The sequence below is a fragment of the Nicotiana tomentosiformis genome, chromosome 3, assembly GCF_000390325.3.
Source record: "Nicotiana tomentosiformis chromosome 3, ASM39032v3, whole genome shotgun sequence".
Lineage (NCBI taxonomy): Eukaryota > Viridiplantae > Streptophyta > Magnoliopsida > Solanales > Solanaceae > Nicotiana > Nicotiana tomentosiformis.
The window spans coordinates 66,751,102-66,823,190 of NC_090814.1; the positions used below are offsets into that span (position 1 = coordinate 66,751,102).

The following is a 72,089-nucleotide window of genomic DNA, read 5'->3' on the forward strand; positions in this document are numbered from 1 at the left end:
ATATTGGGTACTGACTTGGTTCAGGATGCTTTAGAGAAAGTCAAAGTGATTCAGGAACGGCTTCGCACGGCGCAGTCTAGACAGAAGAGTTATGCCGATAGGAAGGTCCGTGATGTTACTTACATGGTTGGGGAGAAGGTTCTGCTCAAGATTTCACCCATGAAGGGTGTGTTGAGGTTCGGGAAGAAAGTCAAGTTGAGCCCTCGGTATATTGGGCCTTTTGAGATACTTAAGAAAATTGGAGATGTGGCTTATGAACTTGCTTTGCCACCTAGTCTATCAGGTGTTCATCCAGTGTTCCATGTATCCATGCTCCGAAAGTATGTCGAGGATCCGTCTCATAATCTGGATTTCAGTACAGTACAACTGGACGGTAATTTGACTTATGATGTGGAGCCGATGACTATTTTAGACCGGCAGGTTCGAAAGATGAGGTCAAAGAATATAGCATCATGAAGGTGAAGTGGAAAGGCCAGCCAGTCGGAGAAGCTACTTGGGAGATTGAGCAGGAGATACGGAGCAAATATCCACACTTATTTGAGACTCCGGGTATTATTCTAAACCCGTCCGAGGACGAACGTTTGTTTAAGAGGGGGAGAATATAACGACCCGGCCGGTCATTTTGAATATTATAACCCCATTCCCCTTTTTGCTGCTCAATTTATGCCTTACAATTAATTTATGACTTATCAGGTTAGTTGGTTCGGGTCCGGAAGGAATTCGGAGTGAAATGAGACACTTAGTCTCATAACTGAAAATTTTAAGATAGAAAAGTTGCCCGGATATGGACTTAGGTGTAAACGACCTCGGATCTGAAATTTTATGATTCCAATAGCTCTGTATGGTGATTATGGGCTTAGGAGTGTGTTCGAAAAATTTTTTGGAGGTATGTAGAGGAATTAGGCTTGAAATGCCGAAAGTTAAATTTTTGGAAAGTTTGACCGGGGGGTTGACTTTTTGATATCGGGGTCGAAATCTGATTCTGAAAATTTTAATAGGTCTGTTATGTCATTTATGACTTGTGTGTAAAATTTGAGGTCAATCGGACATGATTTGATAGGTTTCGGCGTTGTTTGTAGAAATGGAAAGTTTCAAAGTTCATTAGGCTTGAATCTATGTGTGATTCGTGCTTTTAGTGTTGTTGGATGTGATTTGAAGACTCGACTAAGTTCGTATGATGTTTTAGGACTTGTTGGTATATTTGATTGAGGTCCCGAGGGCCTCGGGTGAGTTTTGGATTTTTAACAAATCAAAAAGTGGACTAAAATAGCTGCTGCAATTTCCTTCTACTGCAAATTCCATCTCCCAGAATCGAGCCCTGAATCATGCCCAGAATACGGCCATAATCGAGCCCAAGGATCGAAGGCAGGATCGAAGGCCAGGGTCGAGGGTCAGGATCGAGGGCCCGGGATCGAAGGCAGGATCAAAGGCCAGGGTCGAGGGCCAGGATAGAGGGTCAGAATCGAGGCCAAGGATCAAGGCCCAGAATCGAGGAACACGATCGAAGGCCCAGGATCGAGGGCTGTCTGGGCAGAATTATAAAGCAGGGGACTTCGTCCCATTCGCCATTTTTGACAAATTGGAGCTTGAGGAGAGGCGATTTTTGATAGATTTCTAGGAAAACTTGAGGTAAGTCCCTTGTGATCATCTCTACTCCATAATATTGAATTATCATCGAATAATCCGACTAGATTACATGTTTTTGAGGTGTAAATCGGAGATTTGAACTTAAAAATTTGAAAATAAGATTTGTAGATTTGAGGGTCGAGTTGAGGTCGGATTTTGGTAAAATTAGTATGGGTAGACTCGTGGTTGAATGGGCTTTCGGATTTTATAACTTTTGTCGGGTTTCGAGATGTGGGCCCCACAGACAATCTTTTAGATAAATTTTGAATTTTTATGAAAAATTAGTACTTGCTTATGAAATTAATTCCAATAAATTTTATTGACTGAAACGAATTATTTATGACTAGATTCGAGGTATTCAGAGGCCGATTTGCGAGGCAAAGGCATAGCAGAGTAAAGAATTTCACATTTTGAGGTAAGTAACAGTTATAAATCTTGCCCTGAGGGTATGAGACCTCGGAATTTTATGTCATGTGATTATTTTGGAGGTGACACACATGCTAGGTGAAAGGCGTGTGGGCGTGCACCGAGGGGATTGTGACTTGGTCCGTCCCGTGGAAACTGTATAGTTGAATAATTTATTGTTAGCTATATGCTCTCTATGGGTTGAAGAAATTTGACTATAAATCATGTTAGAAATCATGCTTAGGCTATGTTATAGTACTCTTGGGACCCGCAGAGGTCGCGTATTTGTTGAATTATTTGCTAATTTCTCTCTTGTACTCAGTCATGATTTTTCTTGCGTATTATACCTCAATCTTTCTGGATATTTGTTGATACACTATGTTATCTTTGTGATTTCTGAGAGCCCGAGAGACTAGAGAGGTTGAGGACTGAGTAAGGCCGAGGGCCTGTCGGTGAGGTAAGGATATTATGGAACGTGAGTTGTCCGTGCAGATTATGGTGCTTGGGCTGTAGGAGCCCCTCCGGAGTCTATACACCCCTAGTAAGCGTGGATACCCATTGGGTGTGAGTGCTGAGGGCTGAGAGCCAAGTGGTTGAGTTGTTGTGACGAGTGGAGTGATTGTTGCCCTAAGAGGCTGTACTTGCTTTTCATTTGTTGTTGCACTTAGTTTCTATTTGTCATTGTTGTGAAATTCTCTAAAGATTTTATATCCGGATTACATGAACTTGAACTGTATAAATTGATTTGACTTAAACTGCTGGATTTGAAAGCATGTCTATTCTCTGTTGGAATTACTGGAAATGAACTATAACTATGTAGCTCGTCACTATCTTCAATTCCTTATTTATTATTGTTACTTGCTGAGTTGGTTGTACTCATACTACACCATGCACTTCGTGTGCAGATTCAGGTGCTTCTGGACATAGCGGGTGTTGATTTTCTCGCACGGTTAATTTTTCGGAGATTCAGAGGTAGCTGCCGTATTTTGCAGACCTTGTCTCTCTTTCCCTATCTCCTTGTTACTGTATTTGGCCTCAGATTATCATAGACCATATTTTTCAGACTTGTATTCATATTAAATGCTCATATACTCAGTGACACCAGGTTTTAGGGAGTGTTCGTATCAGTGTTTGTGGGATTTTGTATCGTATTTAAATATTATATTTCCAAACTTAAGAGAAATTGTGTTTTATTGAGATTATTGTCTTGCCTAGTATCGAGATAGGCGCCGTCATGACAGGTTGGGATTTTAGGTCGTGACACGAGCGTTTGGAAGGTAACAGTCAGGCTTCAGAGCCCTCATCCACACAAGCCCCGGACGCAGCTTCTACTACAGTGGATGTTGATGATATTCCGGATGATGGCCGAGGGGGTGATACTAGAGTTCTCGACCTTGAGAGGTCGAAGAAGAAAGAGATTTGGGAAGATAGGTTTGTTAGTCTGGCTGCTTTCACAAGCTTCCGAGAGTGGTGGCCAATGAGATCGCTCACTCTTGAGCGTCAGTTCATGATAAAAGACCTTGACAAATACAACCCGGTAGTGTTGAGACAGTTTCGGGAGCGGAAGGGGTAGATGTGGTTCACCAAAAGTGTGGTAGATGCCAAGGAATACATGGTCCGAGAATTTTACGCCAATGTGGCGCATATAAAGAAAAGGACCAAGGTAACAAAAGTGATAAACCTAAAGGTGAGATTTGATCAGAGCACCCTGAACACGTATTTAGGGTTTGAGGATGTGGAGCCTGTGCAATACTTGGAAAAGTTAGCACTAGTAGATGCAGTTCGACCATGGTTAGCTGAGATTCTTGTAGCTTCAGGCCCGCCTCCAGCATGGATCACAGCAGGGGTTCCCATTCAGTGGAACACCCTAAATTTTTAGGCAAAGGGATGGCAAACAATCGCGTGTAGCAGACTAGACCCATGCCAAAATGAAACAAATCTTCCAATTTAGCGGGCAGTGCTAGTCGCTTCTATCATGGCCAGGTACCCAATCAATGTAGGTGTCGTGATGTAGGCCAACATGTCTGTGGTCGCTAGGCAATGCGATACCTCCTACCTGTATCCCAACACTATCACTGAGTACCTTACGGATGTGGGTGTGGAGCCGAGGGATTTTGATACCAAGGTGCAGGCGAAGAAGCCATTTCCATGGTATTCTTTGAAAGGTGGTGGAACCTAAAGAAAAAAGGTCAACACTCTACTACTGTGGGCCAGTCTAATGAGCCCGCCGGGGTAGCTGCTGAGACAGTTGACATACCATCTGCTTCAGCAGAGCCTTCTGATGGTACAACAGCTATGCCTACACCTCCTTCTTCAGGTCCTTCAGAATCAATGCCTTCCACATCGGCTTTGAAGCCAGTGCCCATGCCCGTTCATCCACTATCTATGTTATGAGTCTTCCAAACACTGGTGAGCCTCAACAACTGGATGCAGACAACCGCTGCAAAGCTATCAGACATATCCAGTGTTATTGCAGCACAGTCATCCACTCCGGCACCCCAGATTCCTCCGACATTGGAGGATACATTGAAGAAGATCTTGGAGAACCAGACCACCATCATGGATACCTTGGTAGCACATGGAGCAGTGATTGAGGAGTTGGGGAAGCAAGTAAAGAAAATGAAGAAATCCCAGGCGTCCAGGAAATCAGTTGACAGGCTGAGGAGAGAGGTGACCAAGATAGCTGCAACTGGTGATCTTTCATTTGATATGCTCATAGGATCAGACCCATCTGCACCAGCAGATCCAGCAGCACCATCAGCTCCAGTAGCACCAGCTGGCCAGTCTGAGGAGCCAGACTTGGCTGCCGACACTGCTGAGGCAGTGCACCAGATGTTCACCAACCTAGTTACTCCCAGAGCCGATGATGATGAGATCCAATTAGAGGAGACTGAGGGCGGTGACGCTGCTATGGACATGGAGGTGTCCAAGTTCACATAGGGAGTCTTTTTCACTCTTACCCTTCTTTATTCTTGTTTTGATTAAGCATTGGGGACAATGCTTATTTTTATTCGGTGGGTGGAGTTATTTGCTATTTGGATGACTTTTAGACATTTTCTTTGTAATAACTGATAATATTTTATTCTTTCTCTTTATTCTGTATATATATTCTCTCTGTTCTCTCTTGATGTATATATTCTCTCTTTTCCTTTCTCATTATGTATATTCATTATGCTTTCAGTAGTTTGCTTTTTAGCTTCTTTATTCTGTTTTCTAATTAGTCTATGTTTAATCTAGTAGCTTCTTTTTTAATTTTGTAGCTTCTTTTTATGTTTTAGTGAATAATAAACCTTTAGTTTTCTTAATGCCACATTTCTTTCCAAAGGTAATTTGTGTGTGAACCGGGTGACTCTTAACGATGGATGACGTGACAACCTTCTTAAGGGATTGAGTCCATTTTTGGTGTTTAGGTAAGAATAGTAGTAATAATGAATAAAAAGACCTAATTTAGTCAGGCTCGAAGAGTCAAACATGCTTCACTTGGTACCAACACACTTAACTACGTGCTTATGGTTAACAATAAAGTTTTTGAAAAGAAATAGCTCTAGTTAGTGACCTTGTGACTCTTGTGTTGACTTAGGCAATCATCGAGTGGTTTAGTCGAACCATAGTGATTTTCAATCTTGAATATGGTCGTTGTGGGCCCTCGACTCTATCCGCTTTAACAATCCAGCTGCATGAGAGGTGAGATATTATTGGTGCAAGTCCAAGTACCTGTGCAAATGGTCTAGAACTTGTCCCGAATGTATTTCTAGGTGAAATTTTAAGTTTTGCTTGGCTTAAGAAGTAATTGTAGGCTCTTCTTGACCCGTTTGAAATTTTCCATGGTTCGTTGTTATCCCTAATCAACCCAATTGAGCCTAAAAACTTTCTCATTTGATCACCACGTTACAAGCCTTTACCTAGTTTGTTGTGACCCTCTCTTGGCACCCGAGCTTTCCTTAACACTTTTGTGAAACAATTGGCTAAAAATGTAAGTTTGGGGAAGAGACGAGGAGTTTGAAAAAAGTATCAAGGCAAAAGAGAAAAGAAATGAAGAGAAGTAAAGGCAAGAAAAAGAAAGAGCAAAAAGGAAAATGCAAAAAGAAAGTGAATAAGTTGAAAAGTTAAAGGGATTCAGAGAAAAGTAATGATGCAAAGCATGGAAAAGGCGGAGAAGGAGAAAATGAATAACATGGCCAAGAAAGAGTGATGTTAAGTCTCTCTAGTTCCCCTAAGGAAAAGAAAATGCTTTAAAGAGTTGGCAAAAGCATGAGCAGATAAAAGAAAATGGAGTGCTTAAGGAAAGATGAACATGTTCTATCATAGCTTTTCCAACCTCATTCCAAAAGCCTTCATTGCATCCCGAAAAAGCCCTACGTGATTTCAAGTTGAGTAAGCTTACATTAGTGGTGATTCACATGAGGGACAAGCCTATGGTACTTAAAGCCGTACTTGCGACATTCTTTTGAGAGAGATGAGTGAACCTTTCACAAACTTGTGAATTGAGTGCTATATTCTTAAGTGAGATAGGCAAAAAAAAGAGTAGAGAAGGAGGAGTTTGGGATCCACAATGACCTACATGAAAGAGCGAGCTTCCTTGATTAATAAAGTCAATTCTTGATGCTCAAGTATCACATTAGAACTATTCGTGCTTAAAAGTTTAACTTGTTGCCTTGTTGATAATTCATAAGTGTCTTGGGTAATTGTTAGTCCCAATTGATGTGTGATTGATTCACCTTTGATTAGCTAGAATGGCTCTTAACTTGTGGAGATGGGAATTACCTTATTTTTTTGAGGACAAGCAAAAGCTTAAGTTTGGGGTAGTTGATAAGTAGGGATTTTGACTACTTATTAGCGCCTTTTTGCTTTCGTTTTAGTCCAAAAGCGCTTAATTGTGTTTCCGAAAACTGATAAAATATGCTTAATTGCGGGAATATTGGAAGATGAGCTCCTAAGATGAAATCCACTTCAAGAAGGAGTAATCTGAAATTAAGGACAAAAACAACACAAAAGCTAAAAGTGGGGTCCGCAGAATACCATCTGCGGCCACAGGTCATGAAGCAATTCCATCAGAGAAGGTTGCAAGATGCGGACCGCACATGAAATTGTGCGACCGCAGAAACTAGGTAAAATCCAAAGTTCAGAGAACCTGCATTTCAAGTTCAACAAGAGTGCGGACCGCACAATTATTGTGCGGCCGCAGAATAGCATGATGCGGCCACAACCACATTTGTGCGCACCGCAGAATAGCATGGTGCGGCCGCAGACATATTTGTGTTGTCCGCAGAAAGAGAGAAGTGCGGCCGCAATTCAGAATTGTGCGGCCACAAGTTTCCAATCCTGTCAGGCTGAAGCAAAGTGCAGACCGCACATGGAATTGTGCGGCCGCAGAACCTCCGAAAGGGCATTTTTGTCTAAAAATTCCAGCACTGTATAAATAGAAGAGTTTCACTTTTTTAGGTTAAGTTTTGACATCAGCTGCTACAGTAGACGGTTTCTTTTACTCTTTTTAGTAGTTTTTGCTATTTTGAGCTTTTTGAATATTGATTTCATCATTTTAATTATCAATATGGGTTTAATTATCACTTCTTCTTCTTTTTATTCCAATTTAAGCATGAGTAGCTAGATTTTCACTAGGGTTGTGACCCAACCCTAGTGTGTAAACTTAATGGATGTTTGATTTATTGCTTGTTTATGGTTGGGTGTTGATTATCTAGCCTAGTTCTTGCTTTTATGTGAAGAATTAATGGTTGTAAATATTATTTCATGCCTATTTGACTTGGTTTCTACTTGAAAAAGAGAGACTTAGTCTAGAAAAACTTGGCTAGCAAGAAATTGGGTCAATCGAGAGATTGATAAGCCCAATTAAAGGGTTGAACCTAGACATAGTAAAACCCGACTAGAGCTTATTATCAACTGTTTTGTTTAATACCCATTTGGACTTGAGAAATCCAAACTGGGCAAAATGACTCTCTGACCGAGAGGTAGTGAGTGGGTACTTAAGTGTTGATATCTATAATACACCCCGACCAATAAAACAAGCTTTAAAGTTTATAACTCATTAGGCAAACACCTAGGTGAAGGTAATAGAACTAGGCCTTTTATATCATTTGAAAAACAAGCAAAAGCAATTTCCTAGTTTTATTTTTTAAATCGCAATCGTAGTTTAATTTAGATTTTCAAATGAAATCAATTATTGCGGAAGTGCAAATTTAGATATACAAAATCACACGCTAAGATATATACTACTAACACCCATTCACATAGCTCCCTGCGAAATTCGACCCCGACTCTTGTTGGGTATTACTATTGCTTCGACCATTTTTATATCCTCAAATAGAGGAGTAAAATTGGACGAGATCAAGGGCCATTTGCTCGAGCTCTTCTGCGGTGGACTTGGTCGCATCCGTCTCCTCTGGTACCTAAAAATATCTCGGCACCTGGTGGGATTTCGATGACTCATCGCCTTTTTTCTCTTCATTCGGAGAGGGAGAAGGCATCGGTTCCTGTAATTGGTATTTGTTATGCTTGTTCCCTTTACTGGTGGAAATAGTTACTGCGTTCATCTCCCTTGCTGCTTGTTGGTCTCCTCTTATCTGCTTTGATTCCTTCTGGGGTTGGAAATTTCAATAACTGGTGATACGTTGAGGGTACGACCTTCATCTCGTGTATCCACAGCCTTACAAGGATTATATTGTAACCCATATCTCCATCTACCACTTCTAATAGGTTGGTTTTGATCAATCCTTTGGTATTTGTGGCCAACAAAATCTCTACTTGGGTTGTCACACTTGTCAAGTTAAATCTAACCAAGAGTTTTGTCGTCGGAATGATGCTTCCGGTCAACTTTTTCTTGCTCCAGCACTCTCCATCGGATGATGTTGGCTGAGATTCCTGGGTCAACCAAAACGTTTAATTTTGAAATCTAAAACATTGTGAGAGATTACCAGAGCGTCATTGTGTGGTATGACAAGTCCATCAGCGTCTTCCTCCATGAAGGTGATATCATCCTCTGTGACCTCCCGGAGTCTCTTGTTGTGAGTTACTGATATCTTTGTTTTCTTGGCCGCTGAGAAGGTTACACCGTTGACTTCACTTCCCCCAAAAATCATATTGATAATCAACCGATGGGGAGTCTTTTGCCTCCTTCGAAGGCTCTGTATTGTCCCATCTTCGGCTGTAGTTATTCTTGGCTCAAACACTCAAACATTCCCTAAGATGGCCATTTTTCAGTAATGTCGCCACCTCTTTGCGAAGATTTCGGCAGTCCCCAGTTCTGTGGCCGTGAGTCCCATGATATTCACACCACAAATTGAGATCCCTTTGACTAGGATCAGATCGAATTGGCTTTGGGAACCGTGCTTCATTGATATTCCTCATCGCTGATACCAACTCTACTAAGCTGATGTTGAAGTTGTAATCTGATTACCTGGGATATGTGGAGTCTCGGGCCCCTAATACCTCCTTCTCTTGTAATGACCTGCTGTTTTGGTTACGGTTGATTCTTCTATCGGGAGCGAACTTATCTGAGGACCGAAATCCTTTGTTGTTGCATCCCTTGGTTCTTTCATACGACAGAAAATGACCTTTAGAGGACCGCCGATTCACATCGAAGTCGCTTTTAAACTTGTCCTGGTTTTTGTCTCGATCCTATCCTTTGGTTATTACCGAGAAACCGAGTTGATTGTCTTCTATCCTTATTTTGACTCGTATCGGTTATGGACGTCCGCCCATGTGGTTTCTTGAAACTCGAGCAGGATTTCTTTCAGCTTTCGGGAGGCATCACAACTCCATGAATTTAGACCCTTTATGAATGCCTCTGCCGCTCACTCATCTGGTACCGCCGATAGCAACATCATCTCTTTTTGGTACCGGATCACAAACTCTCATATCAGTTCAGACTCGCCATACGCAATCTTGAATATGTCCGCCTTTTTGGCTTGAACCTTCCTTGTCCCAGTATGAGCTTTAATGAACGAGTCTGCAAGCATCTCAAAAAAGTCAATTGAATGCTCGGATAGAAGAGAATACCATGTCAGGGTCCCCTTTGTGAGGGTTTCACCAAACCTTTTCAGCAAGACCGACTCGATCTCATGCTGAAACAAAATGGTTCCCTTTCACAGCCGTAGTGTAAGTTGTGATGTGCTTCTGTGGATCTGAAGTTCCATCGTACTTTGGTATGTCCGGTAAATTGAACCTCTTAGGGATTAACTCTAGTGCTACACTCGGTTTAAAGGGCAATTGTGTGTATTTTTTCAAATCTGGGCCTTTTAGTATTGGTGGCGCGCCAGGAATCTGATCCATCCGAGTGTGAAATTCCTTCGCATTTTGATTCATTCATTCGTTCATTTCCCTCATAAACCTCATGAGCTCGGTTTTAAAGGGATCATTCCCGTTGTTATTCCCAAATCCTCTACCGGTCCCTCCGGCTTCATCGAAGCTGACTTCACCCTTTAGGGTTTTGTTATCGACCCTCTAAGCCGTTTGGTTTGCAGGAATGCTGGGAGGAATCGAGCCCCTTCCGTTCGCGTTATTGGAGGTGCCTGACAATGCTTGTTTCAACTCCGTCAAAGCCTGATCCTGCCTTAAGAGGTGTTTCATGATTGCTTTCTGCTGTTCTCTCAGGATTTTTACTGTTTCCAGGACATGTTCCTCCTCCGCATCATCGGGAGGCAGTTCCCGCACATGCCGAGGATACTGGCTATCTCTAACCGAGGTCGTCTCATCCTCTTCGTTGCAAGTCTCAGTGATTGAATTATCATGCTGGGACAATTATTTGTTCCCCTCAACATTGTGTGTGATGTTGACATCATTGGCTGCCATATTTTTTTCCGCTAAGGAAAGAATCAAAACAAGTTAGTAATAAATGCAAGGATCAAAATAATTACGCAACTGTCTAAGTCCCACGGTGGGCACCAAACTGTTTACCCGTAAAACTGTATAATTAAATTTGTTACGTGGTTTATAGACAAGCGAACTGATTCGATCCAAAAAAATGATAAAGAGATTACGATTAAAAATGAGATTTAGCTATGGAAATTGAAGAAAATGACAAGTCTAGCTCCGAGCGCAATGCCTCCGAGGACAAAAGTGAAATCAATGATAAAGTGCAAATAAAGTTGTTTAATTAAGATTTGAGAGCAAAGGTAAAATATAGCTTATGTATGCAGAAAACTTCGTGTCCATACAATAGTTGTTGAACATGTTATTTATAGCTTTACCTGGGGAATAAGATCCTAGGATCAAGCTCCTCTTAAATGATAATGAAATGGTCATTGATGAACATGTAATGACAGGCAATGAATACAAATATTCTTTGCAATTTTTGTCTATTTTTACTTGACTTACCTTTTGTCTATTTTTGGTTCCACATCTCATGTTAGCATTTATTCATCTGGCATAAACCAATTTTATACGAGATTAATTTTTTATAATAGTAATATTTGTTGAGGTTTTATTTTTAAGATGTAATATTCTTAAAATGAGGGTGAATGGGAAATGGAGGGAAAATGAAATTTTGAGTAAAATTTTAAGTTTTCCCCTCTTAACAATGAGACATTGTCCCATATTGGAAGTGGAAGACATTTTTGATGGGTATATATATAATTGCTCTTCTTGTAGCTCTTAAAGAGTTAAGAAGAAAGCAAGCCTCGCGCTGTCGTCCTCGCTCGCTCGCTCGGCTCGGCTTCGGCTACGGCTACGGCTTCGGCTTCGGCTTCGGATTCGGATTTGGATTTGGATTTGGTCAATTGATAGATTGATTGATTAATTTTTTGGACCAAATTTATTTGTTAATAGTAAATATTAACGTAAGATTATCCGTATTTGTAACGGATATTTTCCAATCCGTGTATTGATAATTTGGCAGCCGGATAATGGTCTTCCCACCATGAAGTGCTTGCTCCACAAACATGTAATGCTTGCTCCACCATGAAGGGTGGACGTTTGGTCTTGCACTCCTTCTTGGCTGCTATATATATGAGCAGCAAATGTTGAAGAAAGATACTCAACTCAACATACAATTCGCTCAACAAATTGGCTATACATTGCATTTCCTTCCTCTCAGAACTTCCATACGTTTTTCTGAGTATATACTCCTTCGTTCTGCATTGTTTTTTAACTTCAAACAAAGCAACTGTAAGTGTGATTTGCTACCGAACTTTGTGTTCGCCGAAACACTGGGGTTTGAAGTACCGCTACACCAGTGTGTTATTCGTTCTATCCTGGGAGGAAATAATCCATTACCTTGGGTACTAGGAGGGGATTAAATTCCTTAAGGAAACACTGTGAATTCAGTGGGCTCGAATTTATTATTATTGTTTCATTACGTTAACTTATATTTTGCAGAATTAATATTTACAAATACATCAATATTGACCGGGAATAACAATCTTAAGGAATTTATTATTTATTTCTGTACTTGTGTTATTCTTATTATTCTGCAAACTAAAACCTTTGTGGTTTGTGTACTCCCGTTTTGGAGAGTTAAGCCTTCGTGGCATTTTGTTGGATATTAAAATCTACGTGATTTTTACTCCAGTTTGAAAACGTGTATTAAACGTTTGTTTGTGTCATTCTTTTACATAAAATATGATGACTGAAAACGAAAACCAAGCTGTTCCGATGGCGACTGCCAACGCAACGACAAGCCGAACACCGGCGTTGGCACCGGCAGAAAAACCCAGAAAATTTTCCGGGATTGATTTCAAACGCTGGCAGCAGAAGATGTTCTTCTACTTAACTACGTTATGTCTACAGAAGTTCATCAAGGAAGATGTTCCTGATCTGCCGGATAAAACTCCAGATAATGAACGCTTTCTCGTGATTGAAGCGTGGAAGCATTCTGATTTTTTATGCAAGAATTATATTCTTAGCGGACTGGATGATAATCTGTATAATGTATACAGTAGCATGGAGACATCCAAAGAATTGTGGAATGCGCTTGAAAAGAAATATAAGACTGAAGATGCCGGGATGAAGAAATTCGTTGCCGCAAAATTTCTGGACTACAAAATGATAGATAGCAAGTCTGTTATTACTCAAGTCCAGGAATTGCAAGTGATTATTCATGATCTACTTGCTGAAGGTCTTGTAATCAACGAAGCATTCCAAGTAGCAGCAATGATTGAGAAGTTGCCTCCGTTGTGGAAGGACTTCAAAAATTATTTGAAACACAAACGAAAGGAAATGTCCCTTGAAGATCTCATTGTTCGGTTGAGAATCGAAGAGGACAATAAAGCTGCTGAAAGGAGAGGCTGTGGAAATTCAACAATAATGGGAGCAAATATTGTTGAAGCTAACAAAAAGAGGAAGAAGGCTTCTGGTCCGAAATACAACCCAAGCAAGAAGCGGTTCAGTGGAAACTACTACAACTGTGGGAAAACCGGACACAAATCTACGGAGTGTCGTGCTCCGAAGAAAGACAAGAAAAGGGGTCAAGCAAACATGGTAGTAAACCATGATGATGTTGATAACTTGTGTGCCATGCTCTCTGAATGTAACTTGGTGGGAAATCCTAAACTGTGGTGGTTTGATTCAGGAGCCACTCGCCATGTTTGTGCAGTTAGAGAGGCTTTTGCTACCTATGCTCTTGCTGAACCCGGAGAGACAGTTTATATGGGAAATGCTTCAACAGCAAAAGTTGAAGGATATGGGAAGGTATTTCTAAAAATGACTTCTGGCAAGGTCATGACTTTGAACAATGTCCTTCATGTTCCCGAAATGAGAAAGAATTTAGTCTCTACTGGACTTCTTGTTAAGCACGGTTTTAAGTGCATTTTTGTATCCAACAAGGTTGTAATTAGTAAGAATGAAATATTTGTGGGAAAAGGTTACCTCACCGAGGGCCTTTTCAACCTAAATGTAATGGTTGTTGAAAATAATAATAATATTTCAGCTTCTTCTTACTTACTTGAGTCAAATGATTTATGGCATGTACGTTTGGGTCATGTCAATTATAAAACCTTGCGGAAAATGATTAACTTGGAAGTACTGCCCAAGTTTGAATGCGAAAAATCAAAATGTCAAATATGTGTGGAATGTAAGTATGTTAAACATCCTTATAAGTCAGTTGAAAGGAATTCAAATCCTTTAGACTTAATTCACACAGATATTTGTGACATGAAGTCAATACCATCTCGCGGTGGAAAGAAGTATTTCATAACTTTTATTGACGATGGTACTCGATATTGCTATGTTTACTTACTGAATAGTAAAGATGAAGCAATAGACGCATTCAGGCAATACAAAAATGAAGTTGAAACGCAACTTAACAAGAAAGTAAAAATGATAAGAAGTGATAGGGGTGGTGAATATGAATCTCCTTTTGAAGAAATATGTTTAGAATATGGAATTATTCATCAAACAACAGCCCCTTACACGCCCCAATCTAATGGGATTGCGGAAAGAAAGAATCGCACATTAAAGGAGATGATGAATGCGTTGTTGATAAGTTCTGGTTTGCCACAGAACTTGTGGGGGGAAGCCATTCTTACGGCTAATCGAATATTAAATCGAGTGCCCCATAGCAAAACACAATCCATTCCTTATGAACAATGGAAAGGAAGGAAGCCCAACTTGAATTATTTTAAAGTGTGGGGGTGTTTGGCAAAAGTGCAAGTTCCTAAACCCAAAAGGGTAAAGATAGGACCGAAAACCGTTGATTGTGTTTTCATAGGATATGCGACAAATAGTAAAGCATATCGATTTCTGGTTCATAAATCAGAAAATCCCGACATTCATAATAATACGGTTATAGAATCAGATAATGCTGAGTTTTTTGAAAATATATATCCGTATAAAAAGGAATGTGAGTCGTTTGGTGAAGGATCTAAACGACCTCGGGAAGAAACAAAAGAAAGTACATGTAATCAGGAGAATCCAAGACGTAGTAAACGTCAAAGAACGTCTACTTCATTTGGACCAGATTTTGTGACTTTCTTATTGGAGAATGAGCCTCAAACATTTAAAGAAGCTATGACTTCTTCGGAATCATTGTTTTGGAAAGAGGCAGTCAATAGTGAAATAGAATCCATATTGAACAACCATACATGGGAATTGGTTGATCTTCCTCCTGGAAATAAACCTTTGGGTTCTAAATGAATTTTTAAGAGAAAAATCAAAGATGATGGCACTATTGATAAATTCAAGGCAAGGCTCGTAGTCAAAGGGTATAGACAACGAGAAGGTCTAGACTACTTTGATACATACTCTCCAGTTACAAGAATTACGTTCATACGGATGTTAGTAGCATTAGCTGCAGTGTATGGTCTTGAAATTCATCAAATGGATGTTAAGACGGCCTTCTTAAATGGAGAGTTGGAGGAAGAAATTTACATGGAACAACCTGAAGGGTTTGTGGTTCCAGGTAAAGAAAAGAAGGTATGTAGACTTGTTAAGTCTCTTTACGGACTAAAACAAGCACCCAAACAATGGCATGCGAAATTTGACCAAACAATATTGTCAAATGGTTTTAAGATAAATGAATGTGATAAATGCGTGTACATTAAAAATGTTCCAAATCACATAGTCATTGTTTGCCTATATGTGGATGATATGTTGATAATGAGTAATGACATTGCCAACATAAATGCTACTAAGCGTATGCTCAATAGCAAGTTTGATATGAAAGACTTGGGAGTTGCTGATTTAATTCTGGGAATTAAGATCAATAAGACTCCTCAAGGTCTGGCATTGTCACAATCTCATTATATTAAGACAGTACTTGAAAAATTCAAGCACTTGGGCTTTAAAGTTGCAAAGACTCCAATTGACGTGAATCTTGCATTAGCAAAGAACAAAGGCCAAAGCATATCACAATTGGATTATGCTCGTGTATTGGGATGCTTAATGTATATCATGAATTGTACACGACCAGACATAGCTTGTGCTATAAGTAAACTGAGTCGATATACGAGCAATCCAGGCCAATCTCATTGGATGGCAATGAAACGAGTTTTGGGATATTTAGAACATACCCAGAACTTTGAATTGCACTACAGTAATTTCCCTGCGGTGATTGAGGGATACTGTGATGCAAATTGGATCACCGGTTCAACTGATTCTAAGTCCACGAGTGGATATGTATTCACTATTGGTGGAGGAGCGGTATCTTGGAAGTCGTCCAAACAAACATGTATTGCCCGCTCTACAATGGAGGCTGAATTCATAGCCTTAGATAAAGCCGGTGAAGAAGCTGAATGGCTCCGGAATTTCTTGGAAGACATTCCATTTTGGCCCAAACCGTTGGCACCAATATGCATACATTGTGATAGTCAAGCGGCAATTGGAAGGGCTGGGAGCGTCATGTATAACGGTAAATCTCGTCATATACGACGAAGACATAAAACCGTTAGGCAATTACTCTCTAGAGGAATTATCACAATTGACTATGTAAAGTCAAGTGATAATGTGTCGGATCCACTTACAAAAGGCCTAACTAGAGAGGTAGTTGAGAAATCATCAAGGGAAATGGGGCTATGGCCGAGAACAAGTCATTGTGGCGGTAACTCTACCTAGAAGACTGGAGATCCCAAGATCTAGGTTCAAAGAGATCAAACAAAGTCATTAATGACGGTTCAACATTGTCAAATAAAATTTTAGTCCATTCTCGTGATGAGACAATGTTCAGTACCAAGGATAAAGCATTAAGGCTTTTTAATGATTTCTAAATTTGATACGGGGTATATCAAATAGTGTATCTACAGGATGACACGTTTAGGAATCACCTATTTAAGTGTGAAGTGTGAGCCGCTTCAAGGAGAACTTTGTAAGGCCAGTTCTCTACGCACTTATGAAACCAGGCGGTGTTCATGGCTGAAACGAACACAACAATGAGAACCAAAGACGGTTAAGGGTTGATTGTGTGACTTATGGTTGTCTAGGTATACACCAAAGATCGACGGTTCAAAGATATCAAATCTACCGATTGACCGAGTATATCCGACATAAGTTTACTACGGAAAGTTCAAAGGGAAACCTACTTATCCAGATGCAATTAATCCTTGCTTGTAAATCACACAGTTTTTCATGCATACTTCCGTGATATAGCCATTCCCCATTCATGTGGGGGATTGTTGAGGTTTTATTTTTAAGATGTAATATTCTTAAAATGAGGGTGAATGGGAAATGGAGGGAAAATGAAATTTTGAGTAAAATTTTAAGTTTCCCCCTCTTAACAATGAGATATTGTCCCATATTGGAAGTGGAAGACATTTTTGGTGGGTATATATATAATTGCTCTTCTTGTAGCTCTTAAAGAGTTAAGAAGAAAGCAAGCCTCGCGCCGTCGTCGTCGCTCGCTCGCTCGGCTCGGCTTCGGCTACGGCTACGGCTACGGCTTCGGCTTCGGCTTCGGCTTCGGCTTCGGATTCGGATTTGGATTTGGATTTGGATTTGGATTTGGTCAAATGATCGATTGATTGATTAATTTTTTGGACCAAATTTATTTGTTAATAGTAAATATTAACGTAAGATTATCCGTATTTGTAACGGATATTTTCCAATCCGTGTATTGATAATTTGGCAGCCGGATAATGGTCTTCCCACCATGAAGTGCTTGCTCCACAAACATGTAATGCTTGCTCCACCATGAAGGGTGGACGTTTGGTCTTGCACTCCTTCTTGGCTGCTATATATATGAGCAGCAAATGTTGAAGAAAGATACTCAACTCAACATACAATTCGCTCAACAAATTGGCTATACATTGCATTCCTTCCTCTCAGAACTTCCATACGTTTTTCTGAGTATATACTCCTTCGTTCTGCATTGTTTTTTAACTTCAAACAAAGCAACTGTAAGTGTGATTTGCTACCGAACTTTGTGTTCGCCGAAACACTGGGGTTTGAAGTACCGCTACACCAGTGTGTTATTCGTTCTATCCTGGGAGGAAATAATCCATTACCTTGGGTACTAGGAGGGGATTAAATTCCTTAAGGAAACACTGTGAATTCAGTGGGCTCGAATTTATTATTATTGTTTCATTACGTTAACTTATATTTTGCAGAATTAATATTTACAAATACAGCAATATTGACCGGGAATAACAATATTCAGCATATTTTTATCGGGTTCCGAGCAACTCTATTCAAGAGGCTTAGACCACTGATACTCATCATCAGGATGACTCCTGATTTGCTTTCTAGTTTCATTTTCTTCAACATCCGAAGAGAAAGAAGTATAAAATGGCCAAAGAGAATGATGTAATAATGATATTAGAAATTTCTACCAAAAAAAGAAATATTCATATTCTTGTACTTTTATGAGTTTAAAAAAGGTATCCACGAACACAAAGATACAAAGAAAAATAAAATATGAATCAGTACTAAGTTGCCCTCGATAGAATTCATTTTGAGAAGAGCTTGGTGAAAAAATTTCCAGATTTGGATCTCTCAAGGCAAGCCACGTGTGCATATCTTCCAAAATTGTCTACTTGCCTTGCTTCTCCTCTCGTATCCTTCTTGCATACCTTGCACGTTTTGTCTACCCATCCCTCCTCCACATATTCCCCTTTTACTGTTTCAAAGAAAAATAAAATAAAATGAAACGGTCAATTGCATGCTAATAAAGCCACACATTAATTACATTTTGTGTAATAGAAGTTAAATTGATCAACAACAATAACCCAATATATTTCATTAATGGGGTCTGAGAAGGGTAGTGTGTACGCATATCTTAACCAGTGGCGGAGCCATCTTATAGGAAGGGGTGTCAAATGATACCCTTTTGCTTCGCGGGAAAAATACACTGTGTAGCTAGGTAAAAAAATAAATTATATGTATATATACCGTGTATTGATTCTCCTTAATTTTTTTGATATATTTACTTTTATAAATTTTGATACCCCTTAACGAAAATTATGGCTCCGCCACTGACCTTACCCCTACCATGGGTAGAGAGACTGTTCTCGATAGACCCCCGACTCCCTCCCTCCAAGAACTCCCCACCTTGCTCTTGGGGTGACTCAAACTCACAACCTCTTGGTTGGAAGCGGAGGGTGTTCACCAGCAACTCACTATTTTCTAGATGTTAAATTGATCAGTTATAATTAATTACCTTCAATGTAGGACTTGAAGAAATCTTTGTATGTCCCACCGATCTTCCTTCTCAGAGCTCCATACTATAGAAAGGCCATTAAAAGGTCTTCATGAGTAAATAGGTAATATGACTTGCTTAATTCTAATAAAAAATAGACATAACTTATACACCGAAAGTGAATTTTTTTTTATACTATCAATATATTTTAACATGTTGTATAACATATTTTGTTTTTCGGGTTACCAATTCTATTTTTTTGGAACGTTTTGTGTAGTTATATCTAAGTTAAACTCATAAGTTATTGGCAAATGATTAATACTTGCCAATTAGGCAAGAAAAAAACCTGTTCTCTGGACATCCTCTCGCCAGATTGAGTTGCTTCTCTAGCTTCATCGATAAGCTCGGCGTCTTTAGCTGATCTAACCTGAGAAAAATCCAGAGCTTCTGTTACACTTGAAAACAAAGATTGCTTCTTCTTTTCCTTGGGTTCTTCTGTATCCTCTTTCTTTGCCTTTGCTGAAACTGCGAATACAAGTTTTGAGGTTCTACTGCTAGGAAGAATACTACTACTGCATCTAGGGAAATATTCTGAACCACCCAAATAGTTAGGCATAACACCATTTTGAGAAGCTGTAATGGGAATAGCTCTGAGTCCCATTGCTTTTGAATTGAGGTTTAATTACTAGTGAGTAATTTCACTTCCAAGCTGCAGCTTTATATTGGTCTATCATCTATGGGGTGGAAGCTGAGAAATTTGTTTGTTGCATAGTTATTTTTAGACTTCAGAATAAAAATGCAGGGCCAGTGATAACTGGTGGTTGATAACAGATGACGTGGCTTTTGGCTCACAACTAAAATTAACATCAAATTTTGAAACCTTTCCCATTAATAATAGTACTATCTCGCACCCCTTACAAGTGGCAAGAATGTTTGACCACTGGCCTCTATCATGTGGTAAATGAATTTTGTCCAAGATTCTTCCTATATTCAGAATAAGAAATAAGGTCTAAAATATTTGGCACCTCATTTCCATTTTAAAACATACTTGGTTGCTTGACTGTTTCTTGAGCCTGAGATCTATCGGAAATAACCTCTCTATCTCTATGAGGTAGGGGTAAGGTATGCGTACAGATCCCATTTATGGGATCAAATTGGGTTTGTTGTTGTTATTGTTGTTTATTTTCGTTTTAAAACAAAGACAATTATTATTAAGAGAAGCAGAATAAGTTTTATATTTGTCCCAAGGCTATGACTAATTAGTGGTGAAACAGTTGGCGTAACAATCTTAACAACCACAATTGAATCACTGCCAAAAGCGAGCAAGTGATTGCGGTGTGCACAAGTTTGTTTTAACACCATCGTTATAAAAGAAAATATTACTGTGTGTGTTGAATTAGATTAGTTACTAAATAGAAAAAGGAGTTCTTAACTGCATTAGCTGTTTCTGTTAGTATTTTGTCAAGAAGGAGCACACAAACAGCCCTTATATTTGCGGCTGTTTTTATACTTTCTCTGTTCTCTAATGATACATCAAAATTTAAATTTAAATAGATAAGAGATCAAAATGATTAACTTCAGTAATCTGCATAATTACAATTACCTCTCTAAATAAGAACGTTCTAATAAGATACAAAGCTATACGAGGAAAGCGAGATGCGTGGTTGGTCTGTTACAACTTAAACAATGTAGACCATCCCAACTTCAAGAAGGGAAGCTGGAGGCACCTTGAGGGATACATCTGCACCCCTACAATTCCTCCTAAGGAAATTATAACCATAATTAATAGCCAACCTCTTCAACATAGATGATCCTTGTTTTGCTTTTACATGTGAATGTCCTAATACGAATGCTGTCCCAGCTTGTTGTGCTGCATACAAATCTTCTAGCTCCTCCTGCAGCTGAGTATCCATTTCTTCCCGTGAATCGACTTCCGACTCATTATCTATGGCAAATCTCACTCTTCTTTCCACTGGTCGCATCTCGATGACATCTGTCACACTTTCAGCTGTAGGGAACCCGACGGACACACTTGCCAGTTGCACATTGTCCTCGAGCTCGAAAGCTGGTGTACCTGAGAAAGCCAGGGTTCCTATAACGGTCAGTCTGCATTCTCCCGACGATGCACCAGAACGTGAGCCGTCATCCTCGTTGTCAATGATTCCGTGCGTCTTGTACCAATCATACCGGATGAAATCAGCCAGCTTACTGACAAGTTCGGATTCAAAGGAGTCGACATCTTGGTGAACGTCTCGGTAACCATAACGGACAATGCATCTATAGGAACGATGAGCTGCAGGACCAACGCGGCCTACAAGGTATCTCTCAGCCGGGGGCACAAAAGGGACAGGCACGGATTTCACACACACAAAAACAAGTATGCGATGGTAGGCAGGGAGGTTGGTAACAAAACGTGAGAAGTTGGCAGGAATCCCAGAAGTCAAATCAGTGAATACGAGGCCGATGCCAGGGACTCGAGTAATACCCAAGCTTGGACCTAGTGCCAGCAGCCATTCTAATGAAACCTTGTTGTGCAGATCATATTCATACTTTTTAACTGTGGCATAGTGCCAAACAAACATGACAGTAACCAAAAAGAGTGCAAGCAGGATTGGAAGCCAAGCGCCCTCAAGAAACTTAATGACAGAGGCTGAGAAGTAGAGTAACTCAATAGATCCAAATAGAAGGAGAAACCCGAGGGCCAGTATTGGAGGCTTGTTCCAGCAGAGGATGATAACTAATGAAGTAAGGCAAGTGGTCACCAGCATCACCGCCATCACTGCTAGTCCTGCAATTGATAAAGGAAGAAATTGCGACGCCTTAAGATAACACTGAAGTAGCAAGTTAAGTGTTTTCTGAACTTCTATACAGCTACATAATCATAAAGAGAAGGGAGAAGAAGGACGAATCGAAAAAAGAAAACAAAAAGCAGCTGTTTAGGCGGAGAAGAAGGAAAAAGCTGATGAGCCACTATAAAAGCAACAAGCAACGAATTGTCTTGTAAGAAAGCTAGGCAAATGAATCATTTTTTTTCTATAGAACATAGCAAGGAAACATCTAGCATAAGAAGGAACAAAAGATTTTTAAGATACACAATAAGCCACATCTAAGAAGTTAAGCATAACAGTAAAAGGCTTTAAAAATGACTGACAGTAGATAGTATTTGATGCCTTTATAAAGTGGATTGGAGAACGCGCGGTTGGTTCTAGTACCTGACGCATTTCCCATGTGCTTTGTATCTCTGAATCCAATAGTCACAGCAACACAAAGAATCATGAGTATCCAATTGATCTCAGGAATGTATATCTGGCCATGTATTTTGGCAGAGGTGTGAACAACTTTGACTCTTGGGAAGCAACCAAGGGATTGACTCTGGTTGATAATTGAGAATGTTCCACTGATGATTGCCTGACTTCCCACAACGGAAGCCAGAATTGCTATTACTAGCACTGGCCATCTCACGCAATCTACATTGCAGTTAAATGAAAAAGAAAAGGAATAACTCACTGATAAATATATGCATAGAATTCAAATGAAAGTGGATGAACATGATCAAGAAGCTTGTTCTACAAAACCGGCTTATGTTCATGAAAAATAAAATAACTACTAGGAGTTATATAACCCAATCCCATTCAACACCTTAATGCAGTAAACACTTTGGAAATACCCACAGTTTGATTGAGAATAGACAGACTTGACTTGCACTTCAAAAAAATCATTTTCAGAGTCCACGCCCTTCACAATAGGCACTAGTCCACTTCAGATGTCTTAATGCAACAACTGGATAACAGTCCCAAAATAATTGTATCATGTTTATACGTCAGGCCATTCAGGCTTCAACTTCATACATATGCAGTTACATCACGGAAGGACTTGAATAAGTTAAACACTAAATACATTTCTAAGGATATCAACTAGCATGTTTGCAATTTCTGCTGACAACAAAATTCTCACATTCTAGAACAGTGGTTGACTTTGCATTCCGGGTAGCTAATTTACTGTACTAATGATGATTCATGCATAGGGAATGTCATTTAGAATAGTAAGAACGGTAGTAGACGTCCCTGGAGCTGATTTGTTTTCACTTTGAATGTAAAAATTTTACTCCCTCAGTCCCAACAATCTTTCCATTTAAAGATATCACACATGTTTGACCATTTCATGGGTGATATTATTCTATAAAACTTTCAGAACTTCCAACAATTCAACGTCATTTAACCATCAAATCTTAAAGATGTTTTCCCTGTCACCTTTCAACCAAAGATTTATTATTATTTTCTTTTGAGGACGAGCTATATTATACATGTCAAATTACTGTCTTAAACTCAGTATCTAGTTAAATACCAAACTGATTGTGTTTCTTGAAAAGAGACGTTACAAATTTATCTACTTAAGTGTTTAAACTGAAAGCTCAAACTCCATCCAGAAAACTACAGTACCAAGCAATCAAGTTAAAACGAGAGATTGGTCAGCCCACATCAAACATAACTATGCATGCCCTTGTACCACATGAACTTGATTAATATTGTTTCCTCTACCAACTGATTGAATGAAAAATGTTACCTGGAACTGATACATAGAAACCAATCTTGTGAATGGTGTGGTGATGCTTTGATAAGAAAGCTGCTTGACCCATATATGCCAAAATTAACGCTGGATAAACCAGAAAGGTGAATGCAATCTGTGGCAGGATAACAAATTAGAAATACAATCTACTGCTGTAAGCATTCAGAAAGACAAAACATTGGTTCATGGAGTTTACTTGAATTGCAGAATATGAGAAGTGTCCAAGATCAGCAAACATTGCTTCAGAACCTGTTATACAATAATAAAACATTTCAACATTCAATAATGAAACACTGGGTAATCGTTGCAGTGAATCACTATGTCCTATTCTATAGTACACTGTTGATACCGTGATTATACCCTAACCAAGTCTAGCCGTCTAGGAATATATCCTTCACATTTTAGCTTCAAAGCATGAGAAAGGTGGATAACGATGAATATCAAATTATTATAAGTATCAGGCCAAACATTACATCCATATACAATTCTCTCTGCTTCACATTTTTGTTTGTTTCTTTTCTCTTATGATCAATTTGACCAGTATTTGGAGCTATATTGGATATAGAATTAATTCATTTATTCAAATGTAAAACTCAAAGACATTCTGAAACTACAACAGAGAAATAAAAGTTGCAACCTTTTCCATGTCAAAGTGATGAAATAATACTTTAAAAATTCTCAAAGATAACTTTGCTTAGATCTTGGAAAGGGAAAGCGGACAACCATTTTGTGACAGAGAGAGTATATTTAGCTATTGGAAGAGGCGGCTTAACCCCCAGGCCACTAAAGCGGCCGCTTTAGGTCTCACAAAATTAGAGGCCCCAAAAGCTACTCTTATAATATGTAATTTGAATATTAATTGTATTTATTATTAAATAGTGATAAGAAATTTTTTCAACCATCTTTTGCTACCTTGTCACCAATCGTTAATAACATAGTTTTATATTTGATGTTGTCTATTTTCGGAGTTGGTTGAGAAAATTCAAATGAATGTAAAAGGCAGTTAAATTTGCAGTTACTTTCTAGGTCTTCTTACTCTAACTTGAATAAATTTTATTTACAACTCTAATTTTGTAAGATATCTTCTTTCAAGATCTCTATAGGCACGCTTCAAGCTAATTAGATCGTAAAATATTTATCATCTTTGTAAATACAAGTTTCTACATGATTGTTACTTTGGGAGGCAGTGCTACATAGTAAGTTATGTTGACGGTCATGTGAAAAGAAAAAATTCAAAATTAAACTTAATAAAATCTTATCAAAGGTTAGTAATGTTACAACAAAGATTAAAGGGGTTGGTTACATCGTCAAGATGAAATTGCATCTCAAAAAGAAAAAAAAAATTAACTTTAATAAAAATATCTAAAATTAGTAAACAAGTTTACGTCTTGGCTTTAGGCCTCCAATACTATTGAGCCGCCTCTGGCTATTGGCTAATTGTATTATATGAACCTGGACTGAACAGATACTTCATCTGTTTATTCCTGATTCACATATATGCACTTTCCAACCAAGTAATCTCATGTTACTAATTTCAATCAAGTCCAGGTTGATGATGCATGCTAAACTTATTTCATGTTAATTTTTTCTAGAATAGACGTCAACTAATCCTGGAACCATAGCTCACGTGCTAGCGCAAATTTGACCCTATATTTTGCCAATTGACTTGATTTTAAATGCCACAGAACATGCACCTGGCATATGAACAGGTAAACCCACACAAAGCAAGGTAGAATAGTGTCACTTTTATAATGTTCTAGCTGGCAGCACCTGATTTTTATAAAAGCTGCATACCGGACTTCAGAGCATATATCGAAAAAACAGAGTTTATGACCAAAGTGATACAAAAAACCAAGTATAAGAAGACATATTACCAGTTATGCAGAGGAGAATTCCACCCAAAGACATCCATCCTCCTTTTCTTGTTTTCTTCAGGAACTTTACCATGTAATAGGGGGAAAGAGCTTTATAAACAAGTGGATTCCAGTGGATAATGTTGTATAATCCAAGAGCACTGATGCAGAGTAACCAGATCAACACAATTGGTGCAAAACAAAAACCAACTCGATGTGTGCCATAATGTTGTAATGCGAACAGACAGACTAATATGAAGCAAGTTATTGGAATCACTGCATCTGCATAAGAAAAAACATGGATGTAAGTAGATAAAAGTGGAAGTGAGTCATAATTAAACAATAACTTCTTTAAAGATATGCGGTGCTGAACACTTATACAGAAAATACATTTCAAAATAAAAGGAAGAAAAGAAATAACCCAGTTTTCATTGATGTGCAATGATGAAGCAGCTTACATTGATGGTGATCCCGAGACATTGATAACTCAAGGCCAGAAACTGCAGAGAATACTGCACATGAAAGAAGATTCCATATCAGCATCTATGATAATTCTAGAGAACATGAATTTAACGGAAAACAGCCTACCAGATATGGCTGGAGTAAGTAGTCCATCTCCAATGACCATACAAGTGCCAAGAAGCACCAAGATTAGCAAAGCAGTGTGCAAGAATTTGTGTTTCTCAAGAAGCAACTTCACCCTTGAGCTGTTCTTCGTCTCGGGAGGGTGCTCAAGTTTGTAGGTAGAAAGAGCTTCATCGGCAACTTGTCTGTTCGGAAGAAGGCTTACTTTGGCATGCCTGCATATTAAGGAATAGAGAGCAAAAGTACCACCTGCAGCAGAAAGTCTATAAAGGTCAGTTTAATGACCAAATACTCGTTAATTAGACCAAATACCAAAAACAAAGTCTATAAAGGTCAGTTTAATGACCAAATACTCGTTAATTAGACCAAATACCAAAAACATCTTTGTGATTTATGGTACATACCCTCTCCATTATCATCAGCTCGAAGTACGATAAAGACATATTTGAACAAAGGAACTAAGGTTAAAGTCCAAAAAACGAAAGAGAGAACGCCGAAAATCTCTTCGTTGGTCTCGGAATGATGGATGTCTTCTGCAAATGTGCTCTTGTAGACATAGAGAGGGGAAATACTGAGATCACCATACACTACCCCAAGACTTTGGTATGCCAGAATCAGTGTACTCTTCCAAGACTTCTATCATGCAAAATTAACAAAGTAAAGACAGAAAGATTATGACTGTAATTCATCAATATGATACAAGCATCAATACAGTCCAAAAACTTCAAGATTATGCTTTTATGGTTTCGAAGCTTCCGCAGACTGAAGGACAATGAAATATACACACCTTTGAAGTGTCCCAACACTTCCCGTAGTCGATATCCATTCTCCTCAGCAGCTTCTTAGACTAAGTTGGGTCACTTGAAGTATAAATTCTTTATCATGTGATAAATCCTGAAAGAAATGAAATATTCACAAAGACTTTTGAAGCAACATTTCAATGTATAACACCTAATTGGCACTGAGCCACATCTCCATTTTCCATCCCCTAATAAAGAAGTTAAAAGGCATGAAAATCCATTTTTATTAACCCCACTTGGCCACTTAATGGCTTCAGCTTGCAGCAGAATGCATTTGTGCACAATGCAGGAACAAGAAAAGTAAAAACTCATAGGCATCTGCATTTCTTTCTTATTGTAGTTAACAAACAAAACAAGGAAAGGGAAACTTACTCTTTGCTGCCTCTGAAACAAATGGTTAGATTCAACTAAAAGCTACAGCTAAGACTATGTATTTAACAGTTCCATTTTTTGATTAGCACAGTGTAAAGAGGAGCAAGAAGAAAACAAGAAAAACGTACAAGTGTGTGTGTGAGATTAACGAAAACCAAAAGCACATGATTCAACGACAGTTGCATTATCAAATCAATCACACCAAAGTTGAGCCCCACGTAAATTAAGGCTATTTGTAAGGACCATAATAAGTTCCTCCCACCTCGGTCCCCACTCCCCACACCTCCCCTCCCACTCTACTCTATATGTATATGTACAAAATTTACAGGTCACCAAGTTAATAGTATACTACAAAATACTACAGTGATATAGTGTAGTAAGTGGATTGCCTACTTTGCCAAACTCCCCAACCTACACGACTCTTGAATGCCACAGCCCACATCTATATTTGGCAAGAAATAATTAAAAGAATGTTCAAATTGAAACAAAAAAAAATGTTTTTCTTTTTTGCTCCACAATCATGACGTTTATGCAAATTCTTTTATAACCATAATGTCCAGGCCAGCTTGCGACTAATTTCAGGGTACATGTTACATTCCTCCAATATAATTATCGGTAAAAGAAATCACTCAGTGTTTTTGTATTTGAACCAGAGTTCTTATGCCTCTCAACGCACTTCATCGACCACTAAAAGTCACACTCTTGATTTCATGACGTTGATGCAATTGACAAACAAAAAGCACATCTTGACATGGCAAAAAGAAGCAAAACGTGAAAATATGAAAAGGGCTGTTTATGAAATATTGCATATAGCTTTCACTAAAACTAAAAGGATGAAAAACTTACCAGAATTGATGTTTGCATCTAAAGCACAACAAGAGCAAAAATGGGGATGAATCTTGGTAAGAGATAGATAGATAGATAGTGAAGCTGAAAAGAACAGGCTCGAAAAGTAACGCTTAATTGTTTTTTATTATATCTATCTTCTTAAAGATGAGGCAGCAGCACGTGATCAGAACATGGACCCCCTTTTTCCCCTTCTCTTCTGTTCTGCTATTTGCTCACGATTCCAACGCCTTATCTTACTGCTTAAAATTCCCTTTTTCATATTCTTGCCCTTTTTCACCTTGTGAGGTTCCACTGAAAATGACCCTGTAACTAAAACCTACTAATTTGGAAATTATACTTCCTTAATCAAATGTAAGCTGGTTTAACAGCTAACAAAATTTCGGAATAGTACTATTCATAAATGCATCAGTTATGCTCAGCTGCATAAACAAACCAAACCTACCAGATCCATACAAAAGCTTAAAGAAATGCTACTAATAAAAAAACAGCCGTCCATATTCTGACCCTTTTATCTTCTTGGACTTCTCCCGCAAAAAATGTACCCACTATATTATCCCATTACAGATCTTGATGGATATACATTCAAGAACCAAATATTACCACTAAATATCCCACTAATGAAAGCTGCTTCTGTCTCTGTGCAGAATAAAGAGAGGAGGAGTAATTTCACTATAGAATGTAGTTAGTGGTAGCAGGTTATATTAAGAGAGAAACCAGCATATATTCAGGGTTTTTTTGAATGTGCAGAGCCGACAAAGTGAGAATTGAGAATCTTGGCACTTACATAAAGATAGAGGAACTGGGAAATGAAGAAATTTTGTTGAAGTCGATACAAAGATTTTAGGACCATGTTCCAAGAATTAAGCATGATTACTTTCGGCGGTTAAATCAAAAAATTTAATAAGGGTGTTCAAATTATTCTAACACTTATGTAAAGAGTGTTTATTAAGGTGGTCTTGGACACCGCCAGAGGACAATGGGAAAAAAAGGGAAAAGGAATATGGTTTTCTTTTTTTTATCTTCTGCACGTATACATTAGACAAGAACAATGTGATACACAGATAGATGTCCAAATAAGCAAATCACAGAAACCATGGTTGGTTTATTGGATGTCCTTTTGCTCAGGCAAAGTGGCATTCTTTTTTTAGAAATAGAAGGGGCAAGAATCAGTCCCTCCCTACTCCAAGCATTACAACTTCGTATTCTGTTTATTGTGCAATAAAGTGGCTGTGACTGAGTAGATTACTGGTGAAATCAATTTAAGATCTTCCACCAACCATCTCAACCAACCCTTGAGCGGAATAAGAAAAGTCTAATTTAATATTGTTATTGTCCATTAAAAAGTCTAATCTAATGACAAATTATCAAAGAATGTGTTTTTTTGTTCTTTTTATATTTTCTGCGCGCATACATTAGACAAGAATGTGAGACAAATATGATTCCCGAAAATCAGCAAATCACCGAAACCATAGATGGTTCATTAGTTGTCCTTCTGCTGAATATTGAAACTTCAAAGCAAAGTGGCTATCTTTTTAAAAATAATAAGGGTAAGATTCAGAATCGCTCTTTCCCCACTCGACGCCTCCCACCTTATAGCCTGATTGGCCAATTTTCTTCAAATTCAAAAGCATTTTTTGAAGTAAACTGATTTTTGAAAATAAAATGATTTTTGAAGTTTGGCTAAATAGACTATTATTCTGCTTGTTTTAAGTTTGGCCAAATAAGCTATTATTTTGCTTGTTGACAGTCTAATTTTAAGCTTGGTAATTCCATAAAATAAAATAAAAAGTACATTTGATATTGTTATTGTCCAATACAAAGTCTAATCTAATGAGGAAATTATCAAAATGAATAGCGGCTGATACTAGAGCGATTGTTAGAAACTCATCCCTCTACAACATATTATTGTTGTTTTCTTGGCTCCATTTTACTTTCTTGGGAAGCCAAATTTAAAAGATCGTAGTTTAAGTGGTTGGGTAGGTGATTAAGAGGGCAATCCAGTATACGAAGTATGCATAATTCGGAAAAGACCGCATATCAAGGGGTGTAATGTAAATAGTTTACAGTTTATCCTAATACAAGCATCAATGACTGCTTTCACAATTCGAATATGTGACCGTTCAATCACACAAATACAACTTTATCGTTGCTCTAATGTTGGGTCGGCGACTATTTAAGTTAATTCTTCATTTAAAAACAACCACTAATTTTCCATTCTACTTGGAAGCTAAATGTCATACTTTGCTGCTGTTGTATCACTCTCTGTCTAATTGTATTTTCACTGTGATAAGGTTAGCTAAACATGTATGGTTACCGGCCAAGCCTATCCAATATGGCTCTACTAACTACTAAGTATATAGATGTTTAATTTCATGTATCTACAAATAGTCAAGGACGCCGGCCACTTTACCAAGGCTTGCCTTGTTTACTTCTCCATTTCATTTGTGACGTTCCAATTTTAAATTCCTACTTTCTCCTGCTCAAATTGAGGTGAGATGATCGAGGATATTTAAGTGTTATTTATGTAAATTTACTTTAAAGAGGTATTTTTATTGCATACATATTTACAAGTATATCTTTGAGTCGGGATCTATCAAAAACAGTCTCTCTACCTTCACATACTAGAGGTAAGATCTGTGTACACATTACCTTCCCCAGATTCTACCTGCAGGATTGTATACGGTCAAAACCGAATTTGCCCTTCTTATGACAAATCAAGATTGGAACATAATGGTGCGAGGTCCATCATTGTAATATCGAAGCCATGATGCAAAGTTAGATTGTCGAGCTCGGACCCTAGAGACCGATCGATATCGAGTTCGACCAAGATCGAGCTCGAGACCTAGAGACCAATCAATATCGAAATCAGCCAAGATGGAGCTCTAGACCCAGAGACCGATCAAGGTTGAGATCGGCCAAGATCGAGACCGAACCAAGAAATAAAAAAGGCGTTATAGCTGCAAGTGGGGAGAGAATCTCTGCGGAAATCACGGCTTAAATCAAGGAAAAGTCAACTAATTAATCTATCATGGGATCCTCATTATGTATTTTTAATTATACCCAAAGTAGGATTCCACTATATTAAGAGTGGTTATCATTTGTGAAGGGACATTCATTCATTCACACATTTAGATTTACTGAGATTTACATAACATCTAGCAAATATTATCCTTTTTGGGCTTTGATATTGATTCATCCTGTTTTCTTATCAATCACTCTCTATTCAATTTGGGTTTGTATTCATTCTTTTTACAGTTAATATTCGATATATCTTTACTTATTTTTCCAATTTGTACCAAGTTATACCACGTATCCTTAGAACTACGTATAAATTCAACTTTATCCATTTTTCGGGTAAATAATTTGGCGCCTACCGTGGGACTAAGGATAATAGTAGTTATTTGGTACGAATCTCTGTAAAATACACTATTTTACACTTGCTCTTGGAAGTATCTTTGATTTCAGGTTAAAAATGACGAACTCTCAATTAATAGCCCTACCTGTCGACAACGAAGCTGGCCTTCAAGATGAGAACAACAACCTGACGATCGGGGATGAAAGGCTACTCGTCGACCCCGTTGGAACTTAGGCCATAGATCGAACTGACGTTAATTCGCATGTGTCCATTGAGGCGAACCAACATTCCGACCCCGAAAATAACATTCATGGTGGAACTCGATCTGCAGTTCGAAATACCCAAAATGTTGGAGAAGACGGGATCAGCCTGCGTATGATTTTCGAAATGTTGCAAGCTCAACAGGTAGCAATAGCTCAGTTGCAGAGCCAAACTCAGGCACCGAGTAGGGCCGAGCCCGGTCCACCCCGAGAAGACACCCACAAAACGGGGCCAACTGTAGTAAGATCAAATGAACAAGAATCAGGGACTAATCCCGAAATTATTAGGATGCTCGAGGAACTGACAAAACGAATTGAGTCAGGAGAAAAGAGGATTGAAACAAACGACAAAAAAGTAGAAACTTATAACTCCAGGGTTGATCAGATCCCGGGGGCACCACCAATATTGAAGGGCTTGGATTCCAAAAAATTCGTACCAAAGCCTTTCCCCCCGAGCGCAGCTCCAAACCAATCCCCAAGAAGTTTTGCATGCCCGAAATTCCTAAATATAATGGGATGACCGACCCCAACGAATATGTCACCTCTTACACATGTGCCATTAAAGGGAACAATCTAGAAGATGACGAGATCGAATCCGTGTTATTAAAGAAGTTCGGGGAAACTTTGTCAAAGGGGACAATGATATGGTATCATAATTTACCGCCTAACTCTATCGATTCTTTTGCTATGCTTGCAGATTCTTTGGTAAAAGCACATGCCATAGCCATAAAGGTCGAGACCAGGAAGTCGGACCTTTTCAATGTAAGGCAAAAAGATAACGAGATGCTAAGAGAGTCCGTATCTCGTTTTCAAATGAAACGAATGGATCTACCACCGGTCATTGACAATTGGTCCATTCAAGCTTTCACCCAAGGACTAAATGAACGAAGCTCGATGGATTCACGACAGTTGAAGCAGAACTTGATCAAGTACTCGGTTGTTACCTAGGCTGATATACACAATCGATATCAATCGAACATTAGAGTCGACGACGACCATTTGGGTTCTGGGTCTGTTGTTAAAAGGGACATCGACCGAGAACCAAGGTCGAACAAGGACCGATATTAGCCGTATAATGGAGATCGTAGGGGTAGCAAACCCAGGCGCAACTCCGTACAAGGCGAAAAGAGAAATAATTGAGGCTAAGGGTCTCGGGGGCTGATGAACAAAAATGGGTTCGACAGGCATACCGGACCTAAGGAAGCACCATAGTTATCAGAATCTAACTTCAACATTGATGCATCCACCATCGTGTTGGCTATCGGACGCATCAAAGATACTAAATGGCCTCGACCTCTACAGTCCGATCCATCCCAAAGAAACCCCAATCAAATGTGCAAGTATCATGGCACCCATGGCCACATAACTGAAGATTACAGGTAGTTGAGAGAGGAGGTAGCTCGGTTATTCAATGAAGGGCACCTTCGAGAGTTTTTAAGTGACCGGGCCAAAAATCCTTTCAAAAATAGAGATTTCAATAGACAAAACGAACAAGAAGAGCCACAACACATCATCCACATGATCATCGGAGGGATCGATGTCCCCCAGGGGCCGGTGCTTAAATGCACTAAGATATAGATTATAAGAGAGAAGCGATCTCGGACTCAGGATTACATACCTAAAGGAACTTTGTCCTTTAGTGACGAAGACGCGGAAGGAATCATGCAGCCTCATAACGATGCCCTGGTAATATCTGTACTTATGAATAAAACTCAAGTTAAGCGTGTGTTAATTGATCCAGGTAGTTCGGCCAACATCATTCGATCAAGGGTCGTAGAGAAACTCGGTCTACAGGACCAGGTCGTGCCCGCAATCCTGGTACTAAACGGATTAAATATGGCGTGTGAAACTACTAAGGGTGAGATAATTTTGCCAGTAAACATGGACGGGACCATCCAAGAAATAAAGTTCCATGTGATCGAGAGCGACATGAGATATAACGCCATGTTCGGGAGGCCATGGATCCACAACATGAGAGCAGTACCCTCGACCCTTCATAGGTTCTAAAATTCCCAACACCAGAGGGAATCAAAAAAGTCTACAGGGAGCAACCGGCCGCAAAGGAAATGTTTGTCGTCGATGAAGTGATTCTGATATCATCACTATCATTGACAAAAAGATGAGATTCAAAGGAGAAACGGGACACCAAATAGCAATCACAAACGTCGGCCTCGACCCAACTAGAGAAGCAGAAGACTGACGAAGATGATGATTATGGGATCCCTCGATCCTTCATGGTCCCTGATGATTCCGACGCTACCAAATCATCGGTCGAAGAACTGGAGCAAATCATGCTAATCGAACGTCTGCCCGAGCGAAAGGTATACCTGGGCACGAGGTTAAATCCCGAGCTTAGGAAAAAGCTTATTCAATTTCTTATAGCTAACATGGACTATTTCGTTTGGTCCCATCTTGACATGACATGGATCCCACCATAAATAACCACTCATAAACTAAGCTTGGATCCGAAGTTCCATCCGGTAAAGCAAAAAAAGAAGGCCCCAGTCCGAGGTCAAATATGCCTTCATCAAGGATGAGGTAACCAAACTTCTTAAAATAGGATCTGTTCGAGAAGTAAAATACCTCGAATAGCTAGCGAACGTGGTGGTAGTCCCTAAGAAGGGAAACAAACTTAGAATGCATATAAATTATAAAGACCTGAATAAAGCATGCCCTAAGGATTCTTTCCCTTTACCTAATATAGATCGTATGATCGATGCCATGGACGGCCACAAGACTCTCAGTTTTCTCGATGCCTACTCGGGGTACAACCAGATACAGATGAACCCGGAAGACCAGGAAAAGACCTCGTTTATCACTAAGTACGGTACCTACTGTTATAACGTAATGCCATTCGGTCTAAAAATGCTGGTGCAACTTATCAACGCCTAGTAAACCGAATGTTCGAAAAACAAATAGGAAAATCAATGGAAGTTTATATTGATGACATGTTAGTTAAGTCCCTACGAGCAGAGGACCATTTAAAGCATTTGCAGGAAACTTTCGATATACTGGGGGAGTACAATATGAAGCTCAACCCCGAAAAATGTGAATTCAGGGTTGGCTCGGGTAAGTTTCTTGATTTCATGGTGTCCAATCGGGGAATCGAGATCAACCGCGACAAAATCAAAGCTATAGAAGATATCACGGTAGTGCATAATGTAAAAGACGTGCAGAGGCTAACAGGACAGATAGCCACCCTAGGACAATTCATTTCGAGATCCTCAGATAGGAGCCACCAATATTTCTCACTACTTAAGAAGAAGAGCAACTTTGCATGGACTCCAGAATGCCAGCATGCTTTGGAAGAACTAAAGCGGTATTTATCGAGCCCGCCGCTACTTCATACCCCGAAAATGGACAAACAACTTTACTTGTACTTAGTTGTCTCGGAGATAACGGTAAGTGGAGTCCTGGTTCGAGAAGAACGAGGTCGAAACTAGATATCCACACTTAAAAAAATTAGCGCTTGCTTTAATAAGTACCTCTAGGAAACTAAAACCATATTTCCAGTGTCATCCGATATATGTTGTAACAACTTATCCTCTTCGAAATATTTTGCACAAACCCGAGCTTTCGGGTCGATTGGCCAAATGGGCCATAGAAATCAGCGGATACGATATTGAGTATCGACCCCGAACCGCCATCAAATCTCAAATCTTGGCGGACTTCATGACTGACTTTATGTCGGCCTTCGTACCCGAGATTGAAAAAGAACTACTTATAAAATTGGGTACCTCTTCGGGAGTTTGGACCCTCTTTACGGACGGTGCCTCAAATGCGAAGGGGTCCGGACTAGGCATCGTACTAAAATCACCCACAGGTAATGTAGTTAGACAGTCTATTAGAACTATAAAATTGACTAACAATAAGGCCGAGTATGAGGCCATGATTGCAGGTCTCGAACTAGCTAGAAGCTTGGGATCGGAAGTCGTAGAGGCTAAGTGTGATTCCCTCCTCGTGGTAAACCAAGTTAATGGGACTTTTGAAGTCCGAGAAGATCGAATGCAGAGGTACTTAGATAAACTACATGTGACTCTACATCGATTTAAGGAATTTGACCTTGCAACATGTACCCCGAGAACAGAATAACGAGGCCGACGCTCTTGCAAACTTAGGTTCATCGGTCGAAGATGACAAACTCAACTCGGGGACTGTCCTACAATTCATGAGATCGGTAATCAAAAAAGGTCACGTCGAGATAAACTCCACAAGTTTAACCTGGGATTGGAGAGACAAATATATAAAGTACTTCAAGAACGGGAAGCTTCCATCAGATCCAAAGAAATCGAGAGCTCTGCGCACAAAGGCAGCACGATTCACCTTGTCCGAAGACGGAATGCTGTTTAGAAGGATGTTCGATGGACCATTAGCAATATGTTTGGGACCAGGAGATACCGATTAAATCCTACGGGAAATTCACGAGGGCACTTGTGGAAAAAATTCTGGTGCCGATTCGCTGGTCCACAAAGTAATCAGAGCAGGGTATTATTGGACCGATATGGGCAAGGATGCAAGGGAGTTCGTTCGAAAATGCGACAAATGCCAAAGACATGTGCCCATGATTCATCAACCCGGGGAGCTACTCTACTCGGTCCTATCTCCATGGCCTTTCATGAAATGGAGAATGGACATCGTTGGCCCCCTCCCATCGGCCCCAGGTAAGGCTCAATTTATTTTGTTTATCACTGATTATTTCTCTAAATGGGTTAAAACACAGGCTTTCGAGTAAGTCAGAGAAAAAGAAGTGATAGACTTCATTTGGGACCACATCATATGTAGATTCGGGATGCCATCCGAGATTGTATGTGATAATGAAAAATAATTCATCGGCAGGAAAGTAACTAAATTTCTCGAGGATCACAAGATCAAAAGGATCCTATCAATACCTTATCATCCCAGCGGGAATGGACAAGCTGAATCGACCAAAAAAACCATCATCCAAAATCTTAAGAAGAGAATGACCGACGCCAAAGGAAAATGGAGAGAAATACTACCCGAGGTCCTATGGGCATACCGCACAATATCGAAATCCATTACCGGAGCAACACCATTCTCGTTGGTTTATGGCGCCGAAGCTCTGATTCGGTCGAGGTCGGAGAACCTAGCATCAGGTTTCGATATGCAACAGAAGAGTCGAATAACGAGACCATGAATACGAGCCTAGAATTATTGGACGAAAGACGAGAAGTCGCTCTCTTTCGATTGGCCACCCAAAAATATCGAATCGAGAGGTACTACAATCGAAGAACCAATATTCGACATTTTAAAATCGGGGACTTGGTGCTAAGAAAAGTCACCCTCAACACCCAAAATCCGAATGAAGTGAAACTGGGTCCGTACTGGGAAGGACCGTATCAGGTTCTCGAAATCATCGAAAAAGAATCCTACAAGCTAGGTATGATAAACGGCAAACAACTACCGAGTAATTGGAACGTATCACACATAAAATGATACTACTGCTAAGGTATGACCCTCACATGTTCATTTGTATTTTGAAACTAACCCTTGCAGGTGTTTGACCAGAAACAGGGATGGATTCTTCAACTCGAAGCCTTTAGGTCTGAAAGCATGCGTTGCACTCTTTTTCCCTTAGACCGGTTTTGTCCCAAATGGGTTTTCCGGTGAGGTTTTTAATGAGGCAACCATTCATCATGCTAACTTAGAACAATTCAATAGTATCCGAGGCCTAATTACAATCAACCTCGAATACTAAGGGGGGGGGGGGACATTGCCCTCGAATATATCAAGTTCAATGCAAGGAAGTTACTTCATGGCAATAGGGTCTCGATAGGAAAAATTTGTAAGGGCCAAATGGTCAAACGAACCATGCCCGCGTAGTTTGCTCGAATCCCTGGCACAAAACATGTACGCATGTGTAATGACTTATAAAGAGAAATTTCTTTTTTACCGATATCTCATAACTTAGAAAGGTTCTTCTACTTCATATTCTCAATCTATTATGAAAACAAGCTTAAGGGTTGACCATGACCGGAGTTCGAATGATTACCCCCACAAATCGGGGGCTGTCGTCCAAAAAATCAACGAGATCAAATTATATAAACTCCGAAGATCATAAGCCCAAGAGGAAAATCCCGAACTAAAGAGGGATTTTTATAGGCCACGGCCACCCCACTCGGGGACTGATACTTCAGGCAAGCTCGAAGTAAAACAAATAAGCCCAAGACGAAAAGTACGGACTAAAGAGGCTACGTACGAATTAACACGAATCAGAGACGTCCGAATTTCGTAACAAAACAGGGTTAGAAAGGCTACCCTAGGCAAAATCATAAAAGGCTTCGATAATATCAAGCCTCGAGAACTCTAATGAGTTCAAAATTGTTGGAACTCTTGAACAATTCCCTATTTCATGCTAAGGCATTACAACTTTCACAAATACGAATGATAAGAAACTCTTTCAAGCTGGAAAGGGGACAAGGCCATAAACAATCCTTTTTACAAAAATCTAAGGGTTACTTTACTTCGAGTTCGAACAAGCACTCACTCGACCATAAAGCCTAAGGATTGTTTTCTGCTTTGATTCGAGAGACCGTCCTCGCTCAACTAAAAACCTAAGGGTTACTTTACTTCGAGTTCGAGCAAGCACTCACTCAACCATAAATCCTAAGGGCTGTTTTCTACTTTGAGTTCGAGAGAACGTCCTCGCTCAACTAAAAACCTTACTTTACTTCGAGCTCGAGCAAGCACTCACTCGATCAAAAGGCCTAAGGGCTACACTAGTTCGGTTTTGATTAAATTATCTTAACCCTGACCTTAGAATACAACTTCACAATTCTATAAGGAAGAAAGTTTTTTATATATGTCAAAAATCATTTACAAGGGCAGCATGTCCCGATCAAGTTTCTCTACAAAAGACCGAAACAGTCTTAAAAGAAACACAAAACATACTAATCCTAAAGGACTTAGTCCTCTCCGGGAGCAGCATCTTCACCCTCGAGGCCCCCTTCACTTTCAGATCCGCTCATACTCCCGGAATCATCATCATCATCAGGAAAGGCCAACACTCTAGCTTCGGCCTCGAGCTCCTTAGCATTTTCAATCTCGGCTGTAAGATCGAAGCCACGAGCATAGATCTCCTCGAGAGTCTCCCTTCGAGACTGGCATTTAGCATGTTCGACAACCCATTTTTCTCGAGCCTGAGCCGCTTCGGCAATCTCCTTTGCTCGAACCTGAGCAGCTGCAGCATCGGACCGGTAGACGGCTACCATTGCATTAGCATCTGCCATGGCTGTTTTGACCTCCGATTTGGCCGCTGCAAGTTCTGTAGCCAGTCTCTCTCGATCAAAGGTTGCTGAGTCCAACCGAGACTGGAAATCCTCGATTTTCTTGGCTTGCACCAAGACCTTCTCTTTCAAACCTCGGAGTTGGGTCTCAGCCAAGGCTAGTTGAGCTCAGGTAACCTCCTTTTCTGAGGCAAGGCGGTCCATGTTCTTTTTCCACTCCTCGACCTCCATTTTCACTGCGTCCACTTCAACATGAAGCTGCCTGATAACATCAAACTTTTGTTGGACCTGTGGGACTGAACTGTTAGCCATCACGCCCGAGTCAGTGACATTAACTTCAAAATTTCTTTTTACCTGCTCAGTTAGATGGGCTTGCTCTTTTCGAGTTGCGTCTAGCTCATCCCGAAATCCTTTTGCTTCTCCTTCTTTCTGCTCACTGAGAAGCTTGAAGGCATCTCTCTCCTTAGTAAGCCTTCGGATTTTGGCTTCATACCTACTCATCTCCCCTCGGGATCGGAGGAATGCCTCGTGATGAAGCGCAGAAGCCTACAAGAATAGATAAAAGGAATTATACAAGGAAAGAAAAGTACAAGTATGAAAATTGAGAAAGAGAAAATATGAACTTACCCGATTCAGGGCCTGTTGAGCTTCGTTGAAAAGGCATGACACTCCCACCTCCCCCGAGCTTTTCTTCGGAGCCTTTGAGTCACCAAGATCGGTGACATCTTCTACCCCGACAAAATAACCACGTAAAGGGTCTTCCTCTTCATGGGCTTCTTCCCCATGATAGGCCTCCACGACCTGAGCGTCACGTATCATCGACTGTGAAAATGAAGGAAACAAGGGGGAATCCCCGATCTCTATTGTCCCAAGTAGGTTTTTCGGGGCGCAACCTTCGTCTTGGGGAGCCTTAAGTTCGGTTCCTGCACCGGCATCCACCGCCTCTTCGACGGTCTCTTTTCCCCGAGGTAAAACATCCTCGGTCCCTCTCGGCTCAGGAACTTGGGTCAAAGTCTCCTCCTCGACCTCATCAAGCCTGGACGAAGTAGTATCAACTTCCACTAGTACCAAATTTTTTTGAATATCGGTGCTAGCTCGTGCACAGGCCACCAGCCCAGAGTCACATTCTTCTTCTTCTTCTTCTTCTTCTTCTTTCCTTAAACTCAGGACCTATTCCATAGTCAGTGGGATTGTGTTCCCTTTGGGTTTATGGGTCGCTCTCTTCTTGGGTTTTTGACCCTCAGGGTTCGAGGCCCTTTTTCTCTTAATCTCCGTCGTTGATTTTGATATAGGCGGTAAAGCCTCTTCATCTCTGGGCGAGGGTCTCATAACCGCATCCTTTTCGAGATCTACAAAAGGAGAAAGTAAATAAACTCATACTTGAGAAAAAATGCTTGAACGATAGGCAAATCGGTAAAGCCGAGAAGAAGGCCTACCATGAGTACGAGCCTCCCACCGACCCTTTGACAAATCGCGCCACGCGCGCTCGATGTATGTTGACGTCGAAACCAGGTTCCTGACCCAGTTCTCGAGGTAGGGAACCGCACCGGGCATCCAAGCAACGTCTGCTTCAAGAAAAACACTGATAAGAAAAGATGAAGAAGTAAAAACAAAAAAAACAAAAAAAAAACGGGATCATACATACGTTTCATGTTCCATATCTCGAAAAATGGCATACTCTCAGCCGGGATTAGGTTCAAGGTCTTCACTCAAACAAACTGGCCCATCCAACCCCCGATCTTTGTCTTCATCTATGCTCGAGGTGAACGCCTTGGTGGACCGGTGTTGAAGCTTTATCAGCCCACCTCGGTAAAGTCAGGGGCTAAATAATCTTACGAGGTGGTCAAGGGTAAAGGGAAGCCTGTCGATTTTGCTCACAAAGAAACGAAGCAGTATCACAATCCTCGAGAAAGAAGAGTGAATTTGACCTAGGGTCACTTGGTATTTCTTGCAAAAATCAACGATTACTGAATCGAGGGGACCCAGCGTGAAAGGATAAGTGTAAACACTCAGATACCCTTCCACGTGGATAGTGATCGCCTCCCCAGGTGCCGGCATCACAACCTCTTTGTTTTCCCAATTGCAGTCCTTTTTCACCAGATCAAGAAGACTTTTTGGTATCGAGCATATATATCGAGATACCGGCTTGCATCGACCAACAACCGATAAGGGTTTCTCTACTATTAAATCGGAATCAATAACGCACCCTCCGGGAACAAGTTCTTCAAGGTCTGGCTCCACCACTGTTTTCTCGCCGGCTGGCCGAGATGAGGAAGCAACCTCTTTCTAAGGAACAGTTTTAGATATTTCACAATTCGAATATGTGACCGTTCAATCACACAAATACAACTTTGTTGTTGCTCTAATGTTGGGTCGGCGACTATTTGAGTTAATTCTTCATTTAAAAACAACCATTAATTTTCCATTCTACTTAGAAGCTAAATGTCATACTTTTGTTGCTGTTGTATCACTCTCTGTCTAATTGTATTTTCACTGTGATAAGGTTAGCTAAACATGTATGGTTACCGGCCAAGCCTATCCAATATGGCTCTACTAACTACTAAGTATATAGATGTTTAATTTCATGTATCTACAAATAGTCAAGGACGCCGGCCATTTTACCAAGGCTTGCCTTGTTTACTTCTCCATTTCATTTGTGACGTTCCAATTTTAAATTCCTTACTTTCTCCTGCTCAAATTGAGGTGAGATGATCGAGGATATTTAAGTGTTATTTATGTAAATTTACTTTAAAGAGGTATTTTTATTGCATACATATTTACAAGTATATCTTTGAGCCGGGATCTATCAAAAACAGTCTCTCTACCTTCACATACTAGAGGTAAGATCTGTGTACACATTACCTTCCCCAGATTCTACCTGCAGGATTGTATACGGTCAAAACCGAGTTTGCCCTTCTTATGACAAATCAAGATTGGAACATAATAGTCCGAGGTCCATCATTGTAATATCGAAGCCATGATGCAAAGTTAGATTGTCTAGCTCGGACCCTAGAGACCGATCGATATCGAGTTCGACCAAGATCGAGCTCGAGACCTAGAGACCGATCAATATCGAGATCAGCCAAGATGGAGCTCGAGACCCAGAGACCGATCAAGGTTGAGATCGGCCAAGATCGAGACCGAGCCAAGAAATAAAAAAGCCGTTATAGTTGCAAGTGGGGAGAGAATCTCTGCAGAAATCACGGCTTGAATCAAGGAAAAGTCAATTAATTAATCTATCATGGGATCCTCACTATGTATTTTTAATTATACCCAAAGTATGATTCATCCACTATATTAAGAGTGGTTATTATTTGTAAAGGGACATTCATTCATTCACACATTCAGATTTACTGAGATTTACATAACATCTAGCAAATATTATCCTTTTTGGACTTTGATATTGATTCATCATGTTTTCTTATCAATCACTCTCTATTCAATTTGGGTTTGTATTCATTTTTTTTACAGTTAATATTCGATATACTTTTACTTATTTTTTTAATTTGTATCAAGTTATATTACGTATCCTTAAAACTACGTATAAATTCAACTTTATCCTTTTTTCGAGTAAAGAGTTGTTACATTGGATTTGTTGATGTTGCTATACATATTTGCAAGTATAAAGCCATATACGTTAAGATATTCTCTCTACATATTCGAAGATTCTTTAACTGTCCTCTTAAGTGTAGAGTTTTCTTTATATTCCTATAAAATAGTAACATTTAATTGAAAGTTGAATGTCTATCTATCGTTGTGCTGACAGCTGTGTTCCTTTCTTTAAATCCTCTGCTTTTGAATACAGACACATTGGACATGACCAATTAATTGATTCGTCAATCTTGGGAAAGAGACAATGTTCCTTACTAATAAAAAGTTTTTCTTACCAGATGATGCCTAATTTTTGCAATGAAACTCGTGATTTATCGAAACACATGTATTTTGGCAATTTTTGTTTTTCATACAGGACAAAAACCTTTTCTGCTTAGGTATTCCATTACTGTGAAATAATAACGTTTGGTCCATGTCTAAAATTCCCAATCACGTGACCAAGTGACATGTACCATACATTCCGACAAACGTTGTGAAGCCTATTTTAACACAATTATTACTCTCAAATGATAACCTAGGCTACAAATTAATTCATTAGACAAGAAATATTCGTTTTAATTTTTACATAATGGAAATAAGATTTTTAATTCCGTAGAGAATCTGGTGCAATTAAAATTTAGAATAGAGTCGTCCAAAAATGAGGGACAATAGATAGCGATATGGCACCTTTTATAAATAAGGAATTCAATTTATCTTTTTTCTCAATTTTTTGTTTTTTTCTCATATTTTTTCCTTTATCTTGTCATAGAAACCCCTTAAAAAACACCTTTAACTTAATTCGTTGAGCCAAAAAAATTGTGACGTTTCATTTTTTCCTTCTGTTTCTTTTCCGGCCGTAACGTTTCATTTTTGACCCGTGCTCATCACGGGCCCAATACTGTGAGATTTTCCTTTTCACTTAACCTTTTGAGTTAAATAGTTAAATTGATTTAAATGAAATTATTGACTTTTATGATTTAATCTTGCCTTCAGGTATAATGTGCAAGCTGTGTGTTTCATGATACGCGATTTCGTCGAGTTCTGCTTTTGTCTACTCGTCTATCATTAGAGATTATTAATTATTCATACAATCCTAATTTGTTTGTCGTCAAGTATTAACAAAAACGGAAAAGGTCCAAATATGCTCTTGTACTATACGAAATTGAGCACATTTGCCATTCGTTAATACTTTAGCTCAAATATGCCCTTACCGTCAGATAGTTAGTCCATATATGCCCTTAGAGTTACACAGTTGGCTCATATATGCCCCTTTCGAAACAGAATTCACCTAAACTAATTAGTTATTTCGTTAATTGTATTAAAGTGTATTACAAATACTATTTCCTTTTTATTAGTACTTTTTTCTTTACCTTTCTCTTTTCTTTCTTCTCTTTTTGTTTTCCTTTTTCTTTCTCCCTTATCCGATTTCCTCAATTACTGATGTCTTCTCCATTTTCGTCATCAATTTCACTTGACAAAACTCATGAATTCTAATTGCTAAGAAAATTCTCCCATAAGAATATTTTTATAGATCATATGTTTGTCAATTTTTTAATTTTTACTGAACATATATTTAGTTCTAAAAAATTTAACAAAGTAAGATTGAAATAATATTTATGTAACAAAAAATCCGAAAATCCAACAAAATCGAACAATCCAAACCGATATAATTGGTTTGGTTTGATTTTGATAAAAATCGAACCAACCCGTTCCATGTACACCCCTAATTTATGTAGCTAATAAAAAAAATAGAAAATATCCAGCTGAAAAAAGACTAACAACTCAAATTTATAACACTACAACTTGAACTCTAGGCTTTTAATCATTAAATTATCTTTCTGAAAATAATTTAAATATTTTGGTCTTTTGAGTATTGTTAAAGGTTGAAATGTTTTTATTATTTTAAAGTTTAAACCATAGTTTTTGGAACAATTTAATTTCGTTTATTTAGAGGGCCAGTGAAATTGGAACTTGATTACCTTATGGGAGAATTTTCTTAGTAATTGGAATTCATGAGTTTTGTCAAGTGAAATTGGTGACTAAAATGGAGAAGACATCAGTAATGGAGGAAACGGATAAGGGAGAAAGAAAAAGGAAAAAAAAGAGAAGAAAATAAAAAAGAAGAAAGAAAAGAGAAAGGTAAAGAAAAAAAGTACTAATAAAAAGAAAATAGTGTTTGTACTACACTTTAATAAAATTAACGAAAGAACTAATTAGTTTGAGTGAATTCCGTTTCGAAAAGGGCATATATGGGTCAATTATGTAACTCTAAGGGCATATATGAGTCAACTATGTGGCGGTAAGGGCATATTTGAGCTAAAGTATTAACGAAGGGCAAATGTGCTCAATTTCGTATAGTTCAAGGTCATATTTGGACCTTTGCCCTTACAAAAATTCAATATTAAGAAAACTATTAAAAAGAATTAGCAACTGAAAAGATGCATAGTACTACTTCTTTTTATGTGTTATAAATATATTATATTATGGATGTTCATTTAGTATTCTGTTGTAAATAAGCTTCCTCAAGAAACTTATCCATATGAGACTCCGCTGTAAATATGCTTATCTATTTAGTACTCTATTGGAAATAAGCCTCCTGAAGAAGTTTATCCTTTCGGTACTCCGTTATGGATAAATATTACCCATGGTAGAAGATTATCTATGTCTGGCACAACAGCTTAGAGTAGCAGCTTACAAGCAACTTACACAGCAGCTTGCAGCAGCAGCTTATACAATAGCTTGCAGCAGCAGCTTACACAACAGCTTCCTTTCTTCTATAAATAGAGGAGAATTCAGTTCATTATGTACATAAGTTTGAAATTTGAATAATATATCAGTTTCTCTCTATACTTGTCTTTACTTTACTGTCTTTATTTTATAACACGTTATCAGTACGAGACTCTGCCATCTCGAGAAAATACTTTGAAAGTATCAGAGGTACGAACTTTCTTTTTCTAAATAATGTCAAATTTTTCTAAACTTGAGTTTTTAGCCCTGGATATATCGGGCAAAAGCTACATGTCTTGGGTGCTTGATGCCGAAATTCATCTTGATGCGATGGGTCTGGCAGACACCATCAAAGATAAAAATCAGGCATCAAAACAAGACCGTGCCAAAGCAATGATATTCCTACGCCATCACCTTGATGAGGGCCTAAAAATAGAATATCTTACTGTTAAAGATCTAGTCATACTGTGGAATAATTTGAAAGATAGATATGACCACCTGAAGATGATCGTTCTTCCACAGGCACGTTATGATTGGACTCATCTAAGGCTACAAGATTTTAAATCTATCAGTGAGTATAATTCTGCTATGTTCAGAATTATTTCCCAATTGAAACTATGTGGTGACAATGTTATTGATCATGATATGTTGGAGGAAACTTTCACAACTTTTTATGCCTCGAATATGTTCCTACAGCAGCAATATCGAGAGATGGGATTCAAAACGTAATCTGAACTTATCTCACATCTTCTTGTAGCCGAGAAACATAATGGGCTATTAATGAAAAACCATGAAAGCCGACCTACTCGTTCTTGTCCATTCCCTGAAGTGAATGAGACGAACTTCCACCAAGCTAAGCGTGGAAGAGGACGTGGCCCCAGTCGTGGTCATGGCCGTGGTCGGGGAGAAAACTCTAATCGTGGTAATAACAATGCACCAAAGAACCCTCCTCACCACCAGCATTGGAAAATGAAGGAACAAAAGCATGAAGCGGTGCAAGCAGCAAAGCCAGAAAATGCATGCTATAGATGTGGAGGAAAAGGGCACTGGTCATGTACATGTCGTACGCCAAAGCACCTGGTTGAGCTGTATCAAGCCTCCCTGAAGAAGACAGAGAAAAATGCAGAAGCAAAATTTATTTCTGAAGATAATTTAGACTTCATGCATTTGGATATAGCTGATTACTTTGCACTCCCAGAAGGAGAAACAAGTCATGTGATCGGTAGTGAATCTATAGAAATGTAAATATTTTAATTTTTGTTGTTTGCAGTAGATAGTATGGTTATGTAATTGTTATACATAAATAAAAATTATGCTTTGAAAATGATGTTTACTATCATATTTATTTTGTTTATGTCATTTTGAAGAATATGGATAATCCTCAAATTATGTTTGGATCAAAGACCAATCATGAAGATATTTGTGTAATTGATAGTGGAACAACTCATGCCATATTCAAAGATGAGAAATACTTTTCTTATTTGCATAAGTAAAAAACAAATATTTCAACAATTTCTGGTAATATAAGTTTGATTGAAGGCTCCGGAAGAGCTACTGTATTTCCGTCTAAGGGAACAAAACTTATTATCGACAATGCATTGTTCTCCTAAAAGTCCCAAAGAAACTTGTTGAGTTTTATAGATATCCGCCGAAATGGGTATCATGTTGAGACAATAGATGAAATGTACGTGGAATATCTTTGTATTACAAAGAATATTTCTGGCCAGAAATGCATTGTAGAAAAGTTACCAACTTTATCTTCTGGCTTATACTATTCAAAGATTAGTACAGTTGAAGCACACTCTATCGTAAACCAGAAGTTTACTGATTCAAATATTTTTGTACTTTGGCATGGCCGTTTGGGCCATCCTGGATCAATAATGATGAGACGAATTACTGAAAATTCGAGTGGGCATCCATTAAAGAACCTGAAAATTCTTACAAATGATGAATTTTCTTGTGATGCTTGTTATCAAGGCAAAATGATCACTAGACCATCACCAATGAAGGTTGGCATTGAGTCCCATGCCTTTTTAGAACGTATACATGGGGATATATGTGGACCTATTCACCCACCAAGTGGGCTGTTTAGATATTTTATGGTCCTAATAAATGAATCTTCAAGATGGTCTCATGTGTGCCTACTATCATCTCGCAACGTGGCATTTGCAAAGTTATTAGCCCAAATAATTTGATTAAGGGCACAATTCCCAGATTATCCTATAAAGGCTATTCGCCTTGATAATGCTGGAGAATTCTCATCTCAAGCTTTTGATAATTACTGTGTATCAGTTGAAATAAAAGTTGAACATCATGTAGCTTATGTTCATACTCAAAATGGCCTTGCATAGTCATTTATTAAATGACTGCAATTGATAGCAAGACCACTACTTATGAAAATAAAATTTTCCACTACTGTTTAGGGCCATGCTATCTTGCACGCAGCATCACTTATCCGTCTCAGACTAATACATTATAATAAATATTCTCCGTCATAATTAGTTTTTGGTTATGAATCAAATATTGCCCATCTACGAATTTTTGGATGTGCTGTATATGTGCCAGTAGCACCACCACAGCGCAATAAGATGGCCCCCCAAAGAAGGTTAGAAATATATATTGGGTTTGAATCAACCTCTATTATTCGCTATCTTGAACCATTGGCGGGAGATTTATTTACTGCTCAATTTGCAGATTGTCGATTTGATGAAATAAATTTTCCACAATTAGGGGGAGAGAAAAAGGAAATCAAAAAAGAAATTATGTGAAAAGTTTCATCATTATCTCGCTTTGATCCACGTACCCCTATATGTAATCAGGAGGTCTAGAAGATCATCTATTTATAGAATATAGCAAATCAAATGCCAGACGCATTTACTGATTTGAAATGGATAACTAAGTCGCATATCCATGCAAAGAATGTGCCTATCTGAATTGATGTCCCAGCAGGACCATCTACTAGCATGAGGGCTAGTGAACCTAAAGCACGCCTGAAGCGTGGTAGTCCTTTGGGTTCTAAGAATCGAAATCCTAGAAAAAGAAAATCGATAAATGATCAAAATGATATTATGAAGGGATTTCCTGAAGAGATCCAAGATCTGATTAGTTCTGAGATTCCTGAAGAAATCAATGAACCCGAGACTCAAGTGAGTGAAAAACTTTTAATAAGTTCTACTGGTGATGGGACTAATTTAAATCAATCTGAAATAGTGGTGGATAATATTTTTTCATATAATATTGCACTTAACATCATGCAAGATAGTGAGAATCTTGAACCCCGATCTGTCGAAGAATGTCGACAACGATCTGATTGGCCAAAATGGCAAGAGTCAATTCAATTGGAATTGAAGTCACTTGCTAAAAGAGAGGTCTTTGGACCAGTAGTCCAAACACCTGCTGGTATAAAGCCAGTTGGTCATAAATGGATTTTTGTGCGAAAAAGGAATGATAAAAATGAAGTCGAAAGATACAAGGTTCGCCTTGTTGCACAAGGATTCTCACAACGACTTGGAGTCGATTATGAAGAAACATATTCACCAGTTATGGATGCCATAACATTTCGATATCTCATCAGTTTAGCCTTACGTGAAAGGCTTGAAATACATCTAATGGATGTAGTTACAGCTTATCTGTACGGGTCACTTGATAATGAAATTTACATGAAAATTCCCGAAGGATTTAAAATGCCTGAAGCATATTCAAAATCTCGAAAAATGTACTCAATCAGATTACAAAGATCTTTGTACGATTTAAAGCAATCTGGGCGCATGTGGTATAATCGCCTCAATGAATATTTGCTGAAAGAGGGTTACATAAATGATGTTATTTGTCCATATATTTTTATAAAGAAAATGACTTCAGAATTTGGTATACTTGCTGTTTATGTTGATGACATAAATCTTGTTGGAACTTCAGAAGAGCTCCAAAAGGCAATTGAATATCTTAAGAAAGAATTTGAGATGAAAGATCTTGCAAAGACAAAACTTTGTCTTGGTCTGCAAATTAAATATTTAGCAGACGAGATCTTTATCCATCAATCTGCCTATACAGAAAGGGTCTTAAAACGCTTTTACATGGACAGAGCGCACCCATTGAGTACACCAATGGTTATTCGATCAAATGAAGTGAATAAAGATTTGTTCCGACCTCCAGAAGAGGATGAGGAACTCCTTGGTCCCGAAGTACCCTATCTCAGTGAAATCGATGCACTAATGTATCTTGCTAATGCTACAAGGCCTGACATAGCATTTTCTATTAATTTACTAGCAAGATATAGTTCTTCTCCTTCACGGAGACATTGGAACGGGATTAAGCATATATTGTGATATTTAAAGGGAACTCTTGATGGGTTTGTTTTATGTTAACAAAGATAGTGCAGATCTTGTTGGTTATGCAGATGCGGGTTATTTATCTGATCCCCATAAAGCTAGATCTCAAACCGGGTATATTTTTACATGTGGAGGTACTATCATATCATGACGCTCCACAAAGCAATCTATTGTTGCTACTTCTTCAAATCATGCTGAAATAATAGCTATTCATGAAGCAAGTAGGGAATGCGTATGGTTGAGATCAATAATTTATTTTATTCGAGAAAAATATGGTTTGGAATGTGAGAAAAGACCCACAATTTTATACGAAGACAATATTGCATGCATAGCCCAATTGAAAGGAGGATTTATAAAAGGAGATAGAACGAAGCACATTTCACCAAAATTATTCTACACACACGATCTTCAAAAAAATGGTGACATTAATGTGCAACAAATCCGTTCAAGTGACAATCCGGAAGATTTATTCACTAAATCTTTACCAACTTCAACTTTTGAGAAGATGGTATACAAGATTGGAATGCAGAGATTTAAATATTTGAAACAAGGTTTTCATCAGGGGGAGTAAAATACGCGATGTACTCTTTTTTCCTTACTAAGATTTTTTCCCACGGGGTTTTCCTTATAAGGTTTTTAATGAGGTAGCTAGCAATGCGTATTACTAAATATGTGTACTCTTTTTCCTTCACTAGGATTTTTTTCCCACAGGGTTTTTTCCTAGTAAGGTTTTAATGAGGCACATTATCTTTTAATGAATATTCAAGGGGGAGTGTTATAAATATATTATATTATGGATGTTCATTTAGTACTCCGTTATAAATAAGCTTCCCGAAGAAGCTTATCCATATGAGACTCCGCCGTAAATATATTTATCTATTTAGTACTCTATTGGAAATAAGCCTCCTGAAGAAACTTATCATTTTGGTACTCCGTTATGGATAAATATTACCCATGGTAGAAGATTATCTATATTTGGCACAACAGCTTAGAGTAGCAGTTTGCAGTAGCAGCTTACACAACAGCTTCCTTTCTTCTATAAATAGAGGAGAATTTAGTTCATTATGTACATAAGTTTGAAGTTTGAATAATATATCAGTTTCTCACTATACTTGTCTTTACTTTACTGTCTTTATTTTATAACATTATGATTTTTTATTTGGGATTGATTTGTTTCTTTCAGCCACAACTTACTTTTATCCCGCTTTGAGCATATTTACAAGCTCGTTTGGTAATAGGAGGATAAAATCCAATTAGTAGAACTAAACCATCCAGGATATCTCAAAATTGTTGAATATGCATTTTTTTATTTTATTTGCAAATGCATGGAAAAGAATACCATTTTTAATGCAGTATTTAGAATGTAATCTCCGATCATTTTCTTGAAGTCTAATCTGACCTCTACCATATGCATGAACTTCTTTTTTTTACTAAGAATAAAATATTGGATAACCCATTATTTGGTACAACGAATATTTTGGTATTCAAGAACAATATTATGTGCAACAATTATTGTTGTATCATAAAATCAACTAAATTAATTCAAAATAAAATATAAGATTTTTTTTTATCTTTGAACTATTACGGTTGACTCGTTACTTTATATTTAATTATTAAAATCATCTTTTTAAAATAAATTATTATTTCAAACAATGGTAATTGTCTTTTAACTATAAGCTCCTTTAAAAGCACGTGTCTGTTCATTTTAAACACGGAAATATATTAGTATTTTTTTGTGTGGATAGATTGTCTTTCATTGTGAGTTCACTGTATATATCAATACATATATAATTTGTTGTAAAATTCTTTCTTTTGCTCTATCCATTTAAACTGGAGTTATACAAAAAGAGTTTGCATGTCCACTTTGAAAAATAAAATGAAAATGCTTGAATCCTTTAGCAGAGTATTCCTACAATTTTAAAAAGAAAAAAAGCAATAAAATTGAAGATAACCCACAATTTTGCCCGGCAGACATGTTGACCATGAGCTGCCCGGTTATCCCCACTTAGCTTATATATATATATATATAAAATGAAGAAAGTTAGCATTGTGGTTAAGCCAAGTGACAAGCTATTATAAAACCACTTTGACAATTTAGGATAATAATTATAATAATATTTATTTTAAATTGAAAAGTAAAATTTTTTTCAAAAAAAAAATAAAAAAATTAAAAGAAGAAAGTTAGCATTGTGATTAAGCCAAGTGACAAGCTATTATAAAGCCACTTGACAATTTAGGATAATATTTATAATAATATTTATTTTAAATTGAAAAGTAAGATTTTTTTCAAAAAATAATTTAAATTAAATTAAGAAAGTTAGCATTTTGGTTAAGTCAAGTGGCAAGCTATTATAAAGTCACTTGGTAATTTAGGATAATATTCATAATAATATTTATTTTAAATTGAAAGGTAAGATTTTTTAAAAGAAAAAATAAATGAAAAGGTAGTAAATAAGATTCTTTTGAATTGGAATGGAAAGAAAGTGAATATTTTTCTAAAGATACAGTCAACTGCCCTATCTTGACTAATACGATTTTGTTTTTTAGAATGAGTTTAAGGATAAAAATAACACCTTTATCTTAACTAATATCTCTCTCTATATAAAAGAGAGCAATATAAAAGTGAGGTGGCACCTCTATTAAGCCAAGAAACATATTTATCTTTTTTTTCTTATTTTGGGGATTTTTCATCATTCTTTCAATTTATTTTATATTAAAAATAAAATTTTATTTTCATAACTCACAACTATTTATCTTCATAACATATACTTTTAATAGTCTCAATAACTCCAATCCCTTTCATATTCATAACCTCCAAATGTTTAATGTGTAGTTTATGATAATTTATCTCATTTTTTTAATCTTCCCCTCCATTTCTCTCATGTAATCTATTTAACACAATGGAGTAAATGAGTAATAAAGAACACATGTAGTAGTTTTCTAGAACAAAGCTCACGTAGCTTTAGCACTTGAATACTATTTCCATTTATCTTTGTTGTCCTTTATTTACTTTAAAATTTAAATTTTTATTTTCATAACTCATACTACCTTAGCTTCTACTCTTAATAATATCCATAACTCCCATGCCTTTTATATTCATAACCCCCACATATTTAATTTAAAAATTAAAATATATACCTTATGGTATTTATCTATTTTTTCCTATATAAATTCATAACTTTATTTCATGAGACCCCTACCCAAGACAACCTTTTTTATTCTTTACCTAAAATAGTAATGCTGTCATATTTACTGCAACATTCGATTCATGTTTTAGTTTGACTTGAGGAAGAAGGCTCTTGAATAATGATCGATATTGCGGGAGGGGGTATCGACAAGAACTCAAAAAATTATACATTGAATTTGCATTTCTATTTCCTTCTATTTTCTTAAGATTAAGGTCTCAAGTTGTATCTTTTTCTTCTCTATTTACTTTCTCGTGTGTTCTCTTTTGCTTTATTTTCTATGAACTTTTGATTGTCGCAAGTCTGCATTTTCGTTTAGACTCAAATTAATTACTTATGAGTTAAACTTTGTTGGAAGTCTGCTAACTACTAACCAATAACCAATAATAACTCATTGTGTAAAAGGGATAAATTTTAAATATTGAAATACGCCCTTCATTGGATATTTTGGCAACACTTCTTATTTCTTTTAGTCAGTAAAAAGTGTTACAGCTAAAAGTCACAGAGCAGGCGCAAGTTCTTCTTTGCTGAGCCATCGGCATGTTTGTTTCTTGTATAATAGAAATTATTTTCTACGTCATTTCTACTTGTGATTTTTATAAAGTAAGTAGTAAATTGTCTTTCATTTTATTCGTATGATTGGATCATGTATTATATGTACGACAAAATAAAATAAAGTATTTGGTTTACTTTGTAACTTTTGATTTTTTTTGAAGTATTGTGATAATTATCTTTCTTTTTGAAAGTTATGTTTTGATTTTCTTCTTTGAATTGCCTATTATTTGTAAGACAAAAAAAGCTTTTTTAATTTGCTGAGAGGATACAAATAATTGAGCAAGTATTCTGAAGTGAAGTACTATGTTCTCCTTGGAATGGAGAATATGAGAGGGAAATTAATGAATAGAAAAGAAAAGATAAAGATGAAGGCTAAAAAGGGCAAAACGAGAAGGAATAGAAAAAAGAATACGCCGCAATTTCCACATGTTTTTTTTGTTTTGTTTTGTTTTATTTTCGTTATTAGTTTCTTTACTTTTATTTCATATTTCTTTTATTTGAATAGGAGAAATTTTAGCAAAGCTGATGTTTTACTATCTAATGAAAAAATTATCTATTTACATGCCTCTAACATATAATTGTACTTAAAGAGTCATGTATTAACCTCTCACTTCCTCCTCATTAATTATAATATATGTAAGTGAAATCTTTTTCTTAAAAATCCTTTCTCTTTTATTTCCTTTTAAATAGAAAATCAGGAAAAAAATGCAGTTATCTAAAATCTAATTCTAATTAAAATGATAAGTATATGATTTATCAGTATGTAGAATTATCTTTTATATCCGATTTAATTTACAAAAAATATCTCTCTCATCCACTATATGTCGTTATTTTTCTTTTTTTAAAATTTAGTGATATTTCTTATAACCGCGCGAAGCGCGAAAAATTTCACTAGTTATAAAGATAAATATGGAAGTATTATCAATACATACTAATGCGGCTCCTAATAATAACAATAATAATAATTGAATAATAATAATAATAATAATAATAATAATAATAATAATAATAATAATAATAATAATAATAATAAGAAGAAGAAGAAGAAGAAGAAGAAGAAGAAGATAAAGAATAAAATAAAAAATAATCTATATATCTTATGTCTATTTATTTCTTAAAATCAAATCAACTCAATTATTTTCTAAACTTTTGAATTGAAAAACAAAAAAAATCATATATCATCCAAGCTTCTGAATAGGAAAAGAAAACTCCAAGGACGGAAAAGAATACCTCAAGACTTTGGTGAAGTATAAGAAAATATGAGTGGATGCTCTTCTTCTTTTTTGTTTGTCCATTATTGGATTAAATACTAAATAAAATAACTATATAAAATTTTATAGTAGAAAAAATAATATAAAAAGAGAGGGTAGAGATAGTGTGAGAGGATAAAATTTGACATAAATTGTTAAATAAATAAAGATAATAAATAATTAATATTGATATTACATGTAATAAATTTAAGTATTAATTTGAGCAGTAGAATAAAAGAATAAAACTAAATAAAAAAATTATTATAATTAAAAAAGTCTAATTTATCTATAATATTATAATGGAAGTAACAGACAAGGATATGAACTATTTTAAGTTATGAGTAACACAATAACATGGACAAAGAATTAAAAAGGAGAAAACATATATGTAAATAAACAATTTTACTGTAGAGATATATAAAAGGATAAAACTTATTAATCCTTGACAAGAAAAGTTTTTTTAAAATAATAATATGAGAAGTCATACTACATGGATAAGATACACGCATTTGAGAACATTATAATGGATAAAACTAAAATCAAAATCATAGACAATTGACATAATTTAAGAAATAAATTAAAATATAAAAATATATTTTAAATTCTTATGTAGCTAATTTTAATAAGTCAAACTTCCTTACAAATGAAAGAATTATATAAAATTTCATAGTAAGAAAATAATCTAGAGGGGGGGGGGGTAGGGGTATAGATAGTGTGTTAAAAATATATACTCCAAATTAATTTATAAAATAAATGTATATATCTGCTCAATTAGCATTTCAGGTTTGAGAATCGAGATGTCTGATATACGTAATTTGAATTCAAGAAGTTTTAAGCGATTATTAAAAAGACAATGGTTATTGCATGCAAGCTATACATCGATGTATTTTTTGGGGATAATATTTTTAAGTATAAAGCTACTCAAACATCAGCTGAATTAAATATCAATTGTGTTACCTTACGGTGAAGCTAATTATCCAAAATTTTATAATTTGACTTATATCTCAATTGTTTCAAAGCAATACATAGACCTTTTAGTTTTTTGTATCAATGTTAGCAGTTGCTATGCTAAATTAGATAGGAATGGGAAGTATGAATTTTTCTCTGATAGCTCAGGCATTTGACTTTTTAGTCTGTTATTAATATTTTTGTTCTCACCAATTATTTCAACCAATTGATTGATCATCTATTGGGGTCGGTATATACGTGTGAATTAAAATGAAATACATTTGATCAGAGTGAACATACATAGAAATATAGTTGCACTATATGGGATAGTTATTTACACAAAATAAAGCGACATACAATAATTAAAGGTAAGTTCACAATATTATCGTGTGGATACAAATACTAGTTCTTTTAAAAATGTTCATATAACAAGTTCTCTCTTCTTAGGCAATCTTTGCGGTCATCTATGTCCAAAAATGTGCTGATCGAAAATTACAATCGCATTTCCCGCCAAACGGCCACAAGTTTGAATAAAGGGTATTCTTGTCATTTTGTATTTTAATACAAGTATTATTAATATATATATAAGTTATTCCACCTTCTACCATGCATAAATAATATATAGATTCCATCATAACTTATACATCTATTAGTTATGCGGAAAAGAAAAACATGAAACAAACATTGAATTAGCAATGCTACATTTTATGTGAAAAAGAGGAAAAAACAACCAAACATTGTATAATTTATGCTAGCTTCTATGTGGAGATTATTTTCCCCTTCTTTTTAACCAAATAATGTATAAAGTTATCCTAGTTTAAATACATGGATAACTGCTCTCTAACCGGCTACCAAACAGACCCCTTAATTTGTTAAACAATCTCCATGCAGAGATCACCGATTGGAATGCATAGACTTAGGGTGTATTTGGTATGACGAAAAATATTTTCCCATTTTTCACTGTTTGGTTGCACAAAATAGTTTGAAAAATAATTTCCTAAATATCACATTTTTCTGAAATTGGAGAAAAATGACTTCCCTAGAAAAAGTTATGAAAATATTTTTCAAAAACTCTACTTACTCTCACATCTAACCCCAACTCCCAACCCCTCTCCAAAAAGTTATTTTTTTTTTCCAGATTTCAGTTTTTTTCTTTTCCGTCACCCCCCCCTCCCCCCCACCCCTCGCATTTTTTTGTTTGTATTTTTAAATTTCTGTTTTCTATTTTTTTTTCGTTTTTCTGCACCAGTAACCCCCTCTTCCCCCGACAATTTTTTTAAAAAAATATTTTCAGTGCTGTTTTTTTTTTTTTTTTTTTCGGTTTACAGGTTCAAAATTTTACGAGTTCCAAAGTTATGAGTTTGGAGGTTTATGTGTTTGGAAGTTTGCGGGTTTAGAAATTATAGAGTTTACGGGTTCGAAGATTTGCATATTCGAAAGTTTAGCGGTTCAGAAGTTTATCAAATTTATGGGTTAGGAAGGTTGTTGGTTCGAAAGTTTATGACTTCATGTTTATTGTATCTAAAATATTTATGAATACTGTTGAGAAGTTATTTTCCTTAATTTGCTTACCAAACACCGAAAAATGAGTAATATTACTACTTATTTTTCAAGAAAACATTTATACCAAACACACCCTTAAGCTACAAACTTCCACCATAAACAACTTTCAGGCTTAACCCTTTTCAGATTTGGAACAAGCTTTTATAGAGGATTTTTTTTTTTACTGTTGTATTTTAACGATATTTTAACAAGACTGGAAGTGCTTAAAGGGAGTGAGAGGGCTTTCACCAGTTGGAATGCATAGACTGACTAGAGTGATTTTCCGGCGAAGTTGCTGGCAATAATTTCTACCATTCTTTTTCTTATTATTTCTATATAAGGAAATTCCAACCGAAAGACTAGTAAAATTCAAAACTTGAGAAGTAAGAGAATATCGATGGCCTAATTCCCTAATTTTCCTACCGTTTCCACTGCCATATTTCCCCTCCAAATTGGTTTCTTTCTTCTTCCCTTTTTAGAATTTTCCTTTCCCCGACTAATGAATTCACCAAAATGAAACAAGGACAAGGAAGGGAAAGAAAGGAAATATTGATCCAACATTTTCTTTTTGGGTAAGGTTTTCTTCTGCTTAAGAAAATTCTTATTACGTTATTTTGCTTTTGTGGATTTCGTGATTTATTGGAGCATATATGAGTTTGGATAGCATCAAAAGGAGTAAAAAGGGTGAAGTATATTTATCGTAAGCTGAATTTTTGAAATCAATTTTTTTTTAATTAATGAGTTGGTGCAGGAAATGAATTTTATGCCATCACAATCCATTTTGCACTAAGACAATAGAATTGGCCTTTGAACATTAAGAAATGTGCAGAATTTGTTATCATTAGTTTTTTCTTAAAATTTTGGTTTTGTTTTTTATAATTTTAAGTATTTTGATGTTTAATGTATATTGAATTTGGAGCTTACGTGTTGATTTTGGAATATTAAGTAACGTAGAGAATATTAAGTTGGCAAGTTTCTAGACTACCTTGCCTTTTGCTATGGAATCGTCCTCTTTTCCTTTCTCTAATAATCACTAATTCCTCAAGAGTATGTTTTGGCCTTGAGGACATCTTTGTTCAATGTTTCATATACTGCATTATATATATATATATATATATATATATATATATATATATATATATATATATACAGTAACCTCTCTATAATAGACTCGTTTGTTCTAAATATTTTTGGATGTTATACTAAAGTGCTGTTATAGAGAACATATATTATAACATAACATGAAATTTGGTTCCGGAAAAGCTTGGTTTTTATTGTGAAGTGTTGTTATATATGGATGCCGTTATAGAGAAGTCTGACTGTACTTAATTTTGACTATTCTATCTTTTTTTTTCTCATGTTTTTACTTGTCTCAAAATTTTCTATTTGTCTTAAATAAGTCTTTAATGAGCATTAGTAGGAGAATGAATGTTAGAGGACTCCCTTTTTCTTTTCACCGAATGTTAGAGGATATTTCTCACCCTAAATGAGTGTTAATGTCTCTTCCAAAGGACTATACCTTGAGATCAGTCATTGTAAAACTACAAAAAGATTGGCAATGATTTATTTAGTTGGTTGTCTTTTTGCCTTATTTTTTTCTTGTACATCTGTTTTTTTTTTTTTTTTTTTGGTATGGCTTATATTATACATCTGTACTTCTTTTCATTTTTGGTACAAAAAACTTTTACCTCTTTTATATCAATGAAATTTGCAAAAAGAAAATAACTGAACGCGCAAAGCGCGAATTAATTATCTGATTTTTTAGTATTTGGTAAGTAAGTATAAAATATTGTTTCAAAGACTTAGAAGTGTATTCAGGATTTTGACAGGATGGGTACACTATTAAGAAGAGGTGGATCCAGAATATAAATTTTATAGGTTCGACCTTTAGTTCTTACGATTGCGCACCCATTACACTTTTGGAATTATAAGTTCAAATTTGTTTTAAATAGTAATTTTCTTACATCTATATCTATTTTTCATGTTGAAAATATTGGGATCAGTTGAAACCATTGACTATATGCTACATCATACATTACTATTAATTTTAGTACATATTTTGTTTAATCATATGAGATTTTACGGTGACAAAAGAAGAATAAAATTTCAATATGTGAAAATTTTGAAGACTAAACCAAACAAAAATAAAATAAAAAGAAAAAGTACTTAATTAATACGCAAAAAATAACACCAGACACACCCATCTCTTATGGGCGCCTAGTTCTAGAAAAAGAGAGGAAAAAACAACAAGATCGACATAAGATTTGAACTCACAACCTCACCTAGAGAGATACACCCAATAACTATCACATTATATAATACTTTGAGCATGGGTGCACATACATATTTTTAAAAAAATTAAAAAAATATAACATTACTATACATGATTTAGGTAGCGAAGCATGAGTTTACGTTCTCCATGGAACTCCCCAGATACGCCCTTGTTCAAAGTACTTATATAATCTAGACAAGCACAGTAGATTCGAGGGTGGATTAGGGTGTTGGTGGGTCGGAGGTCATGGTACAAGGTAGGGTAGGGATTCATGATGGGGTGGGTGGGGATGAAGTGTTGGGGATAGGGAGGAGACAATCAATGTGGTACTCTGTTAGAGAAGTCATATTCCTAAGTCAAATTTTAAAAAAAATTGATTTCCTTTTAACCAACCAAATTCTACTATAAATAACCTTTTTCTATATAATGTTTGCGTACTTATTACTTTTTGAACTTATACTAGTTTTTTTATTGATGTTGTTGTTTATAACCAACCAATTACAAGAAAATTGAAAACACGCAATTATGATGTGTGATTTTTCCTCGCTCGCCAAACCTCCATCTATACTTTAGTGGCATATCTATATTTATTAGGAATTGAAATTTCATTAGCAGCAAAAAAGAGCCCCACTGCCCCACAATCTTGAGGTTCATGTTATTCTGCCTAACCCCCCCACCCCCACATGGTGGCTTTTGACAAAAAGAAATGTTATTATAAAGAAAGAAAAAGTAGAGCTTGATTGGCGCTAGGCACGAAAACATGGAGTCGGGAATCAAAATGATATCCTTTTGGATATAAAGTACCAAAAAAAAAAAACAATCGATAACCCTTTTAATTATAGCACATGTAATTAATGCGTTATATCTTAATGGTACGTTTGTCCGTTAAGGTATAGCGCATCAATTTTATACGCTATACATGTTAATTGTCTGACTCACAATAATTAGCGTGTATATCGCATGTAATTTATGCGCTATAATTATAGGGCATTTAATAAATGTGTTATACCCATCAATTATTGTACCTCTCGCATTGAATTTTTGCTTACGTAAGAAGCTTCATTCCTTTTTCAAAAATTCATTCTTCAGCATCCTTTGTATTTTTCTTACTCATTCCGAAATATTTATTTACTTAATTATTTGTGCATTTTGTCATAATGTCTGAAGAGCGAAAAATTAGGGTTGCATTATATTGGGGGAGGGGGGCGAGGTTTGTCGTGAAGAATAAATCAGTATACTATAGTTGCTCTCCACAGTGTATTGTTAAGTTGCCACTCACATTGGAGTACGATAGATTTGTATCTTTGATTTGTAAAAGAATGTGTGTGAGTAAACGTTCGGTTAATATTAAGATAACCGGAAGATATCCATATTCCCTTACTCCACAAGGGGTTGCATGTTATGCTGAGTTTAACATCAAAGACGCTGAAACTCTAAAAGATTTTTTGACGACTCCGTATAAACACTGGGAACTTCTTGTGATAAAAATGTTAGAAATGTACGTCAAGTCTGAATGCGTCTGCAATATTGAGGTTCCGCAAAATAGGGATAACACTCAACTATCTGGTGGTATTTTTGGAATAATTTTATCCGAACAGGTTCCGTTTGAAGGAGTCTAGCCAGATCTAAACTTATCTCCATGGGCGAATGAGGAGCGGGGACATAATTTCTCCCCAAGTTTTTATAATTCACACGCAGAGTGATAAATTTCAATTTTTCTTGTTGTAGTTTAATTTTTTTTATGTATCATATTCGTACTAACACTCATATCTTCCAAAAGGGGTACCAGCTAGATATAAATTATATAAGTTATGAACCAACCAACAGTTGGAATATGCCCAATTTTGGTGGTTTAGATCATGCTGGTCTATTTGCGAGTCATCGTAACTCGATAATGTGCATCATGGACCATCAACAGATTATGAATTACAAGTTAATAGATAAAGTTAATATATAATATTGGGACGACTTTGAGAAACTCATTATTTTATTGGTTGTGTAGTGAAAATGAGCAACATGATGGTCTTGTCCTTACTTAGTTTCCCGAAGACTGTATATATAATTAGGATCTGGAAGATGCATAGAGTCAGGAAGATGATAGTGATTATGACAACAATGTTGATGAGTCTAGAGATGATACACCCTTCCCTGATGAGGGCGGCGATAATGAGGAAACGCACATTGTTGATGTGGATAAGAATGAGCAACCTGATTTGACGAGGGAGAATGATGCTACAACCAAGCATGCTCCATATATGCAGACTCCACCTACCGTTAGACCCAGAGTGTACGAGTCCCATGTGCCTTTTCATTCAAGAGAGATTCCATACCTTGATCAGTTGTCCAGTATACCGGATGTGGACGCCCTCACAAGGGATCTTGATGATATTCATACAACAATGTGGGATGAATCTAGACCAACAGAGCTGTCAAAGAATATGGTTTTTACTAATAAAGCGCGTCTTAGCAGGGCGGTGCGAAGTTACAACATAAAATACTGTCGTGAGATAGAGGTTCATGAGTCATCTACGCAAGTATACAAGGTTATTTGCCGTAGATGGTTTCAAGGTGGTAAGTGGATGCTGCGTGCGAGAAAGTTGAAAACAAATATGTGGATGGTGGGAAAATACATTGGCAACCACACTTGTGATATGTACACATTCAATGTGAATCATTTAAACTTGAATGTTGACTTGATTTCCCTTGTTTTGGTTCCACACATTGAATCGTCCATAATGTACAAGATTAAAGAGTGTATAACATCTGTCCACCAGGTATATGGATGTACCATTATCAAAAGAAAGGCATTTCTCGGGCGTAAACCTGTGTTTGAGATTGTTTATGGTAATTGGAAAAGTTATTTGCCGCTCTACCGAGGTACATGGCTGCTTTGCAACACTTTAACCCTAGGACTGTTGTTGAATGGAAGCTTGAGCGAAGTACGAGAATACCAGAATACATATTCAGATTGCATGTCCACTTTGAAAAATAAAATGAAAATGCTTGAATCCTTTAGCAGAGTATTCCTACAATTTTTAAAAGAAAAAAAGCAATAAAATTGAAGATAACCCACAATTTTGCCCGGCAGACATATTGACCATGAGCTGCCCGGTTATCCCCACTATATATATATATATATATATATATATATATATATATATATATATATATAATGAAGAAAGTTAGCATTGTGGTTAAGCCAATTGGCAAGCTATTATAAAACCACTCTGACAATTTAGGATAATAATTATAATAATATTTATTTTAAATTGAAAAGTATTTTTTTTCAAAAAAAATTAAAAATTAAAGAAAAAAAGTTAGCATTGTGGTTAAACCAAGTGAGAAACTATTATAAAGCCACTTGACAATTTAGGATAATATTTATTTTAAATTGAAAAGTAAGATTTTTTTCAAAAACAAATTTAAATTAAAGGAAGAAAGTTAGCATTGTGGTTAAGTCAAGTGGCAAGATATTATAAAGTCACTTAGCAATTTAGGATAATATTCATAATAATATTTATTTTAAATTGAAAGGTAAGATTTTTTTAAAGAAAAAATAAATGAAAAGATAGTAAATATTTCTCTAAAGATACAGTCAACTGCTCTATCTTGACTAATAAGATTTTTTTTTTTAGAATGAGTTTAAGGATAAAAATAACACCTTTATCTTAACTAATATCTCTCTCTATATATAAAAGAGAGCAATATAAAAGTGAGGTGGCACCTCTCTTAAGCCAAGAAATATATTTATCTTTTTTCGCCTATTTTGGGGATTATTCATCATCCTTTCAATTTATTTTATATTAAAAAAAAAATATTTTCATAACTCACAACTCTTTATCTTCATAACCTATAATTTTAATAGTCTCAATAAATCTAATCCCTTTCATATTCATAACCTTCAAATGTTTAATGTGTAGTTTATGATAATTTATCTCATTTTTTTAATCTTCCCCTCCATTTCTCTCATTTAATCTATTTAACACAATGGAGTAAATGAGAAATAAAGAATACATGTAGTAGTTTTCTAGAACAAAGCTCACGTAACTTTAGCACTTGAATACCATTTCCATTTATCTTTGTTGTCCTTTATTTACTTTAAAATTTAAATTTTTATTTTCATAACTCATACTACCTTAACTTCTACTCTTAATAATATCCATAACTCCCATGCTTTTTATATTCATAACCCCCACATATTTAATTTAAAAATTAAAATATATACCTTATGGTATTTATCTATTTTTTCCTATATAAATTCATAACTTTGTTTCATGAGACCCCTACCCAAGACAACCCTTTTTATTCTTTACCTGAAATAGTAATGCTGTCATATTTACTGCAACATTTGATTCATGTTTTAGTTTGGCTTGAGGAAGAAGGCTCTTGAATAATGATCGATATTGCGGGAGGGGGTGTCGACATGAACTCGAAAAATTATACATTGATTTTGCATTTCTATTTCCTTCTATTTTCTTAAGATTAAGGTCTCAAGTTGTATCTTTTTCTTCTCTATTTACTTTCTCGTGTGTTCTCTTTCGCTTTATTTTCTATGAACTTTTGATTGTCGCAAGTCTGCATTTTCGTTTAGACTGAAATTAATTACTTATGAGTTAAACTTTGTTGGAAGTCTGCTAACTACTAACCAGTAACCAATAACACCTCATTGTGTAAAAGAGATAAATTTTAAACATTGAAATACGCCATTCATTGGATATTTTGGCAACACTTCTTATTTCTTTTAGTCAGTAAAAAGTGTTATAGCTAAGAGTCACAGAGCTAAAAGTACCGATGAAAGTCAAGAGAGACTTGGACATGATTTTTAAATCACTTGAAGGAGCACGTTGTGAGACAACATTTGGGTATTTGTCTAATATTTGATCGACATGGTGGGATTTTAAGTTTTGTGCAGACTTTGAATGCATGGAAGGAATCGTATGCCTACAACCCTTACTGTGCTAGGCACTTCATATAAAAAATACTATTAAATTTTTTTTGCGTTCATAACGATTTATGTCTTAATTTAATACAATTAAACAAACAAAAACAACATAGTCTCTTTTACGTACTGTCAATTTTTTAACAACCTTATGAAATTTAAAATAATACTAAATACTTATTTTGTTTAACTATTTGATATTATTTTCAAAACTTTACAATTAAGTATTTATTTCATTCATAACGATTTGTATGTTGATTTTTATATTTTACGCAAAAATCCGGCAGTATCTCTTTTGTACTGCCAACTAATTATTTTATGATTCATATCTAATTTTTTATTGTTATCTAATAATACCTTTACTATACACTTAATATGTAATTAAAATTTGATCTCTAATTGAGTACTCTAACCAGGTTAGTTAATGAGGACACATACTTTTTTTTCTAAACTAAAGAATACTAAAGAGCACTAAAGTCATACTACTCTAAATGACCATAAGTTTAATCAACTAACATAAATTAAAATTTATTATCAGTTCTATTATGCTAAAGGCACTACAAATTATAAAATACTAATAGACACTACATAACACTAAAGGACACTAAATATAATTAAAGTCACATATTATTATATGTACAACTATAAAAAATATTAAACATATAACATTAATTATTCAACAAAGGAACAATGCAATTTTTATAATTTTTGCACATAAATAAACTAATCCAGATAAAAAAAACAAAAAAAAAAATTCAAAAAACAATCACAAAAAGCATACAGTACAGTAAAAACGACAAATTACTCAATTATATACATGAGATATAGTACAAAAGTGATTCGAAATACCTGTTTTTCGAGTTTTTTGAATGGAAAAAGAATGAAGATTTGATCACCGAACCAGGCAATAAAAGAGTTCCACTATACGACAACGTCTTGGATCGAGTATTAGATTGCAAAAATAATCACGGGACAAGATTTCGGGGGATAGGTGGGCTCCAATGGAGATTTTAGCTTTTAAAAATGTGTGTGTGTAGCGGGGGGGGGGGGGGGATTTTTTTTTGGAGTTCTGTCGGGGAAGAAGACGCTGCCCTTTTTAAAATAGGTATAACGCATATATTAGATGCGCTATGCCTATCTGTCTTTTCACATTCAGGTATAGCGCATCTAATATATGGGTTGTACCAAAACTTTGATTGCCTTTTAAAATCAGGTATAGTGCATGAAATTGATGCGTTATACCTTAACGGACAAACGTGCCAATAAGGTATAACGCGTGAATTTCATGCGCGATATATAAAAAGGTAACTAGTTATTTATTTCACTTATTTTGGTACTTTAAAAGTCCAAAAACCTAACATTTTGGTAACGGTGCCCGAAAACATGGATAATTTTACCTACTAAAGTTTCTCCCGCCCCAATAGCAAAACGGAAACAAAAGCGTCAACATTAAATTAAAGGGCTGACAGATCGGGTAGAGCTTTCACTAAAAGGATGAAATACTTGCTAGAATTGATGTTTGCCTATAAAGCACACTAAGAGCATAATTGGCTATGGATCTTGGGGAGAGGTAGAGAGATAGTAAGGTCGAAAAGGACTTGGAAACTAATGTCAATCGTTGCATGACCATAAACGAAGGTGCAATTTATATAGGAATTTTAGAGGAGGATCTTTTCACAGAAAATTCTCAGTATTATTGGAGTTATTGATCGCAAAAATATTAATATGTTTGGTGCTCTAAATGGCAGAATAGCATGTTAGACACCTCTACTTGTTCGGTTTTGACGACCCGATTTTCATACTTAATGATGGTTCATCTAAACACTTTTACTCATTTAAAGTCAATATGTTAAACCCCTCTGACCATTGACCAAACTTATATGGCATATGCATTGCTGAGTTGGGTAAAATGCGTGATTGCACGCTCTAAAAAGCGAGTAACTTTGATGATTCCAATTAAAAAGTAAATAAAAATAAAAAATAATAAAAAATTATTCTTACACAAAAATTCCACCTCCACCGAGGTCTTTTCTCCCTCCCTACTTTTCATTCTTTCTCGTCCCTCCCCCCAAACGATCAACATATTCTTCTCCATGTCCAATTTCTTTTATTTCTATCACTCTCTCCTTTTCTTTGTCTTTTTCAGTTTGCCTCAAAATCAAGTCACACATGGATAGTCACGGGAGGGAATTAATAAATAGAGTTTCAGATTTGTTGTTGTGAAATAATGAATTTTTTGGTAACTTGATTTAAGATATGATTTTGATTTTTCACTGATTTGAAGGTTCTTGTTTACCGATCTGAAAGTCTACTATAAAGGAGTTGAGTTTTTGACATTATTTTCAGAAAGTAGAAAGAGAGAAAAATGGAGGAGGTGCTCTAGGGTTTTGCCGGTCGTTTATTGGTGGTTATTCTCGCCTTTAGTCTTATTTTTTCTTTTTTTTGGGGTCATAATCTAAAGATATCATGCAGAGAATTTACAAAGATTGAGTTGAATATTTTTGTTATATCTAATTTCAATAGAAGCGAACAAAATGAATTGTCCATTGGTTTTCTATGAAAAATGGCAGATATCGTTTTGCAAATATCAGAAAGGGAAATGATAGCTTTTGATTCACAATTGAAAGAGAATAAGAGATGAAATGGCGGATGGCTGATATTCAGAAAGAAGAAGGCCTGGAGGTGCTTTTGAGAGAGAAAAAACGATCTACTTCAGAATTCAATTTTTAAAATATTTTTTGTGAAGAAAAATAATGACGTGGAATATTTTTATGTGACATGGATAATACAACATGACGAGAGGAATACACATAGGCATAAGGGTTTAAAATATTATTTTTAAATGAGTAAAAGTTTCTAGATGAACCATCATTAAGTATGGGGATTGGAATGTCAAAACCGAACAAGTAAAGGTGTCTAACATGCTATTTTGCCACTCTAAATTGCAAAAATATTACCCCCTTTGACTTTCCCAACACCCGAAAAGGAAAGTTTAAAAATATTTCCTTAAACAATCAACAGGAATATACCTAGGTAAATTTACATGAGGATATGTTAAATTTAATTTGTTGTGAATTTGCTCTGGCATCTATAACTTACTTGGGATTCTGTACTGTTAGCTGTATTTGTTTACCCTCAAAATTTAAATTTGTAAGTGGTTTTAAGGATACGCGGATTAACTTGATACAAAGCGATAAATTAAGTTACTATTGAATAAACAAAGAAACAATAAATTCAAACAACACGAGTTGGATAGTTTCAGCTTTAGCGAAATAGCCACTTTCGAGCCGGGCTCACCACGACCGGTACAGATGAAAGAGAACAAGAGCTAAGTCCCATCGGACCCGGGTTCTGGTCCGGTGGGACTTTGGCTCGATTTCGGTCCTTTGTTGCCATGTCTCGAGCCTGGCTTATTTTGTCAGAGGTTAGGATGTACCATGAGCTCGATTTCACCCGCATACAGATAGTCCCCTCATTTTTCGGAGAGTAAACGACGAGAAATGACACGAGCTTTCGATTCTTACTTCGACATATCATGACAGAAATGACAAAACATCTGGAACGTCTCGTTAGTCAAGTCATAATGGCATTAAATGCATGTCAGCCGCCGGTCGGTCGTCCCTGGACGCGAAACACCGCTGAACTACTATAAATACCCCTTCCTTTGTTCATTTTTACTTTACATCAAACCTTCTACCCTCGTACCTTAAGGATTTCAATATTCTTTAGCACTTTTACCCCGGTTATTCGAGGTCCTTTGCAAGAATTTTTACCCATCTTCTTCTCAAGCCAACAAGTCTAATCCTTCAACTTCCTTTCTTTCTTCATCTTTCTCAGATTTTCCTCCATCTTCATTTTCTAAAAGAATGGCAAAGACTTCCAAAACCGTTCCCCAGAAAGAAGCTCCTTCCATTTTGCGGCCGGCTACTGAGGCCGGGGAGACTGCTCTGTGCGCGGCCATCGATGAACCAGTACCCGAACCCTCTTTGAAAATGTTCATCCCCGGGGGATGCTCAGTTAAAGTCAATTTCAAGGTTGAAAAGCCTTCTTTTGTAGGTTCGGTGTGATGACGTCTCGAGATACATCTGCTCGATTACCGAAGAGGTCCTCCCTACGGTCTGAAAAGACTGCAACTGGGCCGATAAAGACATAGTGGTCCCCGACCCCGAAGAGGCCATCACCACCTATGTCGAGGTATATCTAAGTGTTTACACTTATCCCTTTACATTAGGCCCAGTAGACCTGGTCATTTTGGATTTCTGCAAGAGGTACAACGTGTGCCTATGCCAAATTCATCCATCACTCTGGAGGATCGTGATCCTTCTCCGATTTTTTATGAACAAAATCGATGGATTCTCGTTCACCATTGATCATCTACTCCGATTATACAGTTCCCGAATCTTCCAGGGAGGGAGGGAGCTAATAAAGGTTGTGCGTTAGGCCAGCCAGTAAATCCCCGTTCTTAAGTGTAACGATCCGGCCAGTCGTTTTGAGAATTTAAATCCTGTTCAACGGCATAAGGCCCTGAGCAGCTTCGTATTATGTGCCTTGACTTGAGTGCGTGGTTGTATTCAATTATCGGCTGATTCGAAGTGATTTGGGACACTTAGTCCCTAAATGAGAGTTTAAGTCTTAGAATTTGGACCGTAGTCGAAACTGTGTGAAGACGAATACAGAATGGAATTTCGTTGACTCCGTTAGCTCCGTTGAGTGATTTTGAGCTTAGAAGAGCGTCCGAAATATGTTTTGGAGGTCTGTAGTAGATTTAGGCTTGAATTGACGAAAGTTAGATTTCGGCGATTTCGTCCGATGGTGGAAATTTTGATATCGAGCTCGGAATGGATTTCCGAAAGTGGATGTAGGTTCGCAGTGACATTTGTGACCTGTGTGCAAAATTTGAGGTCATTCGGACGTGGTTTTATAGGTTTCGGCATCGGTTGTAGGAATTTGAAGTTTCAAGTTCTTTAAGTTTGAATTGGAAAATGATTCGTGATTTTAGCATTAGTTGATGTGATTTGAGGGATCGACTAAGTTCATATGGTATTTTAGGATTGGTTGGTATGTTTGGTTGAGGTCCCGAGGGCCTCGGGAGGGGGAGGGGGGCTCGGGTAAGTTTCGAGTGCTTAACGGATCAAAAGTTGGATTTGTGTTGCTGCTGAAGTCTTCAGGCATCTGTCATTTTTGCACCTGCGGTGGAGAGACCGCAGGTGCGTGATCGCACGTGCGGAGAGGCAAGCGCAAAAGCGGATCTGGGATGTGTGGTCAGGGGTCGCAGGTGCGAAGGGAAATGCCGCATCTGCGATGCCCGCAGATGAGCTAAATGACACGCAGGCGCGGAGGAGATCGCAGAAGCGGACAATAGTCCGCAGGCACGCACTCGTAGGTGCGGTCCTTTTTCCGCAGAATCGGACCCAGCCATCTTAAGTCGTTTCCGCACCTGCAAAGGAAATTCCACAAGTTCGGCGTCACAGGTGCGACCCAAGGTCCGCAGATGCGGAATAACTGGACAGAAAAGGGGCAGATTCGAGGGTTTGAAGTTCACTTCACAAATTTGATTGAGAGCTCGGTAGAAGGCAGAATTTGGAGAGATTTTTGGAGGAAGTTTTTGGGTAATGATTCTTAACTCCCTTATGGTTATATTCCACTAATCTATGCTCGAGTTCATCGTTTGAATTCGGATTTGGAGTGAAAAATTGAGAAAAGTTCTTAAGTAGAATTTTGGGATTTTGATCGAGATTTTGGTGTGAAATTTTAGTAAATTTGATATGGTTAGACTCGTGAGTGAATGAACTTTCGTATTTTATGACTTTTGACCTGATTCCGAAAAGTGGTCCCCACGAGCGATTTTGAATTAATTTTGGAATTTTCGTTAAAATGTTGATTTCGTTAATTAGATGAGTCTACTATTATTGTAATTATGATATGTAATTATTTTTGGCTAGATTTGGGCCATTCAGAGCCGGATATTCATGGAAAGGGCATTCTTACGGATTGATTGAGCTTGACTCGAGGTAAGTATCTTGCCTAACCTTGTGTGGGGGAACTACCCCTTAGGATTTGAGTCATTTATGTTGATTGTAGTCTGTGTACGTGAGGTGACGAGTGCGTGCTCGGACTTATTTGTGGAAAGTTGACCTTTTAGGGTTCTTATGTCCTTATATTCACCGTGTATGATGTTGTTTTTGATACGTTTGAATTCCTATTTGCTAGTTTCACCTCTACATGCCTTGATTAGAGATAATTGCTTTAGGATTCACTCTTACTGTCTATTTGACCCTTATTCGACTTAACCAAAGATTTTACTTCTTCTATCGTTGTGATATATTTTTCAAAACTGCTTATCTTTAATTGGAATCATTATTTTCTCATCCTATAATTATTTAATCTTAATTGGAGTTATGATTATCTTCCGATGCTTATCCTTACTTGAATTGTTGAATATTCCTCGTAATTGCTCAACCTCAAAAGGAGTTTAGATAACCTATATCTTAGTTGACTTGCCATTATTTGAAACTATCTGACTCGTGTTGGCTTCTTATTGTTGACTTGAATATTGTGGAATCGTTGCTACATTTTTGTTTTGTTTTTCCTTGTTAAGTTGTTTCTCCTTGTGCCTAGCATTCTTTACTGTAGTTATTCCTTGTGAATGAGTTCTATCGTTCTTGTGATTTAAATTCTTGAGTTGATTTGCTCGTCATACTTTGCATTTCTGTCATTGTTGCTTTTGTACTTGTTTTGGTGATGTACGAGGTTTCTGTCATGTTATAGTTGTTATCTCTGTTGTTTGCGCTGCATATTTATTTTGGGACTATGGACGTATTCCGGGAGATCCTCCTGTCTTGCATATTTACTTTGGGACTATGGACGTATTCCGAGAGATCCCCAGCACTGTATATTTATTTTGGGATGACGGACGTATTCCAGAAGATCCCCCAGCACTGCATATTTAAATTGGGACTACGGATCTATTTCGGGAGATCCCCCAATACTGCATATTTATTTTGGGACTATGAAAGTATTCCGGGAGATTTCCCCCCTCCTCCCCCCCCCCCCCGGTACTGCATAATTAATTCGGGACTACAAGAAGATTTCTCCTGTGGTTATATTTGTGTTCGGAGTTGCTAATCTTCCATGCTTAGGTATCACAGGGTGACTTATACTCGAAGGATATTACTTGAAAAGTTTATATTTGAAAAGTATTTATCTTGAAGGAACTATGTTTGAAGATATTTATTTGAAAGGTTTATACTTGTAAAGTATTTATCTTGAAAGAACTATGTTTGAAGGCTAATTATTTGAAAAGTTTATATTTGAAAGGTTTTATCTTGAAAGATCTATGTTTGAAAGATATTTATTTGAAGGAAGTATATTTCAAAAATAATTTCTTATTGGAAAGGATTATATTTTAAAGACCTCAATTCAAAAACTTACAAGTGAAAGTTTACACTTGAAGGATTTGACTAATTTATTGGGGTTGTTGGCTGAGACCTGATGTGAAAACTATTGCAGCTGCTGAGTTACTACTTGCTTTTACTATATTGTGATTTTTGGATTTGGGTTGTGTTTTCGTTCATTCTTCTGTGTCTTATTCTGATGTTCCACTGTTACTTTCTGATTTTCCTTCCTTATTGCAGTTGCTATGTCGTTATCCATATCGCGGGGTCCTTAGATAGATGTCATGTTCTGTCATCCCTATACTTATGTTTGTTCAGTTTATTAGACCAGTGGGTGTCTTGACTAGTCCTCGTCACTACTTCACCGATGTTAGTCTTGATACTTACTGGGCACCGCTGTGGTGTGCTCATGCTACTCTTCTACATATT

The 72,089-nt window shown here is 36.9% G+C and overlaps 3 protein-coding genes and 2 long non-coding RNA genes across 10 annotated transcripts; 1 reads left to right on the plus strand and 4 right to left on the minus strand.

Annotated features, from left to right (window-relative positions):
* Window positions 1-8,550: 8,550 nt before the first annotated feature.
* Window positions 8,551-9,393, minus strand: LOC138907943 (uncharacterized). The gene is made up of 3 exons (XM_070198570.1): window positions 9,222-9,393; window positions 8,961-9,103; window positions 8,551-8,907 (listed from the first exon to the last, which is right to left on the minus strand). The coding sequence occupies exons 1-3, from the start codon at window positions 9,391-9,393 to the stop codon at window positions 8,551-8,553; spliced, it is 672 nt and encodes a 223-aa protein (XP_070054671.1).
* An 8,816-nt stretch (window positions 9,394-18,209) lies between these two features.
* On the minus strand, window positions 18,210-19,897 carry LOC104093429 (uncharacterized). The gene is made up of 3 exons (XM_009599171.4): window positions 19,392-19,897; window positions 19,067-19,130; window positions 18,210-18,526 (listed from the first exon to the last, which is right to left on the minus strand). The coding sequence occupies exons 1-3, from the start codon at window positions 19,704-19,706 to the stop codon at window positions 18,357-18,359; spliced, it is 549 nt and encodes a 182-aa protein (XP_009597466.1). The 5' UTR covers window positions 19,707-19,897; the 3' UTR covers window positions 18,210-18,356.
* Window positions 19,898-20,574: 677 nt separating this feature from the next.
* LOC104093428 (potassium transporter 2) lies at window positions 20,575-29,284 on the minus strand. Of its 6 annotated transcripts, none has more exons than XM_018769866.3 (10): window positions 28,068-29,284; window positions 26,837-26,943; window positions 26,454-26,682; window positions 26,053-26,298; window positions 25,923-25,976; window positions 25,486-25,746; window positions 23,808-23,860; window positions 23,609-23,726; window positions 22,258-22,512; window positions 20,575-21,833 (listed from the first exon to the last, which is right to left on the minus strand). In XM_018769866.3, the coding sequence occupies exons 2-10, from the start codon at window positions 26,873-26,875 to the stop codon at window positions 20,725-20,727; spliced, it is 2,364 nt and encodes a 787-aa protein (XP_018625382.1). In that variant the 5' UTR covers window positions 26,876-26,943; window positions 28,068-29,284; the 3' UTR covers window positions 20,575-20,724. The 6 variants fall into 6 exon arrangements, with proteins under 6 accessions (XP_018625382.1, XP_009597463.1, XP_018625383.1 ...); XM_009599168.4 differs by having other exon boundaries at window positions 26,454-26,685; XM_018769867.3 differs by lacking the exon at window positions 28,068-29,284 and adding an exon at window positions 27,350-27,497.
* Window positions 22,764-23,595, minus strand: LOC138907049 (uncharacterized). Its single transcript, XR_011414751.1, has 2 exons — window positions 23,424-23,595; window positions 22,764-23,359 (listed from the first exon to the last, which is right to left on the minus strand). It is a non-coding gene; the product is annotated as an uncharacterized lncRNA (long non-coding RNA).
* Window positions 26,233-26,503, plus strand: LOC117276090 (uncharacterized). The gene is made up of 2 exons (XR_004506311.2): window positions 26,233-26,320; window positions 26,382-26,503. It is a non-coding gene; the product is annotated as an uncharacterized lncRNA (long non-coding RNA).
* Window positions 29,285-72,089: the final 42,805 nt, after the last annotated feature.

Coding starts and splice junctions, on each gene's coding strand:
- LOC138907943 (XM_070198570.1), bottom strand. CDS start 9,393: ATGAGGAATATCAATGAAGCACGGTTCCCAAAGCCAATTCGATCTGAT. Junction 9,104..9,221: donor AAATGGCCATCTTAGGGAAT/GTTTGAGTGTTT, acceptor GGGGAAGTGAAG/TCAACGGTGTAACCTTCTCA. Junction 8,908..8,960: donor TACCACACAATGACGCTCTG/GTAATCTCTCAC, acceptor TGGTTGACCCAG/GAATCTCAGCCAACATCATC.
- LOC104093429 (XM_009599171.4), bottom strand. CDS start 19,706: ATGGGACTCAGAGCTATTCCCATTACAGCTTCTCAAAATGGTGTTATG. Junction 19,131..19,391: donor AGAGGATGTCCAGAGAACAG/GTTTTTTTCTTG, acceptor GCCTTTCTATAG/TATGGAGCTCTGAGAAGGAA. Junction 18,527..19,066: donor CTTCAAGTCCTACATTGAAG/GTAATTAATTAT, acceptor TCTTTGAAACAG/TAAAAGGGGAATATGTGGAG.
- LOC104093428 (XM_009599168.4), bottom strand. CDS start 26,875: ATGGATATCGACTACGGGAAGTGTTGGGACACTTCAAAG. Junction 26,299..26,453: donor AGCTGATGATAATGGAGAGG/GTATGTACCATA, acceptor TTTCTGCTGCAG/GTGGTACTTTTGCTCTCTAT. Junction 21,834..22,257: donor GCACATGGGAAATGCGTCAG/GTACTAGAACCA, acceptor TATCAATTGCAG/GACTAGCAGTGATGGCGGTG.